Genomic DNA, 72,089 nt, shown 5'->3' on the forward strand with positions numbered 1-72,089 from the left:
TGATAACTATGAAGTAAACATTATACTTACAAGGCATGACTAAATTTTCAGTAAACTTAGAAGATTGATATACCTTAATATTGACAATCAAATACTTTCTTCTCCTTGGTGGACAAGTATGATACACAATCTCTTGCGAGAGTAGCTCCATGTCTACATACAACTTATAGAGAAAACAACATGTTGTCCATTTCTACCAAAGAAGTAATTGGTAATAAACAATAAATCATAATTTGCATACAACTTATAGAGAAAGCAACATTTTGTAATTTATAGTAGTTAAGGCCATTTTAAGGCATTCACCTCAAACTTGTTATGTTCATCCACTAAAATTAAGTACCATGTTTGAGACTTCAAAGTTCAAAAATCGCCATGATCTATAATAATGGAAATAATGCATGTGACAGTCAATAATGACATGATACAAAAATAAGCTGTAACTAAAATGCTTTCAATGGGTTAGTTTGAACTTCACATGGTTTAGTTTGAGCTTCACTTGGTTTAGTTTGAGCATCACTTGGTTTCAAGAATCCTTTCATATTCTCTACTTCACAAGGCCAACCACGTAAAGATGGAAGCTCATTTGGCCACTCCCCCCTCTATTATCACTCTCAATTCCCCATTAACAACTAAGTAAATATTTCATTCATTCATTTTAGAAGTATATCATTGAATCATTATGATCACATAACGTACATATAAACATTCATCAATAATTTGTGGACACGTCAATCATTATAATCACATAACAATATAAAATAACGTGACATAAAATTCATCAACATTCATAAAAATCCATTAATAAGAAACATTCATAAATTTCTATCAACAGATTCATCATCAAACAAGGTTTTTAACATTTATTTCTTCTTTTCTTTTTTCTTTTTTTGAAGATAAAGACTAATATGCACATCTTGACTATCTTCAGCACTCTGTGGCATTTGTGGTTCTGATCTTACAACATGAGGCTTCCTCTTTGTCGAGGACAAGGCTGGTGCACCCCTACAATAAGAAATAAATGGGTTTAATTCTTATTTTTTTATTAAAAAAAATGATAAGTATTTCATTAAGCTAAAGAACATAACAATAATTTTTCTTTACCTGATAGTGCCAGATCATCTACTATCACATTCTGTTCAGCCTCAACCTCAACATTTTGAACACTAACATCACGCTCTGCATACTCAAAAAATATCACATAAAGGTTACACCAATTGCAAATTAAGATGTTAAATTTTATTAATAATTATATGATAAATTTTCAATAGAAATTTAATATTTACCTTTATCATTGTGATGCACATTAAGGTCTTCATCATGTGTAGGATGTGTGCCTTCATCATCATGAGTAAGATCTGTGTCAGGAGTAGTAGGTTATAGTGAAATGTCATGTGCGCATTGTTATCATTGTTCAAAATTAACATCAAATTCATTATTTGTCATGAAGTTATCAATTACTATTATTATTCATTTGGCATATTTACCCGTGTGTCAACCACTGCACTAGAATCTTCTACAACTATTTGGCCACTAGAATCTATGCGGTGGTAGGCAACCGCTACTTTTAAGCCTTTCTTCAAGCCAATTTCTTTGTCTTCTTCTATGGGTGTTTTTGTGGTTTCATAATGAAAGCCCCATTTTGCCTAGAAATGGGGACCCCCTACTTTATTTTTCATCTTTTCAGATCCCTACTCTAGGGTTCGAGTCTTTTTTTGGGTTTTGCTAATGTCTGGCCAAATATGGGTCCCAACCTAAAAATCCAAATTCCTGAAACCATCATCTAAGGGAGTAAGTCATTTTTGCAAGAAAAATAACATACTAGCATACCTCCTTAGGTGCACTAGTGTGCCAAAATAATGAGGAAATCACTTTCTCTTGGAAAGTGTGTAGTAGCACAGCTACACAGTTGCGCACCTCAAAGAGGTGCACTAAATCCTAGGTCTATAAAACCTAGGACCCTCCCCTTCCTCCATTTTTTTTCTTCCAGCTCCCTGACCCGCAACTGCATAGCTCCTCAAGTGTGCTACTACGTCTGGTCTCCTCCGCTCCACTTGTACACACAACATAAAACATCAAACACCAACAAAAAAAGGTGCGCAACAACACACCTATCTAGGTGTGCTGCTATGCACCTTCTCTTTTAAACCTAAAAAACCTCAATTTAAAAAAAAAATTTAAAAATTGCACCTTGTTAAGGTGCGTAGAAGTGCACCTATCTAGGTGTGGTACTGCATGCCTTCATAAGGATTAACACCCTTTAAAGATGAAAGGGTCCACACTTGGTGCATCCCATAAGGTGCACCAAATGCACACCCTTTTTGTATTACTTACCTTTATATCAAGGTACACAACTGACACACCTCAGAGTTGGGCTAGATGCACACCCTTATTTTCAAAGGAAAGCACACCTAGCATGCCTTTGAGGTGCGCCAGGTACACATTTTTTTGTGTCTTCTAGGGTTTAAAAATTGTTTTTCTAATATATTTTTTGTCAATTAGGGTTTGTGGGTTTTTTGTGTCATCATTAGGGTTTGTATTAATTGATTTTTCTTCAATTTTAGACTAATAGACACTAATTTTTTGTAGATTCAATGGCCTCATCATCGTCCTTCCTTGCTAGAAAGTTGGTCCCAAATCCCATTATTTTTAAGTTCTAAGGTGTTCTAGAAAAGTCATGCTTCTAAGATGATTATTCTGAGATCTAGGACACTGAACTTGGTCATACAGATTGAAACATGTTCTTGGTATGATGCAACAAGCCCACAAAATGGTCCCCATTGATATCTACTCTTATTCAATTGGGACTAGTCAATGTTGCATCACACCCAATATTAGTATAGTCCTCATAATTGATCATGACATTAGTAGAAAACTATGTCTTTGGGGAAAGGGTCATAAAGAATATAACTGGAGAGATCGTACTAGATCTCCAACCTAAGAATATAGAAAAGGTGTTCCATCTTCCAAGGTTAGATTAGTTTATCGAATTAACCTATCACAAAGTAGAAAGATGGTACAAAGAACATATAGAGGAAGCATCTAAAATCATCCAGTCCTCATACCTCATTAAGAAGACTCCTTTGGGGCATAAAGAAGGCAAAGTGGACATGAAAAGGGGTTACATGAAAGAGGATATCAAATATTATATAATACTTTTGAGTAGAGTTATGGGATTACTAGCATCGAGACACCTGAATATATGGATGATGCACTTTATTGAGACTATCAAAACATTGAAGATGCCAATTGATGGGGCTTCCATTCTTAGTGAAAACTTGGATGAGCAACTAGTGACAGTTAAGAACAACCATAAGTTCTACATGATATCTTATTTGTTGTACCTATTAGTTGTAAGGGAAACATATTATTTGGGACTCTTCAAAAAGAGTAGCTTGTGAGATGCTAATGCATGACCATATATAGTATATCCCCAGTTGGTGAAGAAAAAGCTTCGAGAGCACAAAAAGGAATATAGGATAGTGAATGATGCTTTTATTTTTGCAATTATCTAGTTTATTGAAGGCAATTATGCGAAAAGGATGTTAGACGAGGCAACAACAAAGATTTTAGAAGTTGGTGCCTATTACATCCAATTTTGAACATTCCCTTATTTGAGGGTAGCGGGTATGACTATCAATCCCAAGAAGCTCCCTAGGTATCCAAGTGATAGACTTATATTGCTAGAGATCGCTCGACAACTCTTGTCTGCTTACAACAGAGTAAAGAAGTAGCACAAGATAACCTGGGTGTGGCCTATAATTATAGGACCATTTAGTGTGGTCCAAAGATAGGATATTTCATCTTTCAAGCTTGACTGGGATCAATATCCCTTGGAGGAATATAACTCTCCTCATCCTTATTTTGAAAATATTGAAAGAGTTCAGTATTTAGTTGGAAAAATGTTCCAACATGAAGATGCAATTGAGGACCACTGGATGAACGCAATAGATGACTATGATATCTGAATAAAGGATTATTGTAGGATGACCCTCTATTTAACAAGAAATTCTTTGAAGATAAAGGTTCCTTTAAAGGTAGTGAAACAAGATACTAAGGATTTACTTGATCTGTTGAATTATAGGGATAAGATTTTTGATCGAACTATTACGAATGCTGAGATTGATAAGGAAGAAAACTCAGATATTAATTAGATGGCTAGGCATGTCATCAAATTGACTAAGGATTAGATTAAGAGACCTTTCAAATTGGATCCAATTCTTCAAGTGTTAGTCTTCCATACTACAACCTGCCTAGCAAGAGGTAGAGGAGCTAAGGTAATAGTACCCACTTTTATAGCTCAGTCCCCAGTAAGGTCAGAAATAGTGCACCAACTTGATAGAGAAGTTGGATATTATAGGGATTAGAAGGTTAAAGGCAAGAGGAAGAGAACTTCTCCCCAACAAGGTGAGCTAGAAGAGGAACCAACTTAAGCATTGCCACAAAAAGGGACAAAAAATGTACAAGGGTCAAAGAATGTAGAAGCTACACAAACCTAGGATAATCCTCAAGTGTCACCACAAGAACAAGGGCAAGGAGGAGTTCAAATAGAAGTACAAGAAGTGTCTCCTCAACAAGAGGTGCAAGCCTCCCTATCAACTCCTAAAAGAAGAAAGATCAAAACTCCAATCAAGAGGAGACAAAAGGTGATTAGGAGAGTTATACCTTTCCCATCAGTCCCAGAAGTAATTCTAGAAAGGGAAGAAGAGGATGATGAAGATGAAGAAGATAACCTTCCTTTGAGTTGGAGGACTCATCTTGTGAGAGCCACAGAGTTGGAATGGAGAAGAAGCTCCATGATTACACCACCATCCATTCCGGAGTAGCCTATTCACACTACCACTTTAGAAGATGAGTTACAACAATGGATTGATGAGTAGGAGGGTGAAGGGACTGATGTCTTTCAAATGTTAAATTTTGATTTTATGCTAGTTGGAATTGAGTTGGTAGGAGATAAGAAAAGGGATACTCCAATTAATTAACCTCAATAGGAGGATTGGAGTTAGTTGCCATCTCAGCCACAAGGAACCAAAGTAGCTCCACCATCGCAAAATCAAGCTACATTTTGGGTGGATAAAGGTTCAGCTACTCCTCTCCCTCCGAGCAATGAAGAAGAATATGTCTAACTAGAATAGGAGGAAGAGCCACAAAAAATAATCGCCAATGAAGTGTCAGAGGAGGGGAAAATATGTGAGCATCCTTAGTAGACTTTCCAAGACATAGAGGTGAGAACTGTGGACTCAATAGATATAGAGACTCCCCATGTAGATCTCTCACAAAAGGAGAAGACTCTAGAGAGGAATGTTAAGGGGAAGAGCATAGAAGAGAAAAATCCTTCATCGTCGAAAGGAAAATCTCTGATGGAACATATTTTGAGATGGTTGAGAAAGGAGGTGATTAGAATAAAAAGGGTAATGATATGATTTTGAGGAAGAAGGATTGAGAGAATTGATTGAAGTTCTAAGGAAACCTAAGTCACCACCAAAATATGCATGAGAATTGGCTTTCATCATGATTGATCAGAACTAGGACTTATTTTTTCATGTTCCTATCCCTCGTCTGCATGCAGATATTGAAGAATTGAATTTGAAAGATTATCAAATTAGGGAGGTTGTGCTTGGGAAACCCATGTTGGACATTGCCAAGTTGATGGTAACAACTGGGATTAAAGAAGTGTTTAGACACTTAGAACAAGATGACAAAAATTTGATAACACTTTAGAAATAGAATGAGATCCTAAAAGGATATCTAAATGAAATTGTTGGTCACTTAGATCCTAAAAGCACTAAGGAACTTTGAATGTGACATTGGAGGAAAGAGATAAGGAGATGGTACAACTAGACCCATTTTTGAAAGCTTATCAGCAATTGTGAGAAAGTTTTAAAGATAAAGGTGTGCAGATTATACAGGGAAATATTAAGCTGCTACACCATATGAAAAATAATGAAGTTAAACTAGTGGCCATTTTGAATTAGGATTTTGGTTTAATGGATGAAGTACATACCTGGGGTAAGGACTTGCAAGCACTATAGTTGATCAACGGTCAAAGGTATCAGATGTTAATAGAGGTAATATTGTGGAAGAGTTAGATAAAATTGATCATTGAATACAGAAGATTACAAAAGGAAATAAAGTAATGGAAATGTTACACATGGATATTCATAAGCTCAAGGATCAAACACAAGAGAAAATTTTGGAGGCTGAGAAACATTATAGTGATGCATGCTTAGATATTTTTTAGGATGATTCAAGGGAAAAATTGCTAACTATAGAAGTAGTTGTTGAACAATTTCAGAATTTTTTTGAAGAAGCTTCTAATGATGATGATATTAGACAACCATTCAAGATTGAGGAAGCATTACTAGATCTGGATGTGAAACTCAGAGATTTTGTAGAGAAATGCATTGAGGTGGGCAACTATAGGTAGAAAGTGAAGGGAAAATATGAAGTCTTAGATTTTTCAGATGTAGCTCAAGTCACCGAGATTATTAAGAAATTCAATATCCAATACCTAGACATAGCTTTTGTATGAAAGGGAACAAAAACCCAGAAGCTAGAATTTCATCTTTGACACTTGGGTGAAAATTTAGTGTGCCAGGTGTGCAAGTGCACTGCTTCTGAGGTGCACTTTTTCAAAGGTGTGCCATAATTTTTTGAAGAATTTAGAGGTGCTATGATAGTTAACTTCTAGTTCTAAATTTAGAGCTTTCTATGCATCGAAAACACATTTTGATGAATGTTTAACTCCTACAGACACATAGTAAAGATGAAGCTTCTATTTTTGGCACTTACAGACACTCCTACTTCATCTAAAATCTTTCTTCTTCTTATTTTCTCATGCTTCCTTTGTTTTAAGACATGTAAAGACTTATGCATCCATTTAATGATATAAATAGGGATGGAGTCCTACTAAGCACCAGTTAGAGAGTTAGTTTGTACATAATTAGATTTGTTTTATTAGTTAGAAGCATATGTTTGCATAAAGATATCTTTCACTCTCAATGCAAATTGAGAAGAAGATTTCTTATAAATTCAAGAATGTAACATGTATTCTAGGTCATTATTTTGATGCAATAATATATGCTATTGCTGCTAATGGTTGGAGTGTAGTGATTCTTGCCTAAATGTGTTATATTTTATGAATGTATGTTCATGAAATGTAATTGAGCCAATAGTTTTATTGTGTTATTTTGATTGTGTGATCTTTTAATTTTGGTGTTTACTATAGATCTATAAATTATGCTAACATACTTAGTTCGAGAAGAGATCATCTATATTGTTCTTGCATAGCTTTTTGCCTCACATGAGCGCACTTTCTGTGGCCTTGTAATTTGATGAAAAGAGAAACATCTTACGGTTACTGAATTCCCATTGACAATTGCATTGGTGGAGTTAAGAAAGTGCTGCTCCTATTTTCATTGGTTACCCACCAATCTTTTCAAAGGCTTAACTCACAAATGCGTTGTTTCTGTGGCTTATGTCCATTAGGATTTTACTTTTCATGTTATTTTCTTAAATTTCTTGTTACCCTATCTTTGTTATTTTCTTGATTAACCCCTTGGTTAAATTAGAAATTCATATAGTTGCATTGTTAGATTACATTCATTAAAAAATAGAAAATAGAAAAATATATTTCTTTTGTGTTGTTATTTTGAGATAGCAAGCAGATTCAAAATCTTATCCAAATTGTTTAAGAACTAGCAAAGGCCTTCTCATGAACACTCACATTTATCTTCTACTGAGCAGATTCTAGCAGGTCGCGAGATAGCTCAGAACCTTGGAGTTGATCCCAAATTAACTTTTCAAGAGAGGAGTTCAAAAGGATTCCAACTGTTAAGCATCGTGCAAAATGACAACTCAATAGGTGCTAGATTAAATTCAATGCCTTACATTTTTTTGCATAATATCATCAATAATTAATGTATTTCTTATTTGTAATTCTATACTAAAAAATTGATATAAAATTTCATTTACTACTATTTACATGACATGAGTGAATTTTCATATATCCACCAAAGCCAAGTTCACCAACCTTCTTTTTTCGAGTTTGTGACACCTTCGATGTGTCCTACAACCTATATATGTAAACTTTGAAATATTTTAGAAATATGTTATATTATATAAATCCACAATCACACTTCTAGAAATATGTTAGATTATATAACAAATGAATTTAAAAAGTTTGACATGTGGGAGGTAACATTCTGTCAAAGTGTGATGTGTGATGAGGCACAAAGGTGACCTTGCTTGTGCTACGCAACATATGAATGTTCGCAATCCAATTGAAAATATTGACTACCAATGAAGACATTAATACGTGACTCTAACCATTGTTTACACAAAGATTGTGATCATAGAGTTAGGAGGCTTTTGTTTCAATGATATAAGATAAAGTTGCGGTGTAAATGTTTTTTGACAAAATTTGAAAGAGATTACACCATTTTATTAAGAACAATCACTAGAGAGGGAGTATAGATAATGATTTGTGCCATTAAATCATCTTCCTACTGAACTGCTCATGTAAAAACAAGAGATAATGCAATAGAGTAATAAGTTATATGAAGTTATATCAACTATAAAAAACTAGTTATTTATGGATTTATTCTACTTTTTTCTATGTACTTTTTGCAAGGAATTTAAAATTTTCTTGATTAGAGATGAGGCATGGTCTATTGAATTTACACAAGGCTGAATAGTCTTGGTTTGAAATTTGAAGCCCAAGACAACCTCCAACAACCCATTTGCATTTTACAAATCCAAGTAGGTGTGGTGGGGGATGTGAGAAAAGGTATAGATAAAATCTAGAGCTGATGAGAAGCACTGCTCTTCGCATAAATTAAATACATAGATTGAGGAGTTTTGAATGTTGCTTGCAAAAGAAAGTTTACCTTGTGTTGATAAAAGGGAATCCATAGTGGGACATTTGGAGTTTCCATTTTTTGAGTTTTCCAATTGTGATGCATGTGTGGTGAGTTAGTGTAAACTTTGATGTGTATGGATTAGAGAGACTTTTTTAGCTAATTCTTGAACATTGATGAAGGAAAGTCTAAGCTTTTCCTGAAACAAATATGTTAATGGCTTCCATCACTTCACATTGTGATGTGCTGAAAGTATGTTGAAAAGAGAGATAAGACATGATAATGCAATACCTTCAAAATGATTTGTAGTTGTGGTAGAAAATGCATCACACTGGAGTTTTCTCTGACCTTTCCCCATTGTATTTTCATATGTTCATCATGTCACTTATTTTAGGACAATGCACTAACCTTATAAATAACATGTAATGGCAAAAGGCCTCATTGCTTACTGCTGGACAGTAAATACTATGCAAATTTAGAATGAAGAATACATTGATTGTATGATTCTCTTTGTATGGGGATTAGGGAAGGTGTTAACTTTTTCTTGGTTGTCTTGATTTTTATCTTATGGGTTTAAATCATAACCATCACTCCTTTTGAAGAGTTGACCACAGATCAACATATTAACTATTGTTGCAAGAAAAAATAATGAATCAACATTATTGAGAAAAAATGTGACTAAAATTTATGAGACACACACTTATTTTTGTCAAGTGGTGGGTTGATTCCTTTATCCCTTAGTCTCTTCTCTTTTGAATCTTCAATGATTTCATTCCATTCTAGTTATGGCACCATATGACTATTGGACCAACCGCTAATGTTTCCCATCAGGATTTGTGACATGGCTTAATCACCTCTTGTGTTCTGTAAGTCTAGTGGTTGTATCAAGCATTAATAGGTCAATCTTTTGGTGCAACAATAACTCTAGCTTGTAACTAGTGGTATCAGAGCTTGGTCACAAGTTCGAATCTCCTTGGGTAACGCTAAGGGGGGGATTGTTGGACTAACTGCCAACATTCCCCATTGGGATTCATGACATGGCTTAACTATCTCATATGTTCTATAAGTCTAGTGGTTGTATCAGACATTAAGAGGTTGATCTTTTGGTGCAATGGCAACTCTAGCTTGTAACAAGGATGCTCATACTTTGGGTTGAGCTTTAGAGCTCTTATGTACCGGTCTCTCATAGTCTTTAGATGTTTGCAAGCTTTTTTTAGAAGTTGGGCTTTATTCAAAATTTTGACCAAAGAACTTCTCCATAGTTTTTATGAGATGATCTTTTAATTTAGGGGCATGTTTAGTCCAACTTTTAACAAATAACAAAATTGTTAGATAAAAAAATGTGTTCAAGGATGAATGGAAAAATGTAGCAACCAATTATATCAAGCTATGTACCTTTTACGTAATGTGGGCCTAAATATCTTTAATGTTAAATCATAAAAAATTTCATAAAAAAGATCATTTCCTACGAAATATCATTAGTCAAAAATGAGTTATGAATAAGTAAACTACAATTATACGCTAAATAATTACAATTTTAAAATACCTAGAAGCTTAGGCAATTTTAAGGGAATCATATCTTTCTCGGCCATCAAAAATGATGCCTCCAATGATCCAATACAAGTAACACAGGTTGCTCTAGGAAAGGTTGGTAAATTATCAGTAGTACTTGTATCAGGTGTACCTTTCACATAACAAATTTAATCAATGTCAAGATATAATCAAATGAACAAGAAAGTGCCAATATTAGCATATTTAACACATAAAAAAATGTAGCAAAACAAGGATTTACCATCTCTAGTTGTAGTAGGTGTGGATGTTTCCATGCTCCTTGTTGTCGATATTGCAATCGGTAATCTCAGAGTGCTAGCCGACCTCGTAGAAGTAAGCATATCGAAATCAGCAGCACTTGCAAAATAATCATATAAAAAATTAACAATAGATAATAAATAACAATGGAATTTCTATCGAGAGAAACTGTCCACCCATGAGTCATTCCAAATAAATATTATCAAGTTGAGGGTAAGCATTATACCACTATAAGTGGAACCAATCCTATAGCGTGCAATATATCAAGAGCAATGGATCATCATATCATAGTAAGAAATATTTGAAAGATAATTGCATATTCTTAAGGATCAAAATTAGACACAATGATAGCATCATTAGTTGCACAATTCAAATTAAAGATCATCCTTACATAATTGTTACTAGTCACATAAAAAACAATAGAGATAATCTTAATATTGTTGTATTGGACTAAGTGCATATATATTGACCAAAATCATCTTACATATACCTAGTTGTTGTATTAGAGATAGCAGTGGCATTGTTCTCATATATAATATCAATTGTATGCATAAGAACAATCATTTAAAAATGGTATTGTAGACTATTTTTCTTACATCAATCATTATCAGTTCTAAGTGTTATTTGAGACTTTAAGGAAAGAAGTTTCTTACAATTGAGTTTTGTACATTATTTATACATATTTCCAAAATTTTAATAAAAGGAGACATTACGTCAAGGGTATTATCAATGAGGAGCAACATAGATATTAGAGCCATATATAGAGAGTTTCAAAGGCATATTTTATGACAATGTCAATAGAATCATATGAGAGGCAATGATAAAATTTTTTAGACCAACTATTATTTACAACATAGATATCAAAATCATATCATCACAAGCTCATGGACATGGAATTGATCAAGTGGATATACATTTAATACTATATTAGATGATTGAGAATTGAAATCACACACCTACAGGACGTACATTGGTACCCTCGTTAGGTGGAAGAACTTGATGTGGTCTAAAAAAGTCCTATAACAAAACATACATATTGTGGTTCATGGTCCGTAAATTAGTATAAAACATAAAGCTTTATTGAACTATTGTCCTAGAAAAAGACTCATTGTTACTTACTTCTAGACAACATGCTCTATGATACAATTCAATTTTTGTGGCCTCTTTTTCTTTTGTTGGATGTGGATCCATGAAAAGTCCAAGAATTTGTAGATTGACATTCTTTAAGGTCTTTTTATATAGGATAGTAGGGTCACTACTATATTCGATATCATCATCGTATAATACAATGGCTTCCATATCAATAAGTAATTTCTCTTGTGCAATGTTCCTTTATCTTTCCCTTTGAATCAAATTGTGACAAAAAATATCAATAAAACAATCAAAACAAGTCCAAAACCTTCATGAAAGTAACATAATAATCTAATATTTTGTAAAATTAAAATTGCATTAATTATTATATAGAATGTTTACCTATACTAGATAAGGGGTGGGAGCAACACCCTTGCCTCCATCATCTGATGGCTCAACCATGTTGCCCTGTGATAAACAATATATATAAAAACATCACCATAATCAAAGGAATAGTCCACTTAGCAAAAAAAAAATATTATTAAAATGGTATATTATATATTAGAGTTATAATTGGAAGTAATTAGTTTAAATTTTACCTATATCGTACTTACAAGTCTCATGATAGTAATTTCTTTGTATCTATGCGATTCAAATTGTAATCTATTAGCAACTCTTCCCCTAAACTTATTGATGTCATCGCACATATAAAAACATAATTTCCCTCATGCACCTTGGAAATGCAATTGGGTCACTTATTAGTTGACCTAGGATGCGTACTATTTATAAAACTTGCAATGTTCCTTGTTGCTTTTGGCCTTCCATTAATGTATACATCAAGTTTTTTACTTTGATCATTTTGTTTCCATTATAGATAATTTGCTGACTGTGCATAGCTATGCATACTTTTTTTTATTAAACTATCTGTGTCCAATTTTTGCAATTTCAAAAGAGTCCTACATACTTCATCAATTCAAAAACCTTGTTATAATTTTCATTTATGCCATCCATGGAAAATAGCCCCAAACTATGTAATGATGATGGAGCTATGTGATATATCCTCTCGTTAACACAAAAATTAGTGTTAATTAGAGGTAATTCATTGGGTACCCATTCTTTCTCAAGATGTGTGTACATCAACAAAACCTTCATGTCACTCTTTGTCTCATCATCATAATAAAATGACCCCCTTTGAGCAAGGAAAAATTGTATGCATTTATTGAATTTTCTTCTAATCGTTTTCCCTCGAGTTTGTCTCTCTTTCATAGACCTACTACATGTCTCAGTGTCCTCTTCTATTCTCACATTTCCCTCACATGAGGAAGAAAAATCTGAGAAATACCTATTTGGTGGTACCTAGAGCCCATCAAATGAGAGATATATTTGAAGAAACAAAATATCAAGATATAAAATGAGGCTAATATTGATAAATTTTTCCTAAAGTTAATGCCAAAGGTAAAGAGAAAGAAAGCATGTAATAAACTTATACCTCCTGATCCATGTCACTTTGTACAATTCTCATTAAAGGGGTTAGTTTCTTGCATGTGTAAATCATTTGTCTTAAGATAGTTACAAATTACGTGATACTTATACTACAAATTATGCATATAACATAACATGAACAATATGCATACATCATGAAAAACATAACATTGTATATTTTTCAATTGGTTACCTCTACAAAAAACGTATTATAAGTAATTAGCACCTAATACATTTCCATTGATCATGTCATTGATCATCTTCTTCATCCATCTCATCATCATAAACATCATCATTATTGCCATCATCATCCAAATCGACATAATGACCATCATCAACACCATGATTGTCACTATTACCATCGTCATTATCATCTTTGCCACCACCACCACCACCACCACCATCACCATCATCATAAACATCTTCACCATCATTATCATCATTGTCTCCTTCTTCATCTTCACCATCATCAAGATCTTCATCTCCTCCTTCATTTTCGCCATCATCACCATCATCTCTTCCATCTTCTTCTTCAATCACATTATACTTTACCACTCTTTCTCATGGATCATGTCTAACGACAAATGAGCAACCCAGTTTACGCGGAACACCAAAGTAAAAAAATTGCTCATATTGGCTTGGAAGAACATAGTGCTCATTTCCAAATAGCTCAAATGACCTTGTATTAATCATTGTAAATCCATTATCATGTTCAATAACAGTTCTATTATAATCATTTTGATTTAGTCATGGCTTATACCATTTGATACCAAATAGAACTTGTTTGAAGGAATTAAAGTTGCACTCAATTATATCATCCAAAATGGAAAAGTGTATGTTTTCAAATTGTTGAGGATGCTTTTCATTTCTAGATGAAATATTGATAACCTCGAACATTGCAATTATCCTAGAATCACAAGTTCTCTTAGTCTCATCCACCTTTTTTATGCAAAATTTATTGCCATTGTAGTACATTTCTCTATGGTACTTGACCTGTTATTTTTCAAACATGTCAAAATTATGCATCTATCCTTGAGTTGATATTAATCAAATGGGTCATGATAGATTAACTTATATGTACCTTTCCACCTCTTAAACCATTTGCTAGATCAATTACCACTGGTGTAACATTAGGATCTCCATTTCGATGAGGTTGTTTAACTAATGAAGAAACACCTTCCAATGTTAATGAATGACCATTTTGTTAAGATCATTCAATCCATAGCATCATCTAATCAAGATTGTTTGTAAGATACAAATGAAGTGCATCATACTCACGAGCAACTATATAAAATAAATAGACCAGTTAGAAATTACTTATATTGATGATGGATAAGAATTAATCAACTACAATAACATCTTATAATTACCTCTCACTTTCCTCAATCTACCTTTCCCCATAAAGTACTCCCCTTTGAATATGTTAATGGAGTTGGGATCCCAAATGCAATCTACATGGATCGTTGATTCAAACTTGGGAAGATATTCACTAATGTAAACCATGGTTTGGTAGACTATATATCCCTCAACCATGGAACCTTTAGGATGTTCTCTCTATCAAACCAAGCCTTTCAAAAAATTTAAGTGCCTCTCAACCATCTACATTTACTTAATCAGTATAGGTCCACACAATTCAATCTCCTCAACTAGATGTATGAGGTAGTGTTCTTGTGCATTGAAAAAAGTTGAAGGTAGACACTTTTGCATCTTGCAAAAAAGTTGAAGAATTTTTCTCTTCCATTGTTTTATGTCTTTTTTTATCAATTTTTTTATATGAAAATCACCTAGAAGATATTCATCATGCAAAAATATATTAATGAGACTAATAACACTTGTATACAACAAATCTAACATATAACACTTCTAACCTTATATATTTCCCAAGATCATATATAATGTGTTTGACACTCATGTTGTCAAAGTTGTGTCGGAGAGATAGAGGTAGAACATACTACAGTGATAATAAAATGATCTTTTCAATATATTATAAAATAAAACAATCAAATATAAATGATGTTTTACAAATTTATTGCAAATAGAGAAGAATACAACTTACCTTGATGAATGGTGTAGGAGCACATTAAATACAAGAACATGAGAAAGTTAAGATTCATTATTTGTGATATTAAATACATTTGAGTCATTTAAATTGTATTTGGGTCAAGTTGTAAAGGCTATGAAACCATTTTTGTCAAAAATGTAAAAGTTGCGTTAAAAGTTGTAAAATGCAACATTGAGAAAGTTGCTAATAATAGAAAAATGATGTAAAAAGGTATATGGTTGGTCTTGGGGGTATTTAGGAAGGTTTATAACTATCAAATGGATATAAAAACCATTTTATGGTCGAACCAAATAAATTTGGAGAAGAGGAAGTACTTTGATGCATTTTTGGTGCATTTTATTGTTGTGGTTTTGATTGGTTTTTTTAGTTTTAGAGTAATTTCCAAGCCTTGTATGGCCATGTACAACCTGAAAACCATGTAATATAGTAATGGATATATAGTATGATGAATCCTTCTTCTCATTCTTTTGGTTTGGTTCAATTTTATGAAGAAATGAATAAGTTATGGGTATTTTGGTGAAAGTGGATGTTTGCAGATTTGAGATTCGCTGAATATAGTCATGTTGCAGCATGTGGTGCAGACATATTTTGGAGACTCGAGATCTCTAATGATATTAATTGGAAAGATATGTGAACTAAATTTCATTTACAACTAGTTTGAATCATTTTCATTTAGATTTGGGAAAGTTATGAAAATTTAAGTGAAAAGTGATTTTTAAATGCCTTCAATGGTGTTGTAGAAAAAGATTTGATATTATACAATGATTTATGAATGAGAAAAGAAAATAACTTATATATTTGGAAACTAGACTTAGAAATGGATACTGAAGAATTGGTTTGGCATTATTTAAATTTATTTTGTAAAATTTATTTGATTCCCTAGGAAGGGTTAATGGTTTGGCTCCTGATTTATGACAGAAAATATGGGTCTTGGTTCAGAGTACATAATTTATAATATGCTTATTGGATTGGTCTTAGATTTGGATATGTTTTAGAATTACTAATTTGGAACAATTATTCCAAAAGATTTTTCAAGAAGATATTTAGAACTGAAGTTATGAACAATGCAATCAGACATAGCAATTTGATTGTGTGAGTGCAGATGTTGTCTTTATTGGTGTATAATGTCAGGGTTCTTTGTTGTAATCTTTGAGATGTTGTTGGTTCCTTGAGGGTGTACCAGACTATTGTGAATCTCTTGAGTTGAAGTAAGATTTCTTGAAGATAAATACAGAGGGCTTTGCATCAGATTGATATCAGAGCTTGAAGATCTTGAGTGTGTGGGTAGAGCGCCGAGGGAGGCAATCCACACCAGGACCTTGAAGAATTGGTATTTGTTTTGTTGATGGATTTTGGTTGTAGGTGCTTATCCATCTTGCTGCATATGAAGGTTGGGATGTATGGGTAGACGCGACAAGGTCTATCATAACCATTATCCAATGGAGATAAAGCTGGGTAGAAGGTGCATGGCACAAAGAAGGTGAGGCATCTTCCAAGATCTACTATTGGGTAAGATGAATGGTCAAGGGCCAAGGATTGGTCTAGTTGATTTCCAAGAGACTAGCGAGAAAGGGAAAGAGGAGGATTCCTAGGTGAGACATAGGGGAGAGTTTGAAGCAGCAATGGTAAAGATGGATTTCTTATTGATAAGGCACCGTGGAGTTGTAGCCATTGATGCTCCACTGATAGGAGTATTTTAAAATGTGATTTTGAGGACAGTCTTGTGTCCTTGAAGGGTAAGTTCATGAGAGAAATAGGCATGAAGAGGCAAAGGAAAATGAAGGTAAAGATGAGGATTTTGATCTAATATTTTTTCTTGCAGGTTATTGATTCCATGTTTCCAAGAGACTTGGAAACTTTTCAAGTTTAGGAGTATGGTACAGGAGCACATTAAATACAAGAACATGAGAAAGTTAAGATTCATTATTTGTGATATTAAATACATTTGAGTCATTTATATTGTATTTGGGTCAAGTTGTAAAGGCTATGAAGCCATTTTTGTCAAAAATGTAAAAGTTGCATAAAAAGTTGTAAAATGCAACATTGAGAAAATTGCTAATAATAGAAAAATGATGTAAAAAGGTATATGGTTGGTCTTGGGGGTAGTTAGGAAGGTTTATAACTGTAAAATGGATATAAAAACTATTTTATGGTCGAACCAAATAAATTTGGAGAAGAGAAAATACTTTGATACATTTTTGGTGCATTTTATTGTTGTGGTTTTGATTAGTTTTTTTAGTTTTAGAGTAGTTTTCAGGCCTTGTACGGCCATGTACAGCCTAGAAACCATGTAATATAGTAATGGATATATATTATGATGAATCCTTCTTCTCATGCTTTTGGTTTGGTTCAAGTTTACGAAGAAATGAATAAGTTATGGGTATTTTGGTGAAAGTGGATGTTTGCAGATTTGAGATTCGCTGAATATATTCATGTTGCAGCATGCGGTGCAGACATATTTTGGAGACTCGGGATCTCTAATTATATTCATTAGAAATATATGTGAACTAACTTTCATTTCCAACTAGTTTGAATCATTTTCATTTAGATTTGGGAAAGTTATGAAGATTTGAGTGAAAACTAGTTTTTAAATGCCTTCAATGGTGTTGCAGAAAAAGATTTGATATTATACAATGATTTATGAATGAGAAAAGAAAATAAATTATATATTTGAAAACTAGAATTAGAAATGGATACTTTAGAATTGGTTTGGTATTATTTAAATTTATTTTGAGAAAGTTATTTGGTTCCCTAGGAAGGGTTAATGGTTTGGCTCCTGATTTATGATAGAAAATATGGGTCTTGGTTCAGAGTACATAATTTATAATCTGCTTATTGGATTGGTCTCAGATTTTGATATGTTTTATAATTACTAATTTGGAACAATTCGTCCAAAGGGTTTTTCAAGAAGATATTTAGAACTGAAGTTATGAACAATGCAATCAGACATAACAATTTGATTGTGTGAGTGAAGATGTTGTCTTTATTGGTGTATAATGTCAAGGTTCTTTGTTGTAATCTTTGAGATGTTGTTGGTTCCTTGAGGGTGTACCAGCCTATTGTGAATCTCTTGAGTTGAACTAATATTCCTTGAAGATAAATACAGAGGGCTCTGCATCAATGAAGGTATGTCAATCATGCATTTTCAACCTTGGCCCAAAATCACCTTTCTTTGATTATATGAGACTTCTTATGTTTGTAGAAAATCCTGTGGAAAATTTTAGTTTTTTTAATTGGTTCATAAATGGCATTAGTTTGTTTTTGTATTAATAACCAAGGAATGATGCTCATATTAATCCAATTTCCATCTCTATTTCATTCAACGAAAAACTTCAATGCATGATTGAATTCATCAATGTCATTGAAAATTTTGACCAATTTTTCTTTTTCATGTCTTCCATCCAATATTTTTCATAGTTTCTCTATTACATTCTTTCCAATATACATAACATCAAAAAAATACATGATTAGAGGGTTCTCATAATACAAAAAAACTACTAAATTGTCTAGGATAGCTTTTAAGTCCTTTTGGAAGTTTCTCATTGATGCCTTGACAACCTTCACAAACATCAATTATATCATTAGTAAAAAAAGGCAGTATCCAAATTTAAATTTCATACAAAAAAGCTACATCAGATGGAATGGCATTACCTCGACGATTCATTCTATTCTATTCCAATTTCCACATCTGAGGTCTCATTCTTCATGGCTTTGATGTTGTCTCTTCTTTCCCATTGAAAAGATGTTTGTTAGAAATTTGATACTTATGATTTTTGTGGAGAAAGTGTCTATGCTCATTGAACACTTACTTTCCTAAACTTTTTGAATGATGAGATTTCATCTTTGAACCACAAATTGGACATGAAAATTTTCCCTTTGTCTAAAGACCTAAAATATCATGTATAATTGGATGAAATATGTACTATAAGATTCATGTTAAAAATTATCACATGCAACTTAAACATACAATGAAAATTATGCGTTAACATTTTTACATATCAAAAAAATGTGTTAGTCTAGGGGCATCATGTATAGTCTATACAAGCATTGCATAGAATTAAAATTTCATGGTACACTAACATAGAAGATAACAAAAATGACACTATACCTTAGCATACATGAGATTTCTACATTAGATATACCATTCATAACCTTGAAGTTTACCAACAATAATACAACAAAGAGGTGTGTTTTTTGGGAGCCATGGTACAAGGGCTTGTATACCTTTTCAATTATAGGTATATAAAGGTTCTCTTCATCATCATTATCATTAGATGCACAACTATCATCATCTTCATCATCTTCATCAGTTGCACCAGTAACATTTTCTTCAATCTTATTCTCTAGCACATTGTCAGCTGCACCAATACCAACATCTTCAATTGTATTCTTTGCCTCATGATCATCTTCTTCCATGGGAGCATTACCTTTTTCTTTGGTATTCACACCTCCATGTTCCACTATTTCGAAATTCAAATCCACCAAAAGACAATAAGCCTTTCCCCCTTCAATGTGATCGTGTTGCCTACAATGTCTCTCAACTATTGTGATTAGAATTTTTTGATTCTTTAAGCCCTTGCATTTTTTACAAGGACAATAACATTTTTCATCACCATTTCTTTTGAGCTAAGAGAAAAATCTAGCAATTGTCACCTTATTTTGTTTTGAGTCTATATTGTTAGGCATGGACTTTCTTCATAAGCAAATATTTAGGCTATACAATTATAACAAATATACGCATACAAGCATTAGTAGTATGTTGTGTATAATAGATAATAATTAAATAGTTAAATATTTCTATCTCTTTAGTATAGATGTCATCTAAACAAATCAAATGAATTATACAATATAAATGTTGGCATTGATTTTGAACAATATAGCATTAGCATTGATTCTAGACTTCATTCAACTTGGTAGAAAGATTTTGAACTATTACATGCATGAGGTAAGGCCAGAGAAAGTGCATACCACATGTGGTGATCCATGCTACCTAATTATGTCCAAGGTGTCTACACACTAGAGGCACACTCTACCTACCAAGTTGGCTACATACTCGTATAAATTGGACCAAGACCCTTGAACTACTTACTCTAATGAATATGTAGTTATGGTTTCTAATTGTTTTGATGTAGTTGTATTCCTATAACCACTGGTGAGCTTTATTCACCTAATACAACTCTTCACCATCATACACCCACTAGGGAGAATTAGGTGGTTTTCTATAATTACAACCCTCTAATACCCTAGTGCAACCTTTGTTTTGTAGTTTATAGTTAATGTAAGGTTAACCTATATGTATCCTCACTCACTCCTTATATAGTTTTGATTAAGTAACAATAGGTTTTAAGGACCCGAAACCTTATTACAAAAGGAAAGTCTATGAAAAGATAGAGTATTTAGGAACAAAAACAAAATAGACCTCCAAAAAGAAACACAAGAGGTCACCGACAGAACTGTTGAAAAAAATAGCAAAGAAATAGCACTAGGAAAGCAAAAGGGCAACACACAAGAGAGAAAAGAACTAGCTATGTGACCTTAATCAGTTCTAGAGCCTAATTAGCTAGCATCTACTTTTTTTTCGCCATAGCCTTCACCTCATCCTTCTTGGCTGTATCATCAGTCTTTTTAGAATGGGTTGTAGTGTGTTTGTTGGGACCTTGGCTATCAACCACTAGAGGAGAGTCCTAGCCTTTATCCATGTCTAGTTTCTTCAATAGGGTAGACACATTGTCAGCCATTTGCTTAATTAACTTCTCAAGGTTGCACATCTTGGCTTCCATCATAGTAACCTTCTCCTGATTTGCATTGAAGTCTCTGTCAATAGCCCTATTCTTAGCCTCCAGTTGTGGAATCTTCTACATAATATTTTTAACATCCTCAGCATTGCCAACCACTTCTATGAGCCTATCAATATGTTGGCTGAGGGTGTGCTCATCACGTGCAGTTTTATTAACATGCATGACAACATTCCTTAGTTCCTGCATGTCACTGCCAAGTGTTTGAATTTGGCTCTTCATGACCCCAATTTCTTTCAGTATAACACCTGGGTTACCATGCATCCCTATCATAGGCTTAGGGGTACCTTCATGTCTATTCTCCCAACCCTCCTGAATCCCCTATTCCTGGGAGTCCTCATCACCCCACTCCCCCTTATCTCCTAACTCCTTACTAGGGAACTTGGATGGGCATATTTTATTTTCCAAGCATCGGGCTAGGGTATCCTCATCATCAGAAGGGGATGAAGCCCTCTTCCCTAGACTATCCTTAATCCTCTTCCCCTTTATCTTAGATTTCTTCTTATAAACCCTTAGCATATCCTCCACAAAATCACTCTCCTTATCAGAGTCAGAGTGACCTGCGGCTCTCCTTTTCTTCTTAGATCTATTTCTGGTTCCCTTTACCACATAAACCTCATCCCCATCAGCCTCATCCTAGATTTCAAAGTCATAACCCTTCTCCTGGGCACTCCCTTTCATTTCATAGTCAGCATCTTTAATACGACCCCTACTCCTCACTATTCTTTTGGCCTTTAAAGCATTCAAAATAAGCACCATAAGACTCTCATGGAAGACATGTTCACCATTTGGGTCTTTTTGTAAAGCGTGGATAGAGATAGTGATAGATTGCTTTAGATAATAAGGGAAATTAATTTTCACATTACGGCTAAAATGGTTGGCTAGCACAAAGTGGTAACCATAACATTTGGTAAATCTCCTAGCCAACATTAAATATTCCATAATAACAAAAATGACGAACTGCCATGGGCATGTAATTGAAGCTGGGTTGATGAAGGACTTACCAATTTTAACTAGGTGAGCCTTCTCAATCTCAAAGTCTACAAAATCATCCACAGCTCTATCAAATAACTTTTGTTCCCTATAGAAATTGAGACCCTCAAGCTCTAGGCTCGTAGCCTCAACAATCACCACCTCTGTGATCTCCATGCGCTGGTTACCCACCATAATCGAGCCCTCTTTCTAGGTTTTGAGAAATTGTTGCGTGATGGCGAGATTGCCTCGATTCAATCTCTCCATAAACCCAGCGAAATTTTCCCTTCTCAAAATCTCCCACACCTCTTCCTTCTTCATCCACTCCATGGAACTTCCTAGTTCAACTCATCTCCTCTCACCTCCCATTTGTAAAACACTAGAAATCACAAAGAACTTCATCTGCAACTCCCAAGTAAAGAGGGCCTAACAAATGACAGCGAACAACACCAGGGAAAAATAGACCTAGAATCTATGTGAGATATCACATAAATTTTTGGGAATTAAAGCACAAAACCCATGGTCACATACCTCAGTATCATAATCCGGTACTGACATATTCATTATTAGAAAACCTTTTGAGATGACCTCCATTTATCATTATGGAAAAGAAGTTGAGCCTGCAGTGGTAAGGGGTCATGAGTATCCCAAATAATAATTTGATCATTTCTACATGCCACATTCGTTGCCCAGTCAGCCATCCCATTAGCCTCTCTAAAGTTATGGGAAATAACGCATAATTCAAAAGAATTAATGATTTCAATAGACTCATAAATTATATTACTAATTGTCCATGAAGGTGTAGTTTTTTTATTTAGACAATTAATAATGTTGAGTGAATCCCCTTCTAACCAGATCCTTTTCAAATTCAACATTTTAGCATACAAAAGACCATGAAGAGCAGTCGAGGCTTCAACAACGTGATTTGTTTGGGTACCAATTGGAATAGCTAAGCTTCCAACATTGTCCCCTTTCGAATTCATTATCACAATACCACATCCTACAACTCCGGGGTTACCTTTCGAAGCTCTGTCAAAGTTAATCTTGTACCAATCATCAGGAGGGCAATCCCACCTAGCTTGTTCCCTAGGATTGAGCCTCTAGTCACCCAAAATCTCAGCCTTCAAATTCCAATTGAGAAGAACAATAGATTTCCATTCATTACAAGGTTTCTGATTTGGGGCTATATTTTTAATGTTCTCAATAAAAAGAGTCTTTATTTTATGGAAGACCTGAACCAGGCCGGATTCAACATCTCTGAAGATTCTATCATTACGTTCTTTCTAGATACTCCAAGCAACATACAATAGAATGAAATCCCATAGTTTACCAATCAAGGAATTTTTTGAAGGAGCCTTCCAAATATTAAAGAAGAGCTGAAGATTGGAAGGGAAAACCCATTCAACATTTAATAGATGAAATATAGAATCCCAAATCTTCACAAAAAAAGGACAATGGAAGGTTATATGATCAATAGATTCCCCATCATTCTTAAAAAGTACACATCTATTGATAATAACAATCCCATGCTTTTTAAGGTTATCTAGAGTAAGTACTTTGTTTTGTAGTAGGGTCCAAAAGAAAATGTTAACCTTGGGTGTCATACCCTTCATCCACACTTTAGCTCAACAGGGTTCATCATGGTTATCAAAAGAGTTAGCATAGGTTGAGGCAATAGAAAAAACACCATTAGGTTCTTTTCCCCACATTAGTTCATCCTCCTTTTGATTTAAAAAAAATGCATTAAGGTTCTATCCAAGTTCAGCCAAATTGGGGTCAAGTCTAAAAAGATCCACCCATCCATTGTCTATCCAATAGTCTGCCACTAGAGAACCAAACTAGGTCTTACAAAAGTCCATATACCTATTCCATCATGGGTCATCACATAGGGGGTGATCCAAAAACCAAACATCTTCCCAAAAAAGAACTCTCCTTCCATTTTCGACCTTCCATTTTATCCCTTTTCTTATGATGTTTTTGAGCTACTGAGAATTTTTCCAGATCATTGACCCCCCTTGAGCCACATTACTATTAAGGTAATGGTAGAGGTCAAGGTTATCAAAGTTATATTTATCATTCCAGATATTCTTCCATTCTCGATCCTCATTATGCCATCTTCATAATAGTTTAGCCATTAAGAAATCATTCATGGAAGAAACTCTACAAAGCCTAAGACCTCACTTCTTATATGGCATGCAAACATTTTCCCAAGCAATAAGAGGGAATCTTTTTTTATTCTCCATACCCATCCATAAAAAAGTTTTTTGAATCTTTTCAATAGCAAGGGAAAATTTCCTAGGAATTTTGAAAAGACTCAAAGCATATAGCGAGGCATTTTGCAAGATAGATTTAAGAACAACAACCTTACCAGCCTAACTAAGTAAAGATCCCTTCCAACCTTCAAGTTTTGAGTGAATTTTATCTATCAAATAATGCCAGAAACTGTTAGGAGGGGATAAACCCAAATAGGAGCCTAGAAAGGAGCCAATCTCACAGCCAATAATATTTTTAATCTTCAATTGCCTTTCCATATTAACATTCATGAAGTAAATCAAACTCTTATTCTAGTAAATAAGTTGACCAGTAGCTAGGCCACAATCCACCAAAGCCTTCTTCAAAATCCTAGCATTCTTCACCAAAGCTTCTCCCATAACAATAGAATCATCAAAAAATTGTTGATGGGAGTAGACTAAAGCCGAGGAGGAAGGATAAAGACCCACAAAGTCACCTTTAAGAACCAAACCATCTATAACTCTTCCCAAACACTCAGCTAAAATAATAAAAAGAATAGGGGAAATAGGGTCACCTTGTCTTAAACCCCTTGAAGCCTTGAAGAAAGAGGAAGGAGAACCACTCACAAGCATAGAGAAAGAAGCTAATGACACCAACATAAAAATGAGATCACGAAATCTCTTACTAAAGCCAAAAGCTTCCAAAACCTTGAGGAGAAAATGCCAATCCACTCTGTCATAGGCTTTAGAAAGATCAAGCTTAAGCAAGAAACCTTCCTTCTTGGAAACCAAAAGGGAGTGGATGTTTTCATGCACTGTAATAATGGAATCCACAATATGCTTGCCTGGAACAAACCCATTCTGTTGTCTAGAAATAATGTGAGGCAAAAGAGTCATGGTTCTCAACATAAGAACCTTGGAAATGATATTGTAAAAAGAGTTACACAAACTGATGGGTCTAAACAAGTCCATACTATTAGCTCCTGACTTTTTAGAAATGAGAGCAAGGAATGTGCCATTCAACTCTTTAAGGATATTCATGGACCCAAAAAATTCCTTCACCTCATTGCAAACATCCAATCCGACAATATGCCAGTACTTATGAAAGAAAAAGAGCAGGAAACCATCTAGACCAGGAGCTTTGTCTCCTTCAAAAGAAAAGATAGCCTGAGAAATCTCAACATTTGAGGGAATAGAGGTGAGAAAAGAATTTTGGTCTGCAGAGACACAAGAAGGGATGCATTCAAGAAAAGAATCCTATTTGTCCAAATCCAAATTGGATTCTTGCAAAAAAGATTTGAAGAAGCCCACAACCTCCCTTTTTATGGTCTTTTCATCTTCCGTAGATCCCTCATCCATTTTAAGTCTACAAATTCTATTAGCCATCCTGTGCTTGAGAGTTGACACATGGAAAAACTTAGTGTTATGATCACCTTCCTTAAGGAAGACCTTTCTAGAGTGTTGCCTCCAAAAATTTTCCTCTTTGGCTATAATATTATGCAAATCAACCATTTTACCACTTTCTTCTTCCCTTGAAAAGTTAACATAACCCTCCATTTGAATCTTGTCTTGAATATCTTTAAGCTCCTCGATAATCTTATTTTTATTCTCAAAGATATTACCAAAAGTATTTTTGTTCCAAATTTTAATCTTTTTCTTGACATTCTTGAGTTTTGTAGCTGCTTTGAACATTGGTGTACCATCAACTTGAATGTCCCACCAATCCATGATAAGGGTCTCCAAACCCGGATGATGGGTCCAAATTTTTTCAAATCTGAAAGGGAAGTTCTTATGATAATTAATCTTGTCAGCAACCAAAAAGATAGGCTAATGATCATAACCCACCCTAACATGAGCGCTAAGGTTACATTTATAAGAAAGGAGCCAGTCAATACTGATGAGAGCATGATCCAATCTGACCTAAATAAGATCATTACCTGCCCTTCTATTTGTCCAGGTGTACTCAATACCATGTAAATCAATATCATGAAGAGTGTGCTGATCAATAAACTCCATTAAGTCAATGTTGTTATCCAGTAGGGTCTGGCTCCCTCCTCATTTTTCATGTTCTTTAAGTGGAGTATTGAAATCTCCAATAACAATCCAATTGTCCTCCTCAAAGGACTTCCTCTGATTTGAAATTTCAGTCCATAATGCCTTCCTACCCCATTTAGTATTAGGAGCGTAAACATTTGTGAGGATCCAACAAAAATTATCTTTGGAATTGATGAATCTAACATTCATAAAATTTGAGTTTTGAGAGATGATTTCCCCTTGAATCCACTTACTAGACCAAAAAATAGCCAAACCTCCTGAAGTTCCTACCGAGTCATTCCCAATAATCTTCCCACACTGAAACATTGGGAGATTCTCCACCTTTTCTTTGAGCATTTTGGTTTCTTGAATCACCAAAATATCTGGCTTATTATCTCTGATCAAATTCTTCAAAATATCTTGTTTATGAGGGTTGTTTAACCCTCGAATATTGCATGAGATAATCTTCATGGTTAAAATTTGTTTTTGTTTCCAAAATAGTTCTTTGACTACCATTTGCTATGCTTCTGATGGTCTCAGCTATTCTCCTCTACTGGTTAGAAGGTTTGCCAATTGGTGAAAGCGAGGATCCAACATCCCCATGCTTATGAGATATTCCAAGAGGCTTATCTTATAAGCAATTCATGCCCCCTTTTGGCTTAGGGACTCTCTTCATAGGCTTAGGAGGTACCTGCTCTTCCTTCTCCCCTTCATTCTTCCTGTTTTTGTATTTTCCTTTATTTTTCTTTTTCCCAACTATGGACCATTCAACATTAGAAACATCCTCCTCCCACTGATCTTCCTCAACAAGAGACAAGTCCTCAACTACTCCACTAAAAAAATTTCCTTTCTTAGCCATATCCTTCATAGGGGAGTCTAAAGGAGAAGTCGGAACCATATGGGCTGCCACAAAAGAATGATTCCCACCATTCATAGTTGAAACATCTTGACCAACTAGGGTCATCTCTAGATTGTCACAGTGTTGTTTCTATACAAGAAACTCCTGGTCTTTCCCCAAGACTTCCACGGGAACCTGCCTAAGAGGGTTGACAGAAGAATCCTTCACTGAATGGCCAGCCTACAAAACACCAACATCCATGACCATGATAGATTCTCCGATAACCTTAGCAATCCCTGCATCCTTACTCAGATCTTGGGAAGAAGTGTTCCCATCTAGAGAAACTCGAGTCTTAGTACCTTTCTAAAAAATCACAAAAGAATCCTTCACAGAATGGCCAGCTAGCAAGACACCAACATCCATGATCTTAGCAGGTTCTCCAATAGCCTTAGCAGACCTTGCATCCTTGATCAGATCCATAGAAGTAGTGTTCCCATCTGGAGTAACTCCTCTGCAAACCAGAGGTCCAACATCCCTTGCCACCTCCTTCTATTGCCATACTTTTTAACCCTTCTTAGATTTCTCTCTCAAAGAGGGGCATTTTTAAGCCTAATGCCCAGATTTTTTACAATGAAAGCAAACAAAGGGGAAAGAATCAAACTCAATGCGTTGATCCCATATACCCAACTTGGATGTTAATGAGATTGATTGATGCAGTAGGCTCGCTGATTGCTTAACGTGAGGATATCCATTTAACAGAGTGGCCATGCAATATGCAGGCCACCACCTTTCCATTGTCACTGAGCCCTTCAAAAATGGACGACTCTATGTTCGTCTTCACGCATGCTAGTTTCCACATGGTATCGACTGAAGACTTAAACACGCTCTACAATATCCACATTCTTGTTATCTAGTTTTGGGTGAGAAATTGCCACCCTCTCTGTTTCAATCGCATGATCTTCTTGTCGACCTGATCTTCTATGTTGGACTTTGACAGGCCGAGACATAAACTGTACCATCATATGTTGGTAATGGTTCTTGACAAACCGTTCAGCATTCAAATATGACTATCGGACTTTGGAACTGGTCCAATGTTAAAACAATTTATTCACCTTGACAACCGAGATGATCCGAATGATGTCTAATATCACAGAAAATATAATGGACTTCATTGTCCCAGATCGGTACCATCCTGCAACCTTATTCACAAATGATACAGATGCCTTAATCCATTGCATTCAGAACCAGAAACAAAAGATTCACATGGAGAGAGGGTAATTACGAAAGAACCAATTCTTGGTGTGCAAGTAAGAGTAAAAAGAGAGGGAAAGACAAACACGAAGCTGCCAACAAAAGAAAAACTAGAATATATAATTAAAGTGCTAATTATTGTCTACATATGTGGCTCTCTGGCTAAAGGCCAGAGAGCCAAGTCTTCTCAAATCTTTCTCGTCTCTCACTCTCTTAATTCCAACTATTCCCTCAATCCCTTCTCGATCCTCTCTGCCTCTAATGTGATCTCTTTAAAAGAGATTGTAGGTAGTTATTTTAACTACCCATCTACCCGATATTCAATGCCCCTTTAAGCATTACAATGCAAATCTACATTTCTTGTTTATCATGCCAATTGTAAGCACTTGTAACCATTTCGTTACATGGACCCATTTTAATACAATGATCATACCAAATCTTAACGACTTAGCTATTACAATATTATTCATCTTGTCATAAATTTGAAGCAACTAAACCTCTCAAGGAATGTTTAGATTCTTTTACAAATAAGTTACTAAACTATGGAAATGTCGAATTCATAGGTGGAGGTGATGCTCCTGCATCATTGATTCAGGCATATCCACTCCTTGAGTTACTCTAACACAGAATCTAGCATAGCTCATCCTTTTCCTAGAAACCGTAACTAGATCTAAAGAAAGAAGCTCACCAAAGGTTTGGTTGATCCCCTAAAACACATCTTCCACCCAGAACTCAAGGGGGAGGCCAGGTAAACGAACCCACACTAGGGCTTGAATAGCAGAGTCATCCATAGCATAGACATTAGGAGACCATTTCTGGAGGACTAAGGTGTGCCTCCCCATCACCCAAGGGCTATAACCAATAATGTATCGTTTGTCTTCATTATATGAAAAATAAAATGAGAGACACCCTTTAGCCATCACAGAGACATCAACTTGACCTTTTAGACTCCATTTCTTCCGCACAAAACTCCTTACATTGTCAATGTTAGGTCTAGCCCAATAAACTGACCAACCAGAGTAGAATCCATGCTTGAAATGTTTTTATCAATGATCTGGTCAGGGATTTCAATAGAAAACTTACTTTTATCTCTTGCAGACGCATCTTTAACTGGGGGGAAGCAATATTTTCTAGTGGGTCAAATACCAAAAAGGCTTGACCATTTTTTAATGGGTTTGGGCCCTCCACCCAAGTCCACCAAATTCCCACCTCCACATGGGTCCTCCAGTGTACCTCCATCATCAGCATCTCCTGGACTTGCAGAGTCACCTGCAAACACAGATCCCAAGCCTGGCCCAGATCTTGCATGTTTGAAATTACCTTTCTTGCCTGATTCCTTTCCATCGCTACCGTTCAACATCATGTTATAAAAATAAAAATTCACTCCTTATATAGTTATGTTTTAAAGCTTGTGACAATAATGAATGGGTTTAAATAGACCAGTCAAGTTAATGGTAGCCGGGAATAGATGATTGTTCATTTTATTGTACCTAATTTGATGAAAGTTCTACAAGAATTTGTAATCAACTTAGGTAATCAACAACTAGACCAATTGACTTGTATACATCCTAATTCATTTCTTATATAGTTATGTTTAAAATCTTGTGGCCATGGTACTTGTTGATTTATTGTTTATACACATACATACATGCATACATACATATACACATATATACATATACATATGTATATATATGTACATACATACATACATACATATACATTGATCAAAAGGGCATGACAACAAAATCCTAGATTTTGGTGCAGGGGCCATAGGTCCTAAATAAGGTTCTCAAACACCACATAGGATAGTATAGAAGGTGATCAATAAGCATCCAAGTTGACACAAGATAGTTTAGACAATCTCAAATACACATTTATGCAAGTTGTTTACATGTTGTAATAAGGTTATAGGAAAGTCAAAGGTTGGTCAACAATTGGTCTGTTGTAGTTCTTTCTGGTAAGGAACATATCAGGTGGTTTTAAACCTAATACCACGAACCATAAGACAAGGACAAACCTAAGGAGTAGCTAAATCCTATATTCAGCAGGCCTAAATCTTAGTTCTAGGCAAAGATTAATAGAGTCATTAGGAATCACTTCACTTTAGGCTCTGTAGGGCCAAGGTGGGAAAACCTTAATGTTCTTCTATGATTTGTTGACAAACTTACTAATTACAGTAGCTAACTATAACCAAAGGGAAAGTAGATGCAAATAAGTAATGACCAACACTTCTAGTTTTTCAATACATAAAAAGGTAAATTGATATTCGACTAAAGATTTGGATCTCAACATAACCTAGGTATGCAATAGCAGAGAACATACAATCTCTAAGCTGATTAGTCCCTTATCCATTGGGCATCAACTAAACCTTAACATACACATGGACACCTGAAGTATAATCATATATTAAAACATATAATCTATCTATTTAGCTTGCAAATAGAAATCTATTTTCATAAGAACTCTCATTCTTATTGTAAAATCCTCCTAGTGAAACCTGCAACCCTACCAAGGTAAATAAGCATTTACTTGGCTTTTTGTTCCAATAGAAAACCTATCCAAACATGTACAACCTCAAGGGATTGCAAATGAATTTAAGCTCTTTGTTCTTAAACACAAAACATTGTAGAGAATAGAGGAAGGAGATGAGAATCGGAACAAAACTAAGAAAATGAAGCTTTGTTTTAATCTCCTTAAAATCAATACATTATCTGTATGTCAAAACTAAGAAAATACAAAATGAATGACTGTGTAGTATAAAATGCTTCAAAATAAATACACTACTACTATTCATAACAAAGGAATAATAAGAAGAAATGGTATCACAACTCTAGAACTGGAGCCAACCTTATGCTCTCACTAGTCATAAAAATTGGAACCTATACAAAGAGTAGAGAAAAAAGATTTATAGAGGAGAAGAAGGTTCTGGATCTACCATATGATTCTCATGTGCCATACTAAAATTGTCTTTATCTTGATGTTGTTGAAACTAATCTTCTTCATCTTTCTACAATCAAAACCATAAATTTTGTAACAAAATGATATATCCCCTTTAAATAATCAACAAAATATCCTCTGAAGAAAATATCAGATACAGATCATAATATGTGCTGGAGCTTCAAATTTAATCTTGGTTTTTCATGCTCTTCTTTTGTTTTGAAATTCAACTATACTATCGACAAAACTTGTCACTTCCAACTGCTTGCTTTAACACATTCAATATTCAATTTCTCCTTTAAAGATGGTCAATGAGATCAAATCCTATACAAATCTGATCAAAATATGATATTATCCCATTCTGGAAACATCAAATCAGCATTTCACTAAGGATACCCCAAAATTACAAAACCTCCTGTAGCTATTTTTGGTGAATATCTGTATAAAAAACTACAAAAATTGAAAATTCATCTCTTGCTGATTCCAATGGTATATTATAGTGTGCATTTTGGATAAAAATTGTGCCTTTGAGACTGATTTGAATTTCAAGCCCTGAGCCATGAGAGCAATAAAATAATTTTTTTGTTAAAAAAGACTATATAGTTGAAATATATAATATAATTAAATTTATTTAAATATAATATGTGCATTCAAATCATTTTGAAATCTCATAAATTCCTTTTTATTTCTCACCTTTGCCATTTGTCAAATTTTGATTGGACATCTTACCTGGCGGGCCCCACCTTCAAATTACATTCGAATCATTTAATATTCCTCTCTACAATATTATGATCTCATCATAATTTTGTAGCTCTGAATTTTATTTTTTATCATTTTCCATTTGAAATTGAAACACTTGAAATATCTCTTTAATTCATCTTGACATTATAATTTCATATCTTTGATCCTATGACAAGGTCAACATCATGACCCTTTAAATTTTATGCCCCGATCTCATGATAATTGGAGCATTGGAGCTCCTTAATTTGAAATCCCTGACCATATGACAACTCTAGTATTCATAGCATCTTATCCCAAAAAATTATCGCTTATGATCCTATGATTTTTCGTGACATCTTACGTCCTTAATATTTCATTTCCAATCATACAACTTGGCATAGCATCTTACATCTTTCTCCTTAATGTCCTGAGTTTAGGAGAGCCTCTAGTACATGCTACATGACACTTCCTCTTGGGAACATTTCATTGGTCAAAACAATCATTTAGTTGCCACCATTGAACTAGCCAGATTGGCAGGCCCCTCTACGCATGCAGTTTCCTTTTCATAATTGTCCACTTGAGACAGTCTAATAAGCATGTGTTTGTATATTAAAAGACTTGTAATGCCTCTCACACAACACATATGGGATAGATTCGATCTCATTTCCATGCAAGATTTACTCGAAAAGAAAAAATGATCCAGGTCTTAGGACTGATTGAGAAGAGGTAGGACATCACTACCTATTTGAGGTGATGCAGGAGCATCCAGAGGTATAAGGGCAATCCTGTGTCACCCAAAAAAAAATTGTACTTAGACTTAGTTTCTATTTCATGTGTTTTCATTTTTGGACACCCATTTGGGTCAAATAAAGGTTCCAACTCTCATAGTTCAACTATCAGTGTGCTAGAAAATCTCAAAAAAATAGGAGCATGCAATTTGGCCATCATTTTGGTGACCTAGAAGGTTTGAATTGGCTAGATGAATGTAATTGTGATTTAGAGCATTCCAGAAAAAGAATCAGGTCAAAAGGCCTCACGGTTTGAAAGTTATTACAATTTTTCAAGTTTTGGAGACCTCCTAAGAATGCTTCAAAGTCAAGTTAGGGGCATTAAATGACCTCAAAAAGGGCCAAAAAATAGGGGACGAGCAAAGCTGGTCCATAGGGCTGTAGAGCACTTCAAGAGATTTTCAAAAATGTAAACGGTTCATCAATCGAAGCTATGGTTCAAAAGTTATGCCTCCCGAAAGTTTGGTTACCGTTTCTGGATTCTTCTAGAATTGCACTGACTTCTAACGCAGCTTCTAGAACCTTCTATTTGGTCGGTGGATGCCTACTAGCACTTTCTAGAAAGTACTCCTAGTCCTTAACCCTCCGGGGTCTATTTAAGGAGATTTCTGGCATTGTGAAAGGTAGTTCGGAGTGGAGTTTGAGAGGAGGTACTGAAAGGAGAAATTATCTCCAGATTTATGCTATTGTAAGCCCTTAGGGCATGTTTTGAAGTTTATTTTCTCTGTACTGTTTGTACTAGCTTATTTTCTTAGTTAATATAATTTCCCCCTTTTCTATTGTGTCCATTCTATTCTTGGGTTGTGTCCCCATCATGAGGAGTGAGAAAAAGAATTCATCTAATTTTCCTAAATTAAAAATAAAATCACCAAAATTGCTCCATCAAATTTGCATAAGGATCAACTACAAAAGTTGGTATTTCTACATTGTCAAACCAAAATTTGATACATAAATGCTTCGAAATTGTACACTAGAATTATCATTGGAAATTAAACCTCTAGAATAAGTTAATTTATTCATCCATCTTGCTTACCTTACATCTAAAATAAAAAATATTAACCTAAAAATGAGAACTGACAAAAATATTGAATGCTTCCATATACTATATTCTCAACTTGTCAGACTAGAGTAAATCTTCAATCTGACTTTTTCTTCGATCACATAATTCTATTTAGATGAGTACAATGACTTAGCTTTCCATCAACTACAATGAAAAAATACTTGTACAATGTGTCTTGTCAAAAGTATCCTTTGGTTTATAAATAATCCTAGCAGAGTGCACTGGGACGTGATTAAGAGAGTTCAAGTATTTAAGGGGTACTTTGAGTATTATTTATATTTTTATGGTTATCCTATCAGACCAAGACATTCAATTTTCATTTGTGCATATTGTTGGTGTTTGAAACTACCGAACAACAAAATACTCAATACCATAATGATAATACTCATATAACCTAAGGATTAGCCAATTCCTATTAACAATTACATAAGTAAACCATGTGGACCCAACTTCAACAAAACTAAGGATGGTTTCCTACTCTTTAGGCTCTACAAAACCAAGGTGGGTATACCTAGGGATGATTCTAATGCAAACTGTTATATAAAAATGATCTTAGTTTCATTCTGATTTTCATCTTCTATCCTTAAGCACATAGACAATTTACCAATTTCTTCAATGATTTCAAGTTTATATACATCCCTCATAAGTAGATCTTGTCAAAATTCTCCTAGAGTTTACAAGTATTTATGGAAATAGTAGCTACCTAAAACTCAGAAACTAAATATAAATGAGTGGTGACCAGCATTATAACCTTGAACAAAATGGAACGAAAATGACTTTGAATTTATAATTGTTTTGACATGTAGAAGTAGAATTTACTCTCAACCATCTCTGATTTATATGACCAGTACCTTATCCATTGGGAGAAAAGAGTCAACTATTGGTAGGAGATCATGTTCAATTAACTTGTAATTGAATTTATCAACTGTAATCACCTATTTCCATTCTTATGAGATATCATTTTCATAAACTCATGAATTCTACTGATTTACTAAAGCATTTACATAATTCATTAAATTATAAGCAACAATATAGCCAATATACAATCCATCTAGACTGCATTCAATCAAATGAACCTTATTCAAATGACCTCAAAATTAATAAACTCATGAAATGGAGACAGAAAATGGTGACACAAATCTTTTGTAATTACCCTTTTGTATTATTCTTTTTGCTGACTAATTCTATAACCAATAGAAACTCAATGAAAAAACCATCAATTCATATTGATTCTGTCATTTCTATTTGTCATCAGAAAAGTACATAACTGGAAGTAAACTCAAAAAACAACTACACATGACTGGACCAACTATACTTTCTTGAAAATTGAGAACATACAAAAATTTGGACTCTCACAATGCCTTGGAAACTCATTTATATAACATGAGTTTCAACAAGTAAAGGGAAATTGTGATTGATAGGTGTCCTTTTACAATAATAAGTATAAAGACCCTTTTCAAAATATCTTGGACATCTTAATTCAAAAAGAAACAACAAAAAGCAGTTGTAGACGATAGCTGGAGCATAAAATCTTTAATTTTGTCTTTTTCTCCAACTACTCCCTATTGGTAAGGTTTTTATTTCTACAATTTCTTCCCATACAATGACTTCTCTCTTGGTGGGCCATTCGCATGTCTTGGTTGTTGCTAATTCACCAACAGATTTCTGCCACCTAGCATCAGTGATCACTTTCCCTTCTGTGGTAAATCTATTCATCTCAATTTCAATCTTGAATAGGGTATCAATAAGCTCATTAAAAACACATTCATCAATATCACCTTGGAAAATGGATGCCACTTTTGGAAAGTCTACAATATAATCAAAAGAACTAGATCATTCATTGAAATCCTTTACTTTATTACTAGAATCAAGGATAGAAATAATTAAAGAATGGAAACCACTTGTCAATACTTTCATTTTACTCTATATTACTACTAGTTTCCCTGTGAAAAATTGCAACAGATCTTTCACCTTGTCCATGCCCTCTTTTACAACAATAAATTTATCTAAGAGATCTGGCTTTTTTGCTAACAATGGTATCAATCTGTCAAAGAATTGCATATACGATCCCCATTGTTGGAAGATTGTATCAAGCCATCCTAGTGAATCTTTGCATACCTGTTCTGCAGAATGCAGATTGATGAATGCACTATAGGCATCTTGAGATATTCTCTTCAAAGTGCTTATTCATTGGCTTAGTACATTCATCATAACATTTTTCTTTGTTGCCCTATCAGATTGAGGAGCTTCTATTTCTACATTGACCATAGGCACTAGCACTGTTACCCCTATAGGTATCTCTTATGTTTGAGCCTCTACTTCTACAGTGTGCCTTTCTTCTTCCAATTGCCTTGGTGCATGTTATGCCTTTGTTGTAGGCTTGAGTTGCTCTTTGAGGGATGCCACTTCTACTTCAAAGTTCTGGATTTTCCCTTCCAACTCTTCTATTCTATATTTTTGCACATAGCTCATCTTCAGGTCCTCTTCATACAACTTCCTAACATCTAGACACTCATTGTAGATTGTAGCTAACCTGTCCTCAATTTGATCTACTTTTGCCTCATTCAAGAGTGCAAAGTGTTTGACCAGGCTAGAAATTTCTTTTCAAGTAGTATTATCTAGTGTCCATTCAATCATATTACCTTGTGTAGTTTCCTATATGTCTATCAGCTTAGGATTCTTTGTGTTAGTGGAAACACTCCACACTACTAGGGTTTTTGTATCTACATTGAACCTTGACCCCCTCTTCAGTCCCTCACTGCCATTGGCCTCATAGCTGATGGCTTTGTCTTGTCTTCTCATTTGATCAAGAAAAAAGGCCCTCTCAATATCCCAATTTGGTATTAAAATCATACCACTCCTATGTACCAACTCCCTAGCCTCTGTAGGGGTCATTGTTTCACTATCTAGGTCATAGGCAAGTAGTTTATCCAATAATTCTTTATTTTCCTCAAGATCTTCTCCTGGCATAAGGCTCAATGTGAGTTCATTCTGTTTTATTTTATAAAGAAAACTTTTAAATTCTGACGATTTGATGAAATCATCATCTTCCATAAACTTTTCATATTGGATGAGTCTATCATCCAATCTTGATGCTGCAATTTGGAGATCACTAGAGGCTTTTCCTGCCTCTATAGCCCTTTGATGTAAATAATTTTTCCTAATATCAAAAAAATACTCATCATTCCCTTGCATCCCTTGTAAGGCTCTACTCACAACCCTCTCTGGGATGTGCATTGCTTTCTACCTTTTATTGCCCTTTGGCACCCATGTTGAAGATGATGGTTGCTCCTCCTCCAACTCAATTGCTAACTATACATCTAGCTCAGGGGATTCTCTGTTTATAGTGGCTTCCTCTCCTTCTGGCTCATGTGGCATCGGAGACATGATGTATTCAAAATTCTCTACCATCTTCCTCAAGTTACCAGGGTAGGGAATCTCTATATAGAAACCTTTAAAATTAAGGTTTGTTCTTTTCATGGTCTCCTCCACCTTCCTTAGTTCAGCATATTTTCCTAATAGTGCATCAGCCTCCCCTATTGCTACTATGTTAGAAATTAAATCCTCCATAAGGATTGGCTTTCTTGGAGGTAGGATGTATTTCCTAATGGCCTTTACCTCATCTGTAATATAATTTTCAGGATCATACATCCTATAAGGCCCAGTAGAAAAATTTTACTAGCCTGGGTACTCACTCAACTCCTCATATGCATTTTTTCCTATTTCGAAATCCCCTACCTTAAATGTTCTACAAACAAATGTGGGCTTGTGTAGAGAAGGAGGGATCATTTCTTTGTTCATCAGTAAAAACTGCCAAAAGAATTCAATAATGGCCAATCTAGGGGGTAGATATTTGGGTAGAATGTGAGGAGGTTGTGGGCATGCATATATTCTCATCAATTTACACTCCTTAAACAAAAAGATGTCCCCCCAGTTATGATCTAATTTTATTTTCTCATCTAAAAATGAAGGCCTAAGAAAGGTCTTCAAAACATTTGGTGTCCTAAAGAAGGTATGCTCCAATTGCCTCATAATAACAGAACTAAACAAATTAAAGAATACAAGTGCATTTGAATAATGGAAATTCTTATCCCAAATGTGAGTCCAAAGTTGCACAGGTAACTCACCAAATTCATTAGAAGTCTGATCAATGAAATCCTAGCCGATGTGACCAAAGTTGTAATATAAGATTAGGTGCATTAGCAATGAATAATGGTGGAACTTGAAATCCTTCATTTCTCCCTTCTTTGCATTGACAATTTGATTGTGCATGCTATCCATGATGAACACCACATAGTCATACTCTTTGTGGTGGAAGGGGTCTTGTATGCCACATGTCATTAGGAACAAGGAACCATAGACATAATCCTCTGCACAATCACTTCCCAGCACTTTGTGTAGACCATATACTATATTTTTGAAATAATTCTTGAATCTGCTCAAGGAAAAATGATCCCCCACCTTCTTTGGAATCAAGCATACCTTTTTTTACATTATAAGGAATGTGGGGCAGCATGACATTGTTCACAAAATAGGTCTTATTGCTCCCAAATTTCCTTTGCAATTCTTCAATGTCAATAGGCACATCCATTTGCCCTTCTAATCTAAAAGCTTCTATGAAAGAAGTTCTATCTAGTGTGCATAAAAAGCTCCCGTTATGCCTTTGGAATGTCCTGGTGACTGGATTGTAAGAATTTATCAGAGCTTTTAATAGATCTACATCAACAAACACCTCTGGGAATATCAACTTTGCCATATTCTTGCTCCATGGGTTATAGACTGGTACATTTTCACTTCTATTCTCATAGAAATATAAAAACAAATTCAAACCATCAAGTCTAAGGCATTTTGCATCCCTAATCAAGAAGTAAGGGTCTTTGAAGATATGGTCATTTGCTGAAATGATGTTTGATGACCCTAGAAGAATTTTCAACCAATCTTCAACATGTTTGTTGGACTTCCTAATCCTTGACTTTTTCTTAATTTTTACAGCAACCTTCTTCCCTTTTCCTTGATGCATGACCTCTACAACATCGTCACCTTCATCTTTGACCTCTACCTCTTCTGCAGGCACCTCCTCAACTTCCTTGTTAGCCATTTTTTCTGCAAATTATACTTTAAACTCTTGCACAGTAACATAGAAATCATGAGGCTATAGATACTTGTAAAAAAAAATTAGAGCAAGAAAACAAATTCTTCAAAATGGAAATATTCTAGAAGTTCAATCAAATATTTATGTTTTAATCATATAGTCTACCAGCTTTTTAATAAATTCTACATGCACGAGCTTTTAATACCAGCCTCGTAGGCTGACAGCAAGGAATATCAACCATGAAATTCAATCTTGATGTCCTTTTTAGTCTTTTATTTTACTTGGCCATGGTGAATTTTTCCTTATTTCTAAACTAGCATGACACCTCAATTGCTTCCTTTTCAAATTTTGGTCTTCCATTTTTACGCTGAGTCAAAACCTTTCAATCTTCGTAACCCCAGAAAAACACTTAGCCAAACTTTATGTTTGTCTGATGATGCTTCAAAATACCCCAAGCATAAAAGGGTTAGATTTTCTTTGTCATTGTATTGAAATTTTTTTTTACATTCTTACGCAGACCCTTATACCGTAGAATCTCAAGCCTCCTCAACAAGCACCTTTGTCCTTATGCTTCAAACCTTCCTCGTATAAGTGTAAAGCCTTTGTTGCAATCTCCACTTTACCCTTTACGCTCACACGCACACATATCACCAGAAACCTTTAAAAAATTCTTTACACTATTATGATCACTTCATTACTTAGGACATCGTAATACTTTACATACCCATTCTCCAGTCATAAGCTTAAGGCTTTGCCCATGGCATCATAATGCATCTTATCTTTTCTTTATTTCTCCTTTACGCATGCACGAGTTACCTTAATCTCGTAACTTCGGAAAGCCTTTACAAATGGCATTCCACTCTTACATCTCTCCTATCTTCATATAAGCGTAAAGCCTTCTCTTCACTCCTTTATCTATTCTTTTACGCTTATATGCTCATACCTAACTCATAACCATGAAGAAAGAAATGAAACAATTCTTCATTCATATGCTTACCATACAATTGTAGAGGCATAATGAGAAATTTCCCTTTTTAGTTATCAATGACCTAGATTAGATCTCAGAAAAATAAAAAAGAACATCACCATTGATTTTAGGCACATGCAAAATAAAGAACTTAAGTCGTCTTCCATGCAGGTTAGGCCCACCTAACATGTATGATGTGTCACCATTTGATTCATTCTCACCAGGGCCCATCTGACAACTCAAAAGGTCCCACTTAGCACAATTACTATTATAATATGGCTTTGTAGTTGTCCACAAGTCCAAGAAGAAAAGGCACATAAGCACAACTAAACATCACTTTCGTTCTTATGAGCTCCTTTTATACATAGAACCGTAAAACACTATATGCCTTCTCATATACCATCCTTTACGCCATACCAGGATATTACACCCTTACACCATTCACTAGAACATAGGTGCATATATCAAACCATAACACCTTTCCGCCCCTCCGCTCAACTATTTACTCGTAATCCTGTAAAGTGACCTGAAAAATCTCCTTTAAAACCTTTTATGCTCATATGCTTAACACTTTAACATATGACTAGGAATACCTTTTCAAACTCTTTTCACTCACCCACTCAACCTATCACCGTAAAGCCATAAGACCACTTTCAAAGCATTAAAAACCTTTACGCTTCTTTGCCCAAAGATCAAATGTATGTTCTGGGAACCTCAAAATGAACTGTTCCACTACTACAAAAAGTAAAAGCGTATCCTTGTAAAACATAAACCCCTTTATGTCTTTACGTTGCATGATGAAACATGACCATGAAAACATGAGCAAGAAGGCATTTCATTCTTACGTGAAACCCTACACTATAAGACCGTAAAGGGAAAAACTTAGGCACTTTACAAACCCTTTTGAAAATTTGAAAAGAGACCTAGGGTTTTTACATACTTAGGTTATTTCAATGACTGTGTTGATGACAAACCTTGAGAATTTAATAGAATTCAAACAATACATGAATCAGGACAAGATTAGAGTAACCTAAAAATTTGAAAAAATTATAAGGAACTAAACCCTAATCTGCATGATACAATGACTTAAATGATTTTTCACCAAAATTTTAGAATTTTTCTACATTGTGAAAAATCAGACCAACAGATATGTTGATTCAAATTAGACAATTGATATTGATAGTAGAAGGTTCACTAGTAGATATATTTTCATTATGTATAGTGGTGCTATTAGTTGAATGGGGAAGAAAAAGGTTTGTAGTTTATTTTTCCAATATACAAAAAACTTACAAGGATTTTTACTCATTCTTTTTTAAGGATGCCATCTAGCTTAATAAATTTTGATGTGGGACATATTATTGTCTATTGGTTGTTAATCTAGTAACATACTCTACTTTCAATACAAGGATGTAAAGTGCATTATGTACAATTTCACTTCGTTCAAGATATTATGGAATAAAAAGTTGATACATTTTTAATAACAAAGTCAATGAACACTAAGAAGTTCGAATGATGTTCCAATTTCTAAGAGCTTTAGATCTTGAAGATGTGAGCAAGAATGAATCTTTCTAGGTCTTCAAACAATAGGATAATCTTGAGATTAAGGTGTCTCAGCCTTAGGTCCTAATTTATGCTTATTATTTAATTATTTATTCCACCTACTTTGGGATCCATAAAATTGTGGAGCATAACTACCTAGGTTTCTATGTTGGAACTATGCCAATTTTCAAATTAATATGATACTTACTAATTTAGTAAGAGAGTCGTTAAGTTATTTTTTGAATAATGGAATTTATGGTGGAGTCCACTTTCGACAAGTGGTGTGAGGTAGGTGTTACACATGGAGAGATGGCCATCATGAGTTAGTCATTTATTAGTACTTTCAAAAGTTGATAAGTGAAAAAATTAATGTAAGAGATTATTTGTTTGTTACAAGCAAGAGTTGTCGTTGCACCAAAAGGTTGACCTATCAATGCCCAATACAACCACTAGACTTATAGAATACAAGAGGTGGTTAATGCAAGGAAACTCAGGTGCAGAAATAGCTTCTTATACTAATCTCTTAAGAGAAGTATGGTGCAAATCCTATTAAAATCTTTTACACTTATAGATTCAATATCATGTAAACAACAATATTTCAGCAAACCAAGCATAAAGAAAATAGATAGAGAAAGAAACACATAACACAAAGATTTGCCAGTGGGGAAAAACCTTTCGGTAAAACATCCCCACCCCTATAGAACCTGCACAATGTATTATTTTTAACACAAGGTTACAATACAGTTGCATTGCAAGTTCAACAGCGACAACAGAAGACTCCAGTAGCAACTCATAGTACCAACAATACACTTTCTCGCATTCACCTCTCCACAACCTTAAAAATTCTTATAACATGCGCTTCACTTTAGGGTTACTCCCAAAGGTAACCGTATTAGGGTTTTACCATTCTCTGAGAAAATAGGAACCCTAAAAAAAATTTCATACAGTACTCAAATTTATCAGTTGCTACATGTCTTCACCTATCATTTAATCTTCCTAACATAGCTCTTACGTGTCATAGGAATCCGTCATAACCATTTTAGCTATGATCTCCTTATACACAATTCAAGATGCCAACACATCGACATTATTTGCAAGAAATACATTTTACAAAATAAATAATAAGAATAGGAATTATCCAAGGTTGAGACACCTTATTCCTAACATTCTCCCACTTTTCAAACAGCTTGTAAGAGCAATAGGAACATAACAGGAACTAACCGCTATAGGCCAAAAGGCCCATAGACTCTGAACACCATCTAAACTTCTCAGTGCCCACTGGTTTCGTTAATGCATCTACAAAATTCTTCACAGTATCTACCTTCTCCAAATTTACCTTTCCATCTTCCACCATATCTCTCACAAAGTGATACTGCACATCAATGTGCTTTGTTTTGGCATGGAAAGTTGGATTCTTTGCAAGGAAAATAGCACTCTGACTGTCACACCAAATAGTAATCTGTTCTGCATCAACAACAACATCAGAACACAATCTCTTAAGCCAAATGGCTTCCTTACAAGCATGAGTAGCAGCCATGTACTCAGCTTCTATAGTGGATAAAGCAACCATAGGTTGTCGCTTGCTCATCCAACTGATGGCACCACCAAACATAGTGAACACATAAGCACTGGTGGATCTCCTATGGTCATTATCACCTACCCAATCTGAATCCACAAACCCATGAATGCAAACTGAATGAGGAGATCCAGAAGAGTTACCATGATAACATATGGAGTAATCTGATGTACCCCTCAAATATCTAAATACTTGCTTAACTGCATCCCAATGTACCCGTCCAAGATTAGCCATAATCTGACTCAAGACTCCCACTGCTTGGGCAATGTCCGGTCTAGTACAGACCATAGCATACATAAGACTGCCAATTGCACTAGCATAAGGTACTCTACTCATGTCCTCCATCTCACTAGGAGATTTTGGACAATCATCTACATATAACTTTGTTCCCAAAGGAATAGGAACACATAGTGGTCTACAATCCACCATGTTGAACCTGTCCAACACAAACTTCACATACTTACTCTGACTCAACCAAACTTTTCTATTAGACCTATCTCTACTGATTTCCATACCCAAGATGTACATAGCTGCCCCAAGATCTTTCATCTCAAATTATGCTAACAACTGAGATTTAAAATTAGAAATCATACCCTTACCCTTCCCAAACAACAACATATCATCAACAAGGTGATCATTTTCAACTCTGAAATGAACACAATGATCTAATTTCTATCTTACAAATCCAATTGACAACACAAAGGTATCAAACTTAAGGTACCACATCCTAGGAGATTGCTTCAAACCATATAGAGATTTCTTTAATCTACAAACTAAGGATTCTTTACTTTTAACAATGTAGTACTCAGGCTATGACATATAAATCTCTTCCTCCAAACCACCATGAAGGAAAGTTGTCTTCACATCCATCTATTCTATCTCTAAATCATATGATGTAGCAAGAGATAATAGAAATCTAATAGATATCAACTTTGAAATAGGAGAGAATATTTCACCATAATCTATCCCCTCTACCTGTGAATACCCCTTTGCAACCAATCTAGCTTTGTACCTCTCAACACTACCATTTGCACAAAATTTCTTCTTGAACACCCATTTACAGCCAATAGATTTTCTCCCTTTAGGAAAAGGTACAAGGTCCCAAGTTTTTTTTTTCTCTAATGAAGCCATCTCATCATCCATAGCCTCAATCCAGGAACCTGCATCTTCCATGCCCAAAGCCTCTTTCACAGATCTAGGCTCATCAATGTTAGTAATCAAAGAAAAAGCACAACTGGAATCTAACATAGAATAACCAAACCTTTCTTGTTGCTTTCTTTCTGTCGTGGATCTCCTCAAGGGTTGTGGTTGAGATTTTTCTTCCTCTTCTTTTGAACTATCAAAGTTGCTAGACCTCTCCTCATCATTAGACCCAACATGGTCTCTCTGTTCAGTCTTCTCAGGGGTAGGAGGCAACTGAACCACATCTTTTTCCTTTTCTTTTTCATCTGGTTGTAGCACAATAGGAGAAGATGTTAGCTCTCTAAAAATAACATTTCTACTATACAACACCTTACTATTCATAGGATCCCAAATCTTGTATCCTTTCACACCAACACTATACCCGATGAAAATATATTTAACAACTTTGTTTTCCAACCTAGATCTTTTCTCCTTTGGAACATGTGCATAAGCTTCACAACCAAAAATGTGAAGATGTCTAATTGAAGGCTTCTTACTAGACCACAACTCCATGGGTGTCATACCAACAAGGGCTGATGTAGGAGATTTGTTAACCAGATAGCAAGCAGTGGCCATAGCTTCGGTCCAAAACCTTTGTTCTAAACCAACTCCACTAAGCATACTCCTAGCCTTCTCCATCAGTGCCTTGTTCATTCTCTCTACAACTCCATTTTTTGTGGGGTGTAAGGAGTTGTCTTATGCCTCTCGATACCTTGTTCTTTACAAAAATTTTCAAACTCTACTAAGAAAAACTCACCACCATTGTCAGTTCTCACACACTTAATCTTCTTACTAGTCTAATTCTATACAAGGGCTTTAAATTCCTTGAATCAACTAAAGAATTGTGTCTTACTTTTAAGGAAATAAATCCATGTCCTTCTACTATAATAATCTGTAAAAGATAAAAAAAATATAGACTTGGAGATTGAAGGAACTTTTATAGGACCAAATACATTAGAATGAATAAGATCCAAAACATTAAAAGATTGGTGAGAACTAGAGTAAAACTAAACATGATTTTGTTTACCATAGACACAGTGTTCACAAAAGTCAAACTCGAGATTGCAATCATTTAACCCCTCAACGAGATTTTTATTTTTCAGGGTTCTGAGACCCTTTTCACCAATGTGAATAAATCTCATATGCCACAACATTGTCTTTTCTATACGAAGCTTACCTTCCAAAGTGTTTGCATTGTCATCAGAACCAATAACCACAGAATTCTTCACTGCTTGTTTAGATGGTGAGGATGAAGAACTATTACATAGAGGAATACATGCATCTAGCTGAAATAAGGTACCTCTCCTAGTACCCCTTGCAAGCACTATCGATCCTCTCATCATCTTGCATCCTTCTTTTGAAAAAACAACTTGCACACCTACGTCATTCAGCATACTTATAGATAATAGGTTACGTGCCAAACCTAGAATGTGCATAACTCCATTGATTCCCTTTACTCATCCATCAGAAAATTTGATAGTGACCCTTCCGCGTCCAACTATCTTTAGGTGAGAATCATCACCCAAGTACACCTTTCCACCATCAAACTCTTCATATTTAGAGAGCCAATTTCAATGAGAGGTCATGTGAAAAGATGCACCCGAGTCAACCAAACACACATCATCAGATGCATGGGCTACCAAAGCTATGATGAATGCATCACCATCTTCTTGAGATCTTTCTGAGGCTGCATTTGAACCTTTCTTCTTCTTATTTGGCTCTTTGCAATCTTTACAGAAGTGCCCAGGTTTATCATAGTTCCAACATTTTTCCTTGGACTTATTGGAAGTCTTTGACTTCCCACGGGATTTGGATCTACCCTTACCGTCAAACTTATTGTCATTTTCTTCCCTCTTTTCGTGGATCTCCCACGAACAACAAGGGCTTCTTTTTTGAAAATGGAAGCCTTTCTCTGCATCTCCTCTAATAGCAGTGAAGACACCACATCATCCATTTTGAAAGTGACTAATGTGCTTCTGAGAGCCATCACAAGATGGTCCCATGAATCTGGTAAAGAACACAAAAGTGTGTAGCAACAATCCTCCTCCTCTAACTTGACACCAACTGATGTCAATTGTGCAGCTAGTAGATTAAATGCATTTAAATGATTCATTAAGGATCCACCTTCCTCCATTCGTAGAGAGTACAACTTCTTCCTCAGGAACAACTTGTTCACCAAAGATTTGGCCTGATATATGGCCCCAAGTCTTTCCCACAAACTATATGCAGTTTTCTCATCTAGAACATTCAAAAGGACTACATCGGTTAAACAAAGTCTTATGAGACCCTTAGCTTTACGATCTTTGATATCCCAATCTACTTGAGCTACAATTGCTGGTCTCATAGCATTTGAAGTCACTTCCCATAGGTCACGATCTTCCAACATGTCTTCCATATTGAGTTTCCACAACTCGAAATTAGTGCCATTAAATTTATCCACCTCCATTCTTCCATATGATGAACTCGTCATCTCAATCTCAAAATAAGATTTAGGATGCTCTGCACAAGACTCCCACTCAACTTTAGATTAGCTCAAAAAACCCTACCCAACAACTAGGATCAAAAGTTGATCAAGCTCTAATACCACTTGTAAGGAAACTCAGGTGCGGAAACAGCTTCCTACACTAATCTCTTAAAAGAAGTATGGTGCAAATCCTATTAAAATCTTTTACACTTACAGATTCAATATAATGTAAACAACAATATTTTAGTAAACCAAGCATAAAGAAAATAAATAGAGAAAGAAACACATAACACAAAGATTTTCTGGTGGGGCAAAACCTTTCTGTAAAACAATCCCACCCCTACAGAACCTACATAATGTATTATTTTCAACACAAGGTTACAATACACTTGCAATGCAAGTTCAACAGTGACAACAAAAGACTCCAGTAGCAACTCAGACTACCAACAATACACTTTCTCGCATTCACCTCTTCGCAACCCTAAAAATTCTTATAACACGCGCTTCACTTTAGGGTTACTTCCAAAGGTAACTGTATTTATTAGTTGCCACATGTCTTCACCTGTCATTGAATCTTCCTAACATAGCTCTTACATGTCATAAGAATTCGTCATAACCATTTTAGCTATGATCTCCTTATACACAATTCAAGATGCCGACACTTCAACATTATTTACAAGAAATACGTTTTACAAAACAAATAATAAGAATAGGAATTATCCAAGGTTGAGACACCTCATTCCTAACAGTTAAGCCATGTCACAAATCCTAAAGGGGAACTTTGGAAGTTAGTCCAACAATCACCCCCTCAAAGTTACCCAAGGAGATTCAACCTGTGACCAAACTCTGATACCACTTGTTATAAGCTAGAGTTGTCATTGCATCAAAAGATTAACTTGTCAGTGCCCGATACAACCACTAGAATTATATAACATAGGAGGTAGTTAAGACATGTTAGAAATCCCAAAGGGGAATGTTGGCAATTAGTCCAACATTGTTTTCTTTATACCTCTTACCTTTTGAGTGTATGATTTGGTTTTGAAAACTAGGTGAACTTTCTACTCATGAATTGAGCTTAATAAATATGTGGTTGCTTAGTGTATTTGTTATGATAGTTTTGATGATTTATAGGAAGTTATTTTATGTTGGAATTTCAATAAGAATTTGGTATACCTCTAATACCATGTAAGATTTTTCCTTAGGGAAAAATAACACCAAGATCAAGAAGCACAAGACTTAGCACAGTATTGACCAAATGATGTATGATCATAACAATATGAGAAAGAATAACTGATTCTTTGGAGATCAGATTATTCAATGATAGATGATTTTCTCATGTACATACACACTAGAAGTGCTTATATATAAATGCCTCTAGAATGAATAGGATTCAATGAAGAGATAAGCTCAACAACTAAGCACACGTCTACCAAAGGTGGATTGTCCTCCATTGTGCATGAATGTACGTGCAATAATGAGAGGATAAGTATGACAAGGTATATCTCATACAGGGATGTTGTAGACACCATGTGCTTAAATTAGTTGCTAACTCCTATGTTGTCAACAAGACAACTCATAATCCTAGGTGTCTAGATAATGCATTAACCTAAGTAAACTTAACTAAGGTGTAAATAGTAATTAATTATTTACACTAACACCCCCCTTAAGTGCAACTTAGGGGAATGCACTTAAGCTTACAAAAGCTATGATGGGTCTTGGCTACTAAGCCATGTTAGGTACGCATGTACAAATGCAATGTTGTACATACAATGCAATGCAATGTCTCTAACAATGGAGAAAGAGGGAAAATCTCATCAAAAAAACCCTCTCCAAAAAAGAGAGATAAGTACAATAAAGAAAGATGCATGAATGGATAGAGTAATCAGGACCCCCCCTCCTAGGACATACATCATGCATATACAATTGAGAATCCCACCAGGAAATCCCCCACCTTAGTGAGGGATCTCCTGATGATGAGTTCAAATAATCTAATGCATACAAACAACATTTCTTCCTTTAGCGAGAAGATACACCAAGTATAGGTGCAAGTATTCTTCCCACTATGGATACGAAGATGGAAGTGAGATCCATATGTAATATGGTGTGGATTCTTCCTCTGAAGTCTTCTCATATGTTGACAATTCCTTGATGAATGTAGGTACCACAAGCCAATCTGGTGAATGCCCAAAAGAAGGTGACAAATGAGGTAGCATGTCTATATAGGAAACTAAATCAAACTCCGAAGAAAAGGAATCATCCTTATAGGAAGATATGGGAAGAGAAGCAATGTAGCCTCCCCTCAATGATGAATGCACACCCTAAAATAAGCTCCTTGATGACTGAAGAAGCTACACCATGAAAATTGAATGATGTTCCTCCTTGTAGGAAGAAGTGGTGTCATAGGTGTAGTAGAGAATGATCCCCAACTAGTAGGAAGAATCCTCAAAAGATAATATGTCTAAGGAAGTTGGAATACCATCTCCAAACCATGATATGTCTCCTTTGAAGTAAAAGAGTCCCCCTCCAACTGCTAAAACAAAGTGTTCGCAATCATGTCAGTCTTGAAAGAAGGATCAAGTGGTTGAGGGTCAGAGTGTTCCCTAGCAGCAAGTGAAGAAGAAGTCTCCTCAACAAAGAGAAGATGAATGCCATCAAAAATGTCTCCCACATCTTCAATGTAAGACTCCACTAACAACACTGCAATGTCTAGAAGGAATCATCTCATGAAGTTGAAATAGGAAGACATGGTGTTTTCAGCTGCACTATATCAGAAGCATCTATGGATAGAACTAGATCATTAGATGCAACAATAGAATTAGGAGGTAGGATCTCAACTAGAGTTGTAGGTACCATAACTGGAGTCACTGGTGGTAGAATGTCCTCTTGGAATGGAGGAACTGTTAGATCTCCATATGCTTTCCAAAGAGCCATCCAAAGGTGGTGTAGGACCACCTAGGTAGGCTAAGTGTGAAACCTAGGTATTTCCTTATTTTTGGCTTGTAGTAATTCTAGCTACATCACTAGTCTAATAATAGGATCAACTTGGTCCTAAGGTGAGGTTAGATAGGTTAGAAGAGCCCCACAATGCAATATTGCTCCTAATTGCTAAAAATTGCTCATTTGCCTCAATAGAGAATTTTTAGGTTTTGAGGGCCAAATAGGGAAATCAAGTGTTTTAGGGTCCTTATTAGGTGTTTTGGATCCATCTTAAGAATTTTGAAAATTTTGGTATCAAGTAGAGCAAGTTTGGGTAGACAATTTGCAAAATTGCAAAAATTCCTCATTTTTTGCAAAGTTGTCATTGACAACTTTTGCAACTTTTATGCAAAAAGAGAAAATTCTTTGTGGTAGACCTTCAACCACTTAAATTAGTTAGAAACATCCATGCCAAGACTATATTAGTTTGAACTCAACCTTTTGAAGAGGTTGGAGGAAGGAGAAATGAGAATTTATGGATTGTAATCAACATTTTTACTTATTACAACAGTTTCTTGCTTTGAGTGTTTTTCATGCTTTGTACAGATCAAACTTAGGTTTTTCTAAGTTGGAAATGTTAGTAGTAGTTTTTCTTAATTTCCTTTTTTAGCTTTTGTGTTGTTACAAAGAGTTTTGTGTGTTCGAATAAATTATTTTGTAAGGTAGCAGGTTGCTATTCTGAACTGGGCAGCTAATAAAAAATGGAGTCTTAGGGCCTTTTTCAACTGTATAAAATGTATAGCCTCTTGGGATTTGGAACTAGACTCCTTGTACATTATGTACAGCAAAGGAGAGCCCATGGGAAGCACGAAAAACATTTTTTAAAGTGATGCCCTAGGCAAGCCAAATGCAACTTGGCTAGGAATCACAGTTGGAAAAGTGAGCTATGGAGAGGATTGAGGGTGCAAACACTTCAATCTAGCCACACAAAAAGTAAGGATAAGGTCTAAAATTGCTTCAGTCCAAAGAGGTCTTGGAATTCTTTCTAAGGTAGTTTTCCATCACAACAATGATAAAGCACTTGAAACCCTCATTTTTGTCCTAAAATTGTACTTTGGTTGTACAAATAGTTTAGGGGTTGGAAAATCATAGAATCTTGAAGTACACTAAAAATGGTATCCATAAATGTAATTTTTTTGTAGGGTTTTTTAGATTTTTTTCAAGAAATCTTGTTGCTAGCTATTTAGGAGGGCTAATTCCTAGTAGCCTTTTTGGAGCAATTTGGTGTATTTTCCCTAGTAGATTGAATGCACTTATGAAATCAGCATTTTTTAGGGTCATGGATGTTAGGAGTCTAAAAAAACCTTGGATGAAGAACTAGCACCCTTGGGGCTATAGATGGACTTGAGGGTTAGTAGTGGACTGGAGCTGGCTAGGAAGAAATTTGATGTTACTTTGTTGGTGTGCCCCCAACTAAAGGATTAGGATCTATTGAGCAAGGTCCTAGTAAGTATAGGGTGTGGAGAAGCCCTAGTGGTTCTAGTGATTGACCTAAGGTAGCCTTGGGAGAACTTGGGGTTTGGAAGCAAGGTTGGAGTATTACATCAGAGTGGTATCAGAGCAGGTTAAAGATTTGGGAAAAGGTAGTGGATGTTTGAAGCTACAAAATATATACATGAATCCATGATGGTGAATAATGTTGAATTAGCCAAAAAGGTTAATGAACAAAGGCAAAGAAACTAGCTGCTTAACGAAGCACTAGAAGAGGCGAAGCAAAAACTGGATGCAGTTGCAGAGACAACTAGGAAAAGAGATGAGGAAGAAGATGGGAAGGGTAAAACGGTAGCAAAGGAAGACATTGTACTTGAACCTGCTCCTATCTTGCAAGAAGAGCCCTTCTTAAAATCCATCAAAGCACTAAGTGGCAAAGCTTTGGAATGAATGCCTCTGTTTATAGGCAAGATGGACTTAGATGTTGTCTTGGATTAGATTGAAGGCTTGGAGAACCATTTTGAGTGTGAAGGGGTAATAGAGGCTCAAAAGGTGATGGTGGAAACCTCTAGACTTAGAGGAACAAAACTCACTTGGTGGAAATATGTCCAAGGTGATAGGGTTATGATGGTTAAGGCACCCATTGCAAATTGGAAAGCTATGGTGAAGAATATTCAAGAAAACTTTCTACCTGAAGACTTTGAGGTTTAGCTCCACCAAAGAAGGCAAGGGCTGAAACAAAAAGACATGGATGTGGCTTCCTATATAGAAGAATTTCAAATATTATGCTTAAGATCTAAGAAGCAAGAGGAGCAACCAATCAAAGTTGCTAGATACCTAAGTGGTTTGAAGTGGAGTATCCAAGAAGAACTCAACTTGCAGACTCCTACCACAATCCAAAGGTGTCATCAACTAGCCTTGAAGGTAGAAGAGAAGCACAAGAAGAGAAATGATTCAAATTTTAGAGGCAAAAGTAAAAACCAAAGAGGAAAAAGGAGAGGTTACCAAGGAAGAGGTGGTGAACCAAAAGGTCAAGCTGAAAGTAAGATCAATGAGCAGCCAAATGAAACCTCACAAAGAGGAGGTCATAATAGAGGAAGAGGCAATCATAGTAGTGCTCAAAGAGGAAGAGGAGTAGGTAGATCAAATTCTTATTTTTCAAGCATGAAGTGCTACAATTGCGGCTAGCTTGGACACCCTCCTTATAGGTGTCATGAGAAACCTTCTTCTTCGAATCCAAGGAAGAGAGTGACATTTGTACAAGAGGATTGTTCAAACAACAAGGATGCTGATGTAGATCATATTGAGTCTGAAAAAAGAGAGAGTTTTATGTATAGGAGGGTGCTAATCAAACAACCCACCCCTAGTGAACCCAAACAAAGAAGGGCATTTTTTGGAATCAAGTGCAAGATTCTATGAAAAGTGTGCAAGGTGGTAGTGGACTCAAGATCCACTAATAATGTCATATCTGAAGAAGTTGTTACTGAACTAAAATTGATAAGGATACCTCATGAGAATCCCTACAAGGTCACTTGGTTAAATAAGGGGCAAAGTATCTTGGTTAATGAGCAAACTTGGGTGGATTTTTCCATTGTTGGTTACAAAGAAAAATTATTGAGTGATATCTTGCCCATGGATGCTTGCCATCTTTTGCTAGGTAGGCCTTGGCAATTTGATAGGGAGATGGATTATGATGGCAAGATGAATTCCATTTCATTCAAGAAAGGAGGTAAGACATTTAAAATTCAGTCTTTACTAGAAGAAGAGGGAACACAAGAAAAGGTTCCTAAGGTGTTGTTGTGTGGTCAGAAGGAGTTCTTAAGGGAACTTAAACAAACTGAAAATCAGGGATTTGCTATCATCTTGAAGTCCAAAGAAGAGGAAAAATTAGGAAAAGAACCCTTGCCTATTGAAATGGAAACCTTGCTTGATAAGTACAAAGATATTGTAAGTGATGGTACCCCAGCTACCATACCTCCAAGGAGAGTCATTAACCATCAAATTGACTTTGTTCTAGGTTCTTCATTGCCCAATAAAGTAGGCTATAAGCTCACCCTAGATCAGAATATGGAAGTTGCCAGACAAGTTCAAGAGTTGTTGGATCAAGGCCTAACTAAAGAGAGCATAAGCCCATGTGCAATTCCTTTGGTTTTGGCAACCAAGAAGGGAGGAAAGTGAAGGCTTTGTACTGATTCAAGAGCAATAAACCTGATCATAATCAGGTATAGGTTTCCCATACCTTGAATTGAAGACCTAATGGATTGTCTAGGTGGTACTATGTACTTCACAAAGTTGGACTTGAAAAGTGGGTATCACCAAATTAGGATAAAGAAGGAGATGAATGGAAAAAAAAAATTCAAGACTAATGATGGTCTTTATGAGTGGCTTATGATGCCATTTGGTCTCTCAAATGCTCCAAGTACCTTCATGAGACTCATGAATGAAGTACTTAAGGACTTAACCAGAAGATATGTGGTGGTGTACCTAGATGATATTCTCATCTATAACAAGACAAAAGAAGAACATGTCAAGCAAGTGGAGGCAGTCCTAAAGAGGCTTCATAAAGAGAAGTTGGCTATTAATCTTGAGAAATGTGAATTTTTCAAGCAAGAGCTGGTGTATTTGGGTTTTGTCATATCCAAAGGTTCTTTGAAGATGGATAAAGAGAAAGTTGTTTCTATCTTGAGTTGGCCAACAGTTACTTCAGCCACTGAGGTAAGAAGTTTTCATGGTTTGTCACAATTCTATAGGAAGTCTATTAGAAACTTTAGTGGGATTTGAGCACCTTTGTTGGATACTATCAAATGAGGGGTCAAAACAAAATTTAAGTGGACCCTAGAAGCTAAAAAATCCTTTGAGTTATTGAAGAAACAAGTAGCTACCCAACCTATATTGCAATTACCAAGCTTTGAGAAGTTGTTCACCTTAGAATGTGATGCAAGTGGTTTAGCCATAGGTGGTGTTTTGAGTCAAAAGGGTAGGCCCATAGCCTTTTGCAGTGAAAAACTTAATCAAGCCAAAAAGAGGTAATCATCTTATGACTTAGAGTTGTATGCCTTAGTGCAATGTCTTAGGAAGTGGATGCATTATTTTTTACCTAAGGAGTTTATGGTGTTTACTGACAACCAAGCCCTTAGTAACATAAATAACCAAGATAAATTAAGCAATAGGAACTTGAAATGGATGGAATACTTGCAGAATTTCACTTTCACCATTAAGCAAAAGAAAGGGAAGCTTAACAAATTGGAAGATGCACTCAGTAGAAGGGTCATGACAATCTAAGAAGTGCAGCTCCATAGCATGGAAATATAAGGATTCAAACATCTCTACAAAGATGATATAGATTTTGGTGAAGCATACAAGGTATGTTCAGATTTTGAGAACCATTTTCATAGCAAGTTTTCAGAATATACTTTGCAAAATGGGTTCCTCTTAAAGAGTAATCAGTTGTGTATTCCCAAGGAATCTATAAGGGAGAATCTTATTCAAGAGAAACACAATGGAAGCTTAAGTGGCCATTTTGGCATGAGAAAAACTTTGGAACTTGTACAAAAATTCTACTTTTGGCCTAGACTTGTTAAAGATATTACTAGGTATGTGGAGCAATGCATCATATGCATGAAAGCAAAAGGAGGTATGAGTAATGCAGGTCTTTACCATCCTTTACCAATTCCTAACCGTCCATGGGATTGTGTAAGTATGGATTTCATTGTTGGTTTACCCAAAACCAAGAAAGGATTTGATAGTATTTTTGTTGTGGTGGATAGGTTCAAAAAAATGGAACATTTCATTCCTTGTAGGACTACTAATGATGCTAGTCATATTGCTCATTTGTTCTTTAAGGAGGTGGTTAGGATTCATGGACTCCCTATGAGTATTGTTTTAGATAGAGATGTGAAATTTATGAGTCATTTTTGGCAAACTCTATGGAAGAGGCTTGGTACTAACATGTCTTTTGGTTCAGCTTACCATCCTCAAACTGATGATCAAACTAAAGTAGTTAACTAGACCTTAGGAAACCTCTTGAGGTGCCTTACAAAGGAGTATGGTCAGTCTTGGGATATGGTGATTTCACAGGCTGAATATGCATACAATGATAGCAAAAATAGAACAACTAGTAAAAACCCTTTTGAAGTGGTTTATTGCACGCATCCTAGAGGTGTGTGTGAGTTGAGGACTCTTGGAGACTTGGATAAGAGGAGTGGACAAGCTGGAGACTTTTTTCAAACTATGAAGGAGATTTAGGACCAAGTAACTAGGAAAACTATCCAAGATAACACTAAAAAACTCAAGGCTAAATTCGATGAAAAGAGGAAAGATATACAATTTTTTGTTGATGACTATGTCATGGTGCATTTGAACAAAGAAAGACTCCAAAAAGGTGTTCCCACCAAGTTACAAATGAAGAGGATGGGACCATGCAAGATTTTGCAAAGGTATGGAGCAAATGCTTACAAGGTGGACTTACCTCATGATCTAGGCATATCAATAATCTTTAATCTTTAGGATTTGGTAGCTTTCAAGGGTGTTGTATCTCTAACTACTATAGATATTCATGAAGATGTGGACCCTACTGCAACACCTTAGGTCTTCAAATTGGAAGCAGAGAAGGTATTGGAAACAAGACCCATGAAGGATACTAGGCACAGGGTGTACTTTGAGCACCTTATCAACTGGAAGGGAAAACCTAATTCAGAGGGTACTTGGGTGGCTGAGACTGAGTTCAAGAATCTAGGAATTCCTTTGGATCTTCTTCAAGCTAGAGTTACTTGACTTTCCCTTGGGGGGGAGTATGGTGCAGGAGCACCTAGCCAAGCTAGATGTGAAACCTAGGTATTTACTTATTTTTGGCTTGTAGTGATGCTAGCAACATAACTAGTCTAATAATAGGATCAACTTGGTCCTACGGTGGGGTTAGATAGGTTAGAAGAGCCCCACAATGCAATATTGCTACTAATTGCTCAAAATTGCTCATTTAGCTCACTAGAGAATTTTTTAGTTTTGAGGGCCAAATAGGGAAAGCAAGTGTTTTAGGGTCCTTATTAGGTGTTTTGGATCCATCTTAAGCCTTTTGAAAAGTCTGGTAGCAAGTAGAGAAAGTTTGGGTAGACAATTTGCAAAATTACAAAATTTGCTCATTTTTTGCAAAGTTGCCATTGACAACTGTTGCAACTTTTATGCAAAAAGAGAAACTTCTTTGTGGGAGACCTTCAACCACTTAAAGTAGTTAGAAACATCCATTCCAAGCCTATATTAGGTCGAACTCAACCTTTTCAAGAGGTTGGAGGAAGGATAAATGAGAGTTTACGAATTGTAATCAACATTTTTACTTATTACAATAGTTTCTTGCTTTGAGTGTTTTTTCATGCTTTGTACGGATTAGAATTAGGTTTTTCTAAGTTGTAAGTGTTAGTGGTATTTTTCCTTCATTTCTATTTTTAGCTTTTGTGTTGTTATAGAGAGTTTTGTGTGTTCGAATAAATTATTTTGTAAGTTAGCAGGTTGTTGTTATGAACGAGCTAGTAAAAAATGGAGTCTTAGGGCCTTTTTCCCACCATATAAAATGTATAGCCTCTTTCAATTTGGAACTAGACTCCTTGTAAATTATGTATAGCAAAGGAGAGCTCATGGGAAGCATGGAAAGCATTTTTAAAGTGACGCCCTAGGCAAGCCAAATGTAACTTGGCTAGGAATCATAGCTGGAAAAATGAGCTATGGAGGGGATTGAGTGTGCAAACACCTCAATTTAGCCACATAGCGAGTAAGGAGAACGTCTAACCTTTCTTTAGTCCAAAGGAGAGGTCTTGGAACATTTTCTAAGGTGGTTTTCTATCACAACAGTGATAAAGCACTTGAAACCTTCATTTTTGGCCTAAAATTGTACTTAGGTTGTACAAATAGTTTGGGGGTTGGAAAATCATAGAATATTGAAGTACTCCAAAAAGGGTATCCATAAATGTAATTTTTTTGCAAGGTTTTTAAGAAAATTTTCAAGAAATCTTGTAGCCACACATTTAGGAGGGCTAATTCCTAGTAGCCTTTCTAGAGCAATTTGGTGTATTTTCCCTAGTAAATTGAATGCACCTATGAAATCAGAATTGTTTAAGGTCGTGGATGTTAGAAGGAGTCTAAACAAACCCTGGATGAAGAACTAGCACCCTTGGGGCTATAGATGGACTTGAAAGTTAGTAGTGGACTGGAGCTGCCTAGGAAGAAATTTGATGTTACTTTGTTGGTGTGCCCCCAACTGAAGGATTAGGATTTCTTGAGCAAGGTCCTAGTAAGCATAGGGTGTGAAGAGGCCCTAGTGGGTCTAGTGATTGACCTAAGGTAGCCCTGTGAAAGCTTGGGGTTTGAGAGCAAGGTTGGGGTGTTACATCAAAAGGTCATAAGGTTCACTGACCTTTCCAAGGACATCAAAGAAATTGGCATTGATACTAAAAAAAATGGTAGACACAATTATGTGAATAGGTATCGGATCAGTGTAAGAGGGCAGTTCTTTGGAACATAGAAAAGGAAATACTTCCTTATGCTCTCTTAGATGATCAATCATCAAAGCACTCCATTTCTGCTAGTTCCTCTTTGTCAACCTCGATCTTAAACCAAACTGACATTTGTGACAAGACTCCATGAGATCAATAAATGTATGAAACCCCCAAAATGCAAAAATAATCAATGACCCCCCCCACCCCACAAATGTATGATTTGGCACTTTATATTTAGTGTGATTAAAATAGTCACTTGCCAATTTAGGGCCTAAGTGGACTTCTAATTTTTCTGTTTACAACCTCCTCTTGGAGTTCAAATTTGGCACTTAGCAATGTTGCATAGATATATAACAATTGTGAAGTTTCATCAAAGCAATACAATGCAAAAAAGGAGCTATTTTTTAAAGTGATGTTTCTATCCACACAAGCCTATAATCTAATTGAAGATTTGGAAAGTATATGAAAAATTATGCACTTTCAAAAAAAATGGAACTTGAATATGTGTCCAAATGAGCTCGAACTAAGCCTTTGAAGTTGCAGAAACCAAGATTTCTGATTTGCAGAAAAATTTAGTATCATAGATCTCAAACATCATACACCAATGTGTAGATCACAAAATTCTACCCCAAAATAAAAAAATTTGCTTGAAAAAAGCAGTCTACATGAGGGAGATATCACTACTTAAAAATCACCTCTGTAATTATTATTACTAAATCGTTGTCATCACACCTCCAAAAATCAAATGACTCTAGATTTCACCTTAGATGTCTGATTTTGATGAAAAAAAGTCAATTTGGGGGTTTTCTGACCTTCTAAATGTGATGCAAATATCTGATTTGCACCAACAAGCTCTAATCTTCACTTGCAAAAATCTCTCCTACTAGCCAATTTTGCAAATCAAGCCTTTGGGTTCTGGTTTGCAAATTTTTTTCACAGAATTTCATGAAAAAAAATGCAAATCCAAAAAATAATTGCAAATTCAAAAAGAGATGCAAATGAAAAGTGCATATTTGAAAATTAAATGCACAGATTTGAAGTGATCATACCAATTTCGCAAATTGTACCTTTGGGTTCTGATTTGCAAATTTTTTTGCCTCAGATTTGACTTTGGCCTAAGGTTGGCAAATTTATAGTCAAAATTCACCGAATTGACACTCTGGACATAATGGTGAGGTCTTCTTTGGCTCTAGATGCTCCTAATAACTACAGATACTCTAGATCTAAATCGTGGCCCTCTGAGAGGTGAAGCAAAAATGGTCTCCAATGGCTATGAAATGAAGCTCCCTCAACTCTAATACCATGTAAGAGTTTGCCTTAGGAAAAAATGACACCAAGATCAAGAAGCACAAGAATTAGCACAATATCGACCAAATGGTGTATGATCATAACAATATGAGAATGAATAACCTGATTCTTTGAATATTAGATTATTTTATGATAGATGATTTCCTCATGTACATACAAACTAGAAGTGTCTGTATATAAAGGCCTTTAGAATGAATAGGAGTCAATGAAGAGATAAGCTCAACAACTAAGCACACGTCCACTAGAGGTGGATTATCCTCCATTGTGCATGAATGTACATGCAACAATGAGAGGATAAATATGACAAGGTGTATCTCGTATAGAGATGTTGTAGACACCATGTGCTTAAATTAGTTGCTAACTTTTGTGTTGTCAACAAGACAACTTATATGACAATGCATACTCCTAGGTGTCTAGATAATACATTAACCTAAGTAAATTTAAGTAAATGTAAATAGTAATTAATTATTTACACTAACAATTTCCATAAAAATTTTTTTTTCTATAATTACTCTTTACGAACATTGACTATAAGATCATATTGTAACTATTAAATCATTGTTGATTATATAATTATTATCTGACTTTTGTAGTGTGACTATTTTTCCAAAAGGGTCTAATCACTTAAATTTAGTGTTATCTTTCACTTTTCTTCCTTTTAATATCAAGTTCTAGTAGATTGTTAGATTAAAAGATAAAGAAAACTTACTCAAACTCTAGTCTAAGAAATTATTCTACTACATAATATGAAATAAAGAAAAACTACAATAGAGTTAATGCCCACAAAATATTAAAAAAGAAAAGAAAAAATATATACTATCATGAGATCTCACAATTGAATGAATAAATAACTTGTTAGAGGGAAAATACATTTATTAGAAAGTGGGAAGGTAAAATTGAACAATGTGAAAAGTAACTCAACTACCAAAAAAAGATGAGAGTTATGCTCATGGAAGATGCCATAAGCTCTAATTATGAGCCACTTAGTATATCTAATAAGGCTAAAATAAAAGTGTGAGAAAACATATGATGCCCAACTGAGGAAAATAAAAAACCTAATGCCAACACCATCTGTGTGCACAATGTTGAATCAAAAGCCTAATATATAACTTAAGCCCTTAAAATTGAACATAAAAGCCTAATGAAAAGATTTTAATAAATTTAAACAAAATGCACACGTGTTATAATGTGATTGTGATACTCAAAGTGCAAGAAAGCACTATAATGTGATTACACTATACCATGATAAGTAATCTATAATGGAAAATGAATGCCTAGATATATGAGTTGAGACAAATAGTGCCTAAAGCATATCCATAAATAAGAGTAAAAATTAATTAAGAAGATTAGGAAACTTAGCTAAGGCTTTGTTGTAGAATATTCTTTATAGGTGTTGTTCTTTGTTTATTCAATGTGTCTACACTAATCTTTATATCAGATGATTCTATTTTGGATATGTGATTAATTTTTGCCCACTCTAAGTGAACATTTATAGGTGTCAATCTAGATTAACTATTTTGACACCATTTGTTATAAAAATGAATTTATGTTATTTATTCAAGATTTACTTTGTCTCAAATTCCTAGATAGGGTGATGCCAATAGGACTAATGAGGACATTGTGCCTTGGTGAAGGACACTTAAATCCTCTCTCAACCAAGGTAGTCAAAACACTTGCATCACTTTAACAATTTCTATAATGTGAAAGATGCTTTAAATAGTCATGGAAATGTGTAAGCTTAACTTATCATTGTTGTTGCAGATTTTATACTCTACTATAATTTAGAGTTGAACTTCTCTTTGAATATGTCTCCATATATCTCTATCTGAAAACAAATTAATACTTTAGATTCAATTCTAATACCATAAGTTTACAATAGATTTAAATCCATCCCTTTTAAATCATCTATATTTAAAAAGAATAAAACTTGAAGCTCCACGCAGACATTTAAGATGAATCATTGAAAACTTATATCATATAATACCAATAAAGAAACACTTCTTATACATTAATTATTATTAGAAAACAAATAAATTCAAATGGATAAAAAGGAAAGGAAAAAATACCAGCTATACACTTTTTAGCCTTATAGCATTCTTATTAAGATAAAACTTAGATGTTGTAATACACTTTTCTCTAGCAGTTGTGCATGTAATTTGAATATTGATGGTTCAAAATTCTGACTGTCTTTAAACGTCGCATTAAGGAGGAAATTAAGTTTAGAAAAATAAATCAATTTTGACTATTTAACACTTTTAGTCTAGGAATTCAACCTTAGTATATAATGTTTAAACAATGGACAGTAGTTCCTTATTTAGCCTTGCATATGTGTGAAATTACGAGTATATGTTCTAACAAGGTGAAGGCATTCAGACAACTGCTATTGTTCCTACATTTAAATCTGTTTCTGGAAGTGTAGCTCCAACGTATGCATATTTTGATAGGAATCACTATACATTGCACTGAAAAATCTCAGGCGGACCTGGTTCATTGCAGCACAGTCTAATCACTTCCTACCATTCGAGTGTTAAATTTAGAGAGACCTACTCTGAAAGTAGAAATCTAATTGTAGTAAGCTCATATACCTATATGGTTATACAGAAATAGGCATTCTTGTTTTTCAAAAGGTCATAATATGTTAAGTATTCATATATTTATATCACAAGTCTCTTTACAAGGCTGTAGACATTAGCACTTCTGTCTATAAGCAGCTTACAACAAGCTAAGGGTTCATATATTTACACTAAAATCCTCCTTTACAAACTCTTATAAATAGAAGATCCAGTCAATAAAAAAATCAAACCTGATTCCAATCACTCCAAGAAAGTAAACATTCTCCATTGTTTTCCTCAACTTCAAACAGCGGCATATTTTGGGAGAATTTCTCATACATCACCATCACTCTCCTCCCAGTTCCATAAAAAGTTGGCATATGAGGCAATTACATAGCTGCCCACATCAACCATTTCCAATTATGCATTGCTAGAGAAACCAAGAGATCCAAGATTTAAAAGCTTAAAAAGGATGAAAGCGATTATTGACTATTCATGAGCCAAGGGAACCAAGTGGACAATTGGTTACCAGTCATGAGGAGAGACCTCGATGGCTTGATCAAAGTAAGTTTGGGCTTTCTCTCCATCTTTGTGAAACTCCCAAATGAGTTGGGCGTAAAGTGAGAGTAATTCTCCATCTGCAGGATCGGCCAGAATTGCCCTTCCATAGAATTCCTCTGCTTTGTTAATGTTCCCTTTCACCTTACAACATGACCATTAGACACCATTTGCTTTCAATTAGTAGTAAAACATGAGAAAGAATAAGAATGAGAGATATCAAAATCTCCATGCCAATCAATAGTTTCAATATGAAGGAACCCTAATCATCATGGGAAGCTTGGTAGCTTACCTTTTGTAAATATTTGGCATAGTTCTTGAGGAGGAGTGGGTTTTCAGGATTCGCCTTTAACATCTCTTGATAATATGCTTCTGTAAGCCTGCAACAACATTCTCCTGGCTTTCTCATGCGGGGAAGTGCCAAATGAAAATTTGAGAAAGTTATATTCCTGGAGATCCAGATGGACGGACTCAATCTTGGCCTGATAGCAGGGGAAATTTTGAGTAACATTTTTGCATGCTATCTAGAGATTTCAAAATGTCTGAAGAACTGTATAATCTTTTAATTGTGGTGCCTAGAATTCTACTTATGCCCATTGGATATGGGTGCAACATAAGAGCATAGAACATGTAACATCGGCCATCAGCATCTGCATCGCAAGGAGTGGGTGGAGGCTTTCTTGCAGTCGAATCAGAGTGGGACATTGATTTATCCCGATTCCTTTTTTTTAACAAAGATCAAGCCAATTCCTTTTTAGTGTTTATTTTTATTCAAGTAACAATCTTTTGAGATAAACACGGTATGTTAAATATGGTATGTGGCATCTCTTGGTATGCTAAAATTATATTAATAGTTTTTGGTCTGATTGAAATGACATTAGTGTAGCATGTTGGAGTGCTGGACAAATTTATAATATGTAAATTTATTGAGAGGTTTTGTGTACTACAAGCCAATCAAAATATTATGTCATGTTCAATAAAGTAAATTATGGAGACAAATAAGTTTTAAAAATTATAATAGATTTGTATTCATTGTTAGCAATTATAACGAATGTGTTTTATTTTGAAATTATAATTTTAGGAACTCAAAATCTGAGGGGTTTAGCTTAGTTGGTTGAAGTGATGAATTCTCATTGTGGAGAGCCTAGTTCAAATCCCAAGAGGGACATCTTTGTAGAATTCTAAGTTGTGACTCTTGGTCTTCTATTGGTTTTATTTGTCTCATTGTAAAAGGTGGATTCTAAGTTGTGACTCTTGATCTTCCAAATGTTGTTTCTAGTGTGGTTACTCGAAAGGAGCTTGAATAAGCTTGTAATTCTCATGTTATTGCTGAATGACCACTAGATTTGTAAACGATTTCAATATAATTTTATTTTTTTTGAATTACCAATACATTAGGTATCTTTATGTTCCACAAAGCATTATCTCTTTGAAAAATTAGACCTCCTCCTCTATTTCCTCTTCCTCTTTCTCTCTCCTTCCAAGAGCACTTTCTTTTATCGTTCTTGGTTGATGTATGCATTTCCAAAAGAATAGTGAAGAAGGGAGTTAAGTATTTTGAGCATCTCATTGCATAGAATCATGAAGGTACTCTTAAATTATCCTTGAAAATACATACTTTTTATCAATGCTAGCATTTCCACAAACATAGCTGAAAGAAATGGCAATATTGCACTTGTAGAGACCAAGGAACCTCAAAAAATACAATACAAGGAGTCCCTAAGTTCCTTTCATATTTTGTAATGATCCCATCTTTTGGCCTTCACGTTCTCCAAAGTCTAAGTGGAGGATAAGAAAAATTAAAGTCATTCAATTAAAATTAAAAGGTGATTTTGTATTAATAGCTTCTAGGGTATGTATTAATTATTGGAAGGATGGAAGCCTCTCGTGATTTAATTAATTATTGCTAGGGAGGGATTTCTAGAGAATGCATTAATTATTGGAAGGAGAAGCTTCTAGCTCTTGCAATTAATTAATGTTTTAGTTCCTTCTAGAAGGATGAAGGAAAGGATAAATAGGGCTGAAAGTTTCATTGCTGATCATGGGATTATTGTATCGGATGATTATAACTTGCATTTGATAAGAGCTTGGATGTGTGAATCACACTCCCTTCTTTGGCAATAGAGGACGTTCATTCTCTGTTGTAACATTCTAGACATCATTTCCTTAGGGTTTGGCCTTTGAAATACATCTCTTTGTACTTGATTGCAGCATTTTTAGAATTAATATAATTTCAGCCTTGGTTCAGCCTTGGCATTCCTGGGTGTCCATTACAGTGGTATCGGAGCTATTTGTAGGGTACCCATTACATATTTATTTCAATAATCTATCCATATTATCTTGTGAGGTTGGTTACAATTATTTAATACATTTTGTTGATTTCTAATCTTAAATGGCTATGAGAAATACAAGACTTAGTAATCATTCTCTTGTTGGAGATTGAAATCTTGTGTATTTTACATTGTATTAGTGGCTAATTCAAAAAAAGAACAATGGTTTCAAAGTATTATAGATTTCATTGTAAGGACTATGTATGTTGACAATGCATCATATTATTCTCTCTTGCATATTGTTTGTTCTTATTCTCAATAGTTTATGGAAGAATATAAGGTTGTATTGGTTTTATGTAAGTTCCCTCCTCGCACGTACTTATCAAATATGAATTTCTCTATTAAATCTATTGTAGGAGATTTGAACGGATATGAAGTAATGTTTTATGGTTTAGATCTCCTGATAAGAACTGAGATCCTAATACATTCATGTTTTAAATATTCAATGATTCGAGAACAAACTACATTATCTCGACTATTTAAACATTAAAATTTCACTAACGATGATATGAGGCATTTTCACCTGATGATAAGGGTATTGATTTTGATACCCCGATGATTAAGTTTTATGTTCCAGATAGTTTAGTATTCCTTAAATGGCAATGTTTATGATGTTAGGTATATGCATGCCTAACGATGATTTTTTTGGCATTTTAATCTGAATTAATGAATAAGTTATGCTATATTGATTATGTCATTTCTTATGATTAAATGTGAGTAGAAATGAATTAAATAGTTAATTATATGAGAGATTCATGTTTTGATTTATGTAACTAACTAGATAAGTTTTGAATATATGTATGTAATTTTTTTGAGCTACTGATGTGTGCAATGAGTGTGTAGGGTATTTTAGTTGAGAAAATCTAATGGAGAAACAAAACTGAACCCTATGTACCATTGTGGAAACCCCGTTGTTCATGTCTTAATTGTATTGTGAGATGTATGAATGTATCTTTCTGTGATCAGTAAATGTTAATGTTTTGTAACCGTGTTCTTATAGTGTCACTTGACACTCGTGAATTGTATATGCATTCCAGCATGCTAGTTAGGGTTAACTGTGTAATCTTTGGACCTAAGTTGGACTAAGTTAGTGCCCTTTTTGCTAATTTTTTTTTAATTGAGTTTAGTTAACCCTAATTCAGATTAGTGCTTAATCTGCATTTTGGAGGTTATTAGATAGTCCTAAATATTCCTAGCATTTGTTTGGTCCCTAATCTATTCCTAAGGCCTTAAATCATGAAATCTTTATACCCAAGGGGTATGGGTATGGGTATGGGTTGGGGGCATTTTCCACCCCCTAAGCCCCTTTTGTTGACTTTTGAGGTCACTCAAAAAGTCTATTTTTGCCTTTGTGCGAAAATTGAAAGTTGTTACCATGAGTTGAATAACCTCAACTCCACGTAGAGGTTAACCTTAGGTTTGGTTGAGTTAGAAACTTCTAGATTTTTAGGTGAGTGGGGGAAGTTATTGCCCTTTTTGATGGTTGAGTTTGGATCTTATTTAGAGGCCCTCTTTGGAGTAGTTTTGGTTGTTACTTAATCTCTACTTTTAGAGAGAAGTCTTGGAAGATTGAAGGCAATGAAGGAAAAAATCTTCTCAATTTGTTCATTTTACCATAACCTCTTGTGAAGGTAGGAGCTCTTCATCTCCTTGTTCATGTTGTTCATGTTTTTCATGATGTTTCATGCTTGGTTCATGCTTATGTTATTGTGGTGTTCATTGGTATGCTTGGAAAAACATGTTTTCTTGAATGCTTTTCTTTCATGTTTTTGTTTGAATTTTGAAGTTTTCTTGTATGGGTGTTTTGGCATTACTCACCCTTGGATAGGGCAGAAGTGGCCAATTTCAGGAAAGGGCTTCAGTTGGACTCCAATAGTGTAGAGTTTCTTCTTAGGACGAGAAGAGGGAGAGAGGGTAGGGTGTTATGGGCCCCTACCTGTCAGCACAAATCACGTATAAGTTTTGGCATGTAAAAATGGAAGAACAAAAGTTTTTGAGATATAGCCTCAATTGGGTACCTATTTTGGTGTTGTGTTTGACATCTCCTATTGGAAAAATCCACCTTTCTCTAGTTTTGATTCAACGTTGAATCCTGTTGTGAAAACCCAGCATGAAAATGAATGTCTAATTTTGTTCCTTGTTATGTTTGTCACCTGGCCAATTTTCGTTTCCTCCACAATCTCAGCGATGCATTTCAAAAAATGAAAGGGGTCCCTTGTTAAGGGCAATGATGGAAATGTATATTGATTGTTGAAATTCAATTATGTTCGAGATTAGAATCCTGTGTAAAAATGTATTTTAAACTTTTGTTGAAGTGGCAATGAGGCTGGGTTTTCTTACTAGTTCTTTCCTAGCAGAGCCTTTGAACCAGGTAGTTTAATAGAAAAACAAATTGAGTAAATATTCTTGCATTGAGTTGTATAGTTTTGTTTTCAGTTTTGCGTATGTTACTTAAAAATCAGATGTGATGGTGTTACCTTACTACACATTTTTATGATTGGTAATCACATTCATTTAATTTAGATTAATCAGATAACATGTTGATATATACTTAGCTATGCAATTTTAAGTTTAAAATATGTTAAGAAAATTCACATTTCTTTTGTACTTAAATTTTGTAATTATACATGAGTATGGGGAAGTAAAGTAATTTTATTCAAATACTTATGTATTACATTTCATCCTATTATCACCCTAAAAAATAAATTTGTTAGTGTGTTTTTGTCCTATATTTTTGGGCATGACATTTTATGAGATCTTTTGTTAATTTTAATAAAAATAGTTTGTAAAGCATTTTTAGAAGTTATGATTTTATAACTATGAGCTTTAGATTTTGATTGTATTTGTATTATTAGCATCAACATTTTGGATCAGACTTCGTAATCCATCATCACAAGTTTTTACATCTCTTTCTCTCCCTCATCTTGATAATGGATCACCTAGTGTAATCCAAAATATTGATGCTAAAAATACAAGCACCGTTGAAATCAAAAGCTAGGCATTATAATTTTAATCATTTGTGAAAATATGATGCCTCTAAACAATGGTTTTGTTTAATTTTTGTAATAGACTCTTAATAGTGAAATTATTCAAAAATATTTTAACATGCTCTTGATGTGGTTTACACTATTTATCTATTTTTATTTCTATAGTTTTTATTTTTCTAGAGTTTGAAACCTATTATTTTGTTATAAATTGCATGCCATAAAGTTATGAACTTGGGAATATCTAAAACCCATTCTTTTGGATGTTACTATTCTATCTAATATCCAATACATAAAAGAAGAAAGTGAGTAATACATTTTATATGGGTATTTTATTGTAATCTAATAATATGGGAGTTTAATATCATCTCATTAAAAGCTCTCTATCTATTTTTGTTGATCTTGATTTAATCATTATGTATTTTAAGTGGTTAAATTTTATGACATGTAAAATGTTTTAAATGGAGTTATTATATTGTAAGAACCAAATTCTCTCAACAATGCTACATAAGAAAAAAATTACCAACAAACACAAAAATAAAGTTGAAAAGTCAAGAGAAATGACATATTTTGCAAAATTGATTCCATTTAAATAAATGTTGGAAACATACACACCAAAATTTAGTTGGATCACATATAAGAATCATATTGTGATCACTTATCAAAGTACACATAATATTCTGATCAAATATTGTTTCATTCTCAAGTGCAATATCATATTCAAAGAACTATAATTCCATAATTACAATCATTTAGTATACCGACCACATGTTGGTACCATAATATGACAATAAAATAAGAATACACATCAAACACATGTATATGATATGCTAGCCTACATGTCAAACATAAGGAAATATAAGCACATCATATATAAAGAAACTGTATATCAACAAATATAACAATTAAGTGAACATGCCATCGAACATGTGTCCATCCGCATGTAAATCCTTTCTCCAAGCCATTAGAATGCTATCTGTCTACTATCATGAGACGAAAGAGTGTCCCAGACACTTTTATTGCCCAACCATGGAGTGGTTAGCTCCCTGAGGTTCCTCCGAAAAGAAGAACTTCCCGACCTTAGCATGAGAAGGCTAGCAACTCAGGACGATTAGATAGGAAAGATCTAGTGCAACCATGTGACTAATCTACTATGATACCATGTGCCTATATAACAACTAAAAATGGACGTGGAAGAGGGAAATAAAATATAACCATGCATCTCAATCATATGCATTTAATTTTAAAGCTTGGCCAAGAAATTAACTGGTGTAAATAAAATAACTGGCAGGTAGCAATGAAAGACTATCATAGTACTTTCAATTTTGTACCCTCCCCATTTTTCCCACATCCAACACCCTTCCAAAATTATAGTAATTTTCTCAAGAATGTATTTAATTAATCATGTAAACATCAATTTATTAAGGAACGTCTTGTTCATGTGCATGCATAAGCTGTATTATGAGTGGGAAATGCATCAACAAATCTAATAGATCGTTGAGTTATGAAAAGATAACTTCTCTTGATTTAATTTTAACTTAATCATTTGGTATAAATAACAAGAATATAATAACAATCCTATTAATACATTGGGCTCTGGTCCTGCTGAGATAGGCGATTCTCAATTCCCTTACCCTTCCCTTATAAATAGTAGGGGGTAGGGGTAGGGGGTGCCATCGGGCGGATGGAATTACATAGTAAATTTTGGCATCCTACCTTCAAAAATGAACATGAATTTTTTTGTTATGGCTATGTTGAAAACTATAGTTTAATGTAACGCCCCGCCAAGGGATCCAAAAGAATTAACCTAAAGTTTCACTAAGTTTGCTAAACATTTTTTTTTTTAAAGTAAGAAAGTATGACATACACATCAAACAAGTAGTAGCGGAAGCAATAACATGTAATCATTGACAAACATACATTGCAAGTTACATTTCTTAAAGATCCCAAGACGTTGAGTCACGTTTAAATTTAATTAATTCTAAGTCTAACAACTAACACATACATATAAAAGAATAATCAGAAACTCCAATGTCCATAATATACATTTGTTCCGAATGCTCCTTGGCAAATTAATTCGGAATGCTCATTCATCCACTGTACATGTCACAGGGTATGAAAGGCTTAAAAGAATATACATACGTAAAGATCAAGATACAACATCCTCAAATCCATGATACAAAGTACAGTAAAAATATATGAAACTATTCACCATACATGATACATCCATACATCCATAATGATAAAACATCTATCATAAAATCTAACCATCCATCATACTAATCCAAGAACATAGTGAAGGTAATTGCCAATCACGAAATCTCCAGCCACGGTGACCACGGAACGGATCTCATTGGTAAGAGTAAAAGCACTACCACCCGACCGCGTGGAACCTAAATGGTCCACTCCCACCGTGCTGAGGAGATAGTCTCAAGTCCCAAATAGGATAACAAAACCTATAATCATAAATACTCTCTAAGTCCAGGAAATCCTATAAGTATGCTAACTCAAGGGTTCCTAAAATGACCGACATCTAAATCCCAGAGGTACCACAAGACACGTAGGAAACCTAATATGCAAGCGGGAAAGTGTCATCGCAAAAGTCATGTAGAAGTTACCCGAGCAATCCCTTAGGAATCCCGGGTCCCTACTGATCCTGCGGCCACTAGTATCCTCTCGTACTGACGAGGCATACTATGGTATGCAAGGTCGTAACCAAGCGTCCTCTCTACCCCATCCTAGTCTGTACTAGCACTCATGGCATGGGAGAGAACATACAATTATCTTGTTAGGTTCATTTTCTCTCATTTAGTGTAAATGTTTTCACTTATTAAAAATGACTTACAATGGGTTTCTCAAGGCAGCCACTTAGGGCTCCGACCCCCATTGCAAGCCACTTCCCGACTCTACACATAGATAACCTACCCTAGCTCATGAACTCATAAATCAAAGAATCATAATAAAACCATCTCAGTCCTATGCGAGCAACTGAAAATATCATAAAAAGATAATCCACAAAATATATCAGTTCTTCATGAGCAACAGATAACATCAAATAGTAATCAAGTAATCACGACAGTTCTCTATTAGCAACTGAAGGCATCAATGATAAGTCACAAAATCCAATGGTTCTCTAATGAGCAACCAGAAAGTAATACAAGTATAACTGATCGAGACTCAGAAATGGTTAAGTTAGGTATTCTCAAATACATACATCTCAGCTTCACACAAGGAAACTGGAAAGCAATCACAAACAGTAAACACAATCATGTCATAGAGCACTTCATCACATTACCATGGTCAGGTTAAGAAAGATCGAGACCAAATCATCAAGACATCACATTCACAAACCCCGAGCCTCTGGTAACAACCTGAACTGGTCAACGCTAAACCAACCCCAAAACATTCAAAGTACAAAGACAACATCAAAGTCTCAGAGATTGGATCTGAAAGTATATTATTTAAGTTAAGGTAAGGTTTGTGTTTTAGTTCAATGTCGAATTCAAGTAACAAAGTTTTCACAACTACCCTTTTTCGAATAACCCAGTTCTATAATAATTTACATTAAATCAGTATCCAATTTTATAATTTAGTCAAATAACATTCCTTATTAATTAACTTAATTAAACTAATTTTAATTAAATTAATTAATATTTATTAGATCTAATTAATTATTTTAATCCAACCAATAATTGTTAATTTATTAATATTTAAACAAAATTATTAATAAATTACAATTTACAACTATAACAATGCAATTAATATTTATTTATTAAATATTAAAAAAAATTAATATATTATAAAAATTAAATATATTATAATTTTTATTATTTAAAATTTTTAATTAAATAAAATTCATTTTTTTAATAATTAAAAAAAAAAATTAAAAAAAAAAATTTAAAAACCGAATTCCCAACGTTTATAGCCCGTCGGCTTTGGCCGCAGGCCTGCGGTCGCAAGGCCTGCGGCGGCAGGTACTCTGTACCTGCCGTCGCAGTACCTGCAACGCAGGTACTGTCGGCCTGCGCCGACAGTGGGGGCGGGTACGGGGTAATTCCCTCCCCCCCACTTTATTAAATTTAAATATATATATATATATATATATATTTTTTAAATTAAATTTATTCTAATACAAATAAAATTAGTTTTTTTATTTTAAAAATTAATTTTGTTTAATTAATTTTTTTTTTTTTTTTTTTTTAATAAAAACAATTTCTTCCAAAGGGGTAAATATGTAATATATATATATATATATTTATTTTTTTTATTTTCTTATATTTTTTTATCCAGAACTTTTCAATTCATTAAAACAAAACCCTTATTAAATTAGATCTTAATTTCTAAATCAAGAAAACAATGGTTCTAATTAATTCATCCAGTCTCCATGGATACAAAAATTATTGACGAATAATTAATAACTTCACAAGATTTGAAAGCTTAAAACTTTTATCACAGAGAATTCAGATCTACAAACCCCAGACACGAAGAAGACAGGAAGGGATAATTGCATATTTAATGGATAAAAAACACAAGACCCTACCTGATCCTGATGCTATTATGCAACCTCCAGAAAACTGTATGCGAATTCGCTCCTCTCAATAACCTTCCCCTTCAAGAATTTCTTCGTATCAGCCTTCTGAAATTTGCTTCCAAAAATTGTCTTCCTCCCAAAAATTCTCGTCCAAATTCGTATATCAAAAAAAATGAACCCCCAAAGTTGTGATAAGAAAATTCTCC

The 72,089-nt window shown here is 34.8% G+C and overlaps 1 long non-coding RNA gene across 1 annotated transcript; it reads left to right on the forward strand.

Annotated features, from left to right (window-relative positions):
• Positions 1–7,736: 7,736 nt before the first annotated feature.
• LOC149534546 (uncharacterized) lies at positions 7,737–16,072 on the forward strand. The gene is made up of 2 exons (XR_016357951.1): positions 7,737–7,861; positions 15,816–16,072. It is a non-coding gene; the product is annotated as an uncharacterized LOC149534546 (long non-coding RNA).
• Positions 16,073–72,089: the final 56,017 nt, after the last annotated feature.

This window comes from Cupressus sempervirens, chromosome 10, assembly GCF_028749045.1.
Source record: "Cupressus sempervirens isolate cs-2001-9-10 chromosome 10, ASM2874904v1, whole genome shotgun sequence".
Taxonomy (NCBI): domain Eukaryota; kingdom Viridiplantae; phylum Streptophyta; class Pinopsida; order Cupressales; family Cupressaceae; genus Cupressus; species Cupressus sempervirens.